The sequence below is a fragment of the Notamacropus eugenii genome, chromosome 4 (genome assembly GCF_028372415.1).
Source record: "Notamacropus eugenii isolate mMacEug1 chromosome 4, mMacEug1.pri_v2, whole genome shotgun sequence".
NCBI lineage: Eukaryota > Metazoa > Chordata > Mammalia > Diprotodontia > Macropodidae > Notamacropus > Notamacropus eugenii.
Window position 1 is genome coordinate 126036618 of NC_092875.1, and position 72089 is coordinate 126108706.

The 72089-nt window shown below is 37.2% G+C and overlaps 1 protein-coding gene across 1 annotated transcript; it reads right to left on the reverse strand.

Annotated features, from left to right (window-relative positions):
* Positions 1-21077: 21077 nt before the first annotated feature.
* Positions 21078-52577, reverse strand: MAL2 (mal, T cell differentiation protein 2). The gene is made up of 4 exons (XM_072603217.1): positions 52221-52577; positions 34222-34392; positions 28108-28263; positions 21078-23600 (listed from the first exon to the last, which is right to left on the reverse strand). Exons 1-4 carry the CDS (start codon positions 52344-52346, stop codon positions 23529-23531), a joined length of 525 nt encoding a protein of 174 aa, XP_072459318.1. The 5' UTR covers positions 52347-52577; the 3' UTR covers positions 21078-23528.
* Between the last annotated feature and the right edge of the window lie 19512 nt (positions 52578-72089).

Genomic DNA, 72089 nt, shown 5'->3' on the forward strand with positions numbered 1-72089 from the left:
AATGTTGATCCAAAGCAGGTCTTGAAATAAATATGGTTTTCAAGAAGCACACAATTAAAAGGAAACCTTAGCTACATAATGAGGTATCTATGTGGTGCAGTGGATAGAACACTGGTCCTGAGTTCAAATCTGGCCTCAGACACTTAATAGCTGTGTGATTTGGGGAAGTCACTTATCCCTGTTCACCTCAGTTTCTTCATCTATAAAGTGAGCTGGAGAAAGAAATGACAAATCACTTCAGTATCTTTAACAAGAAAACCAACTCATGAAGAGTTGGACATGACTGAAAACAATTGAAAAGTTACATAATAGTTCTTGCACCTATCTCCTTCTTTTTGTTCCTTATTTCTCTGCCACACATCCAGAAATTGATCTCCTAATGTCTATGTTACTGAAATAATTTGCTATCTCCATACCTTTAGTCCAGGGGTGGGGAACTGGTCATCTAGGTCCTTGGGTGCTGCCTTTTGACTGAGTCCACAATTTACAGAACAAATCCTTCCATGAAGATTTGTTTTGTGAAGTTTGGATTCAGTCAAAGGGCCAACTTGAGAACCTAGAGGGCCTCATGGGGCCTTGAGGTCACAGGTTCCCCACCCTTGTGATTTAGTCCTTCCCACCTGGAATCTATCCTATCCAGGCCAGCTTTCTATACCATGCTGCCATGTCCCAGGAGAGTCTATTTAGTGTCAGCTAGAAAAACATTTGAGAAGAGAAGAGAGAAGTCTAGGAGTGCATTTCCTTCAATTCTATCACATTGACAGTTTTCTTTTTGTGTCTATCTTATTTCCCCAAATAAATTATAAACTCCTTGAGGCCAGAGCCTTGGTCCTATATATTTTTTATCCCTGGAGCCTAATACAATATCTATCCTGATAAGTGTTTATTGAACATGACAATGCATATGATGGTAATTCTGAAAACCTACATGACTTTGAAGCAATTTTTGATTTGCAAGATATTAGAGTTGGGTGGTCCAGACATCACTGAGTCTAGTCCATACCTGAACAAGAATTTTTTTACAACATTCTTGACAAGTGGACATTCAATCTTTTTTTTTTTTTTAAATCTCTTGGGAAATCCACTGTCTCCTAATCTACTATCTTCAGATAATTCTAAAAGTTTGGAAGCTTTTTCCTTACATCAAGCACATAGTTCTTCCTCAAAGTCCTGCTTCTTTATCACCTTGGTACATGGAGGTAACAGTTAGTTCCCAGAGGTTATGCCACTAAAGCAGAAGCTCTGGCTAGAAAACCTTCAAGTCTAGTTGGAGAAACAGATTACATCTGCTGACCACAGACCAGCCTAGAAAAATATTAAGAAGTGGAAAAGAATAGACAAAGTCAGCAAAGAATTAGTGCTCCAGTATTGTTGGAATGTAGAGTTCAGGAAGGGGAATAATTTGAAATAAAAGTGGAAACTTTTTAATTTGGAGTAGAATTCTATAGGCCCTTAAATGCCAAACTAAGGGGTTCATATTTCACCCTACTTAGAGACAACGGGGAACCATTTCTCTTCCACAGAGACCTTATCCTCTCTGATGCCTTCTTAACTTCTATGCTAACTTGAAAAAATATGTATATCTCTAGTCATTTCTCATTATCTTTGCATGTAAGATGGTGTTCTTATTTATCTTTTTGTACATAGAAAAAAGAAAATTTATTTAAAAAACCAGGAGGCCTCTACTGGAAATACTTTCTCATGTGAACTATTGATACTACACAAGCAAATCTCCAGTCTCAGAATTTCCTTATTAATCATAAGAGCCAAGCAGACTGTGTCAACGTAATACCTGTTCATTGTGTTTCCCAAGGACTAAAAAGGGTACACACTGGGGAAGCAGTATTGTGTGGTAGAAAAGCACGCCAGATCAGAGATCATATGAGTTCAAATCTTGCCTGCAACACTTATTTAACCCCATGTGAACTTCCATTTGTTTTTGCTTTTTAATCTGTAATAAAAAAAAGAAGATTCAAAGATTTATTGTTGATGAATAATACCTGTAGTATTGATGGGATAAGGTTGTTGTGAAGTTCACATTAGTTAATGTAAGGAACATGCTATTATCACAGAACCAAGTAAATGAAAATTATTTTTAGTAATGTACATTAATATGAGACAGTGGGTAGAGAACTCACCTCTAATTCCCCCTGTTGGACACATTGGCCCTAACCTTATTCTTAGTTCTTCACCATGTCCCCCAAACTCTTCAACCTTCAGTTATTTCTCAATCAACTTTGCATTGACTACACTTTCCTCCCTTCCCTCTCTTTAACCCCTTTGTGAATTAGTTCAACTCTACACTATATTCCACACTCAAATACCTTGCTCCCTTGCCAATTTTGCCTTGCTCAACCTCAACCCTGGAATATTCTCAGCCTCTGTCTCCACTTCCATTCTGCAGAATGAAGTTGGAGAAAATCATAAAACCATAGTTGATTGGGCCCACTATAAATCTATGCTTCATAATTGAAACTGGGCCCTCACTAAAGAAAGGAAATCTTTTTCTATCTCTAATTTGATATTCTACACATCATAACAGCTTTTCCAGATTTTTTCATCCCTCTTCCAAACACTCTAAACAACTATTTCCTTACCCTCTCAGCTGAGGACTTCATTTCACGGGGGGAAAAAATGAAGTATTTCACCAAGACCTTCCTCTTTTTAAATTTTTTTTCTCCTCATCTCACATCATTCACACATCTCCCCTCCATATCTCTAAAAATACCCTGGTCATTTTACTAGGTGTTATATTGGCTTTTAAGAAGCATTGTTATAGATCCACATAGTTGTTTACACTTGGAAAAACACAAAGGTTTTCTTTTTTATTTTCTTTCCTTCTTATTTTTCTGTCTTCCTGTTATTTATGGGTATGGGTGAAAGGAAAAAAGATATGGAGTAGAAAAAGAATGCAAAGTACCAGGGAAGGAAGACCATGAAAATCATTGTTGCAGATTTCATCCAAGGCACCAAATCATATTTTGTGAATTCCAATTAAAACTTTAGATTTGAGGTTAACGTTCAAGTTGGGAATTTTGATGAATTCATCTCTATATCATAGATCATATCCCTTCCTTGCCCCATGTGCTTCTTGTCCATATTATTTCTTAAATCTTCAATACAGGTTCCCGTTAACCTGCTTAGGACCATGAGACAGACAATAACAACAAAGACACCAGCCCATGTTGTTACAAACCGTACATCTCATTGTTCAAAATGAAGGAACTGACTGATTAGGAGCAAGGTGGCACATTCCACATGATCTAACTCCTAACCCAATGGTTCCAACCCTACTAACTATGGATTTTTGTGGACCTTGTTGCCTACATTGGACTACATCCAATCATACATTTTCTCACATAACAAATACTAATCATGTAACTACTGTTACGTGGTACTTCTGAACCAGAACTTGTACGCTCAACCTGGGAGTATGAACTCTGATTTAGTGGTTATTTGTGTTAATCTACTGAGGCTCAAGTACATCATGCCACCTCTTAGTTATCTCCATGCCTTGGTATTGTACATCACCCCCAACTCTACCTTCCAACTCTAGACCTGAGGACATCAATCAAATCAGCACTACCATTCCTAGAAAGGACATGTCAATTATTCACCTTATTACTCAAATCATTTCCTTAGATTTCCTTGTTCAAAACAACCCTTCCTAACATACCCTATTTATGTTGTCTTCTACTAGAATGTAAGGTCCTTAAGGACAAGGGCTGGATTTTATGTGCGTGTGTATTTGTATTCTCAGTGCTTATCACAGTGTGTGGCGCAGAGTTAATTAAGAGCAACTCAAAGTTGTTCTTAGAACAACATTGTTGTTACTGTATACAGTGTTTCCTTGGTTCTGCTCATTTCACTCATCATTATTTCATGCAAGTCTATTCATGTTTTTCTAAGATCACTGAGATCATAATTTCTTATAGCACAGTAGAATTCCATCACAATCATATGCCACAGTCATATAATCATCTATTTACCTTTCTATCATCTGTCTCTTCAATAGTCTATCACTAGATGCCTTTACTGTATACCATACACATTAGCTGTATTCCTGATCAGTCAGAATACACACACACACACACACACACACACACACACACACACACACACACACACACAAGCAAATATTACTGTGGAGATCTTTGTGTTGTGTTTAAAACTTGGGATTACTCCGATATAGGACATTCCTTACTTGATAACTTGAAATCTTCTTTTCTATAATATTTTTGTTCGTTTTTCTCTGGGTATATACCTTGTTATATTCATGTTATATGAGTGCGTGTGTTCATGTTTATCTGGCATGGCAAAACAAAATTTGTCAATAAAATTAGTAGATGAATGTAATTCAAAAAGCAAAAACCATCCAGGAATCTGTGATTCTTAATTGAAAGACTAGGAGAAATTCTGTTCCCTGCATATACTTTGGCTGCCATCTTCTGGTAGCTTGTAAGAATAGTCAAGCGAATGATTTGGAAGAAGGTAAATGGTATTTTTCTTTTCTATTTATGGCTATTCAAAGTTGTAAAGTATATGAGTGGAATGCAATTTTTAAAAAAGCACTGAAGAAAGATCTCACTCATTTTCTTGGAACCAATACTATGATGTTTCAATATAATTAGATACTCAGTAATTGTGGATAGCATACTGTAGAAATATTTAGTTTATATGTTTAAGCAAACAATCACCAGGTTGTGAGTGACATAAATACATTGGAGTTTATTAGATATATGCACATGCATGTATGTATTTTGTATACATGTATTTATATGTGTGTGTGCATCCATGTATGTACACATGCATACACATACACACCACTACATACATACACATGCATGCCTGTCTTGGTATCATAGATCTAGAGAGCTGATGGCACCTTGTCCAAGGTTTTAAACCTGTGGTCTCAGATTTTGCTTTTAAAAATATTTTAATAATCAAATAAGGTAATATATGAACAATGCCTAGCAAACCTTAATAAATACCAGCTACTATATTTCAATTTAACTGGCTTCTCTTATGATTCTACGTATTTCATTTCATGCATTTAAAAAAGGATTCTGTCATGGTCCGCAGTTTTTGCCGAAGTGCCAGAGCATTTGTGGCACACACACACACTCACACACATACACACACACAGACACACATACACACACACTCACAAGATAAAGAATATGTGACCTAATCCAATCCCATTATTTCCTAGATAAGGATTTTGTGGCCTGGAAAGTGTGGGTGACTTGCTCAAGGTCACATAGGTCGTAAAAGGCTGAGCTGTTATTTGAATGAAAGTATTGTGACTCCAGGCTCAGTGCTCTTTCCCCACACTACACATCACCGGAGAGCACCAGGAAGAACCAGGGTTTTCATCACAAAGTCATTTGGTTATAAACATTTGCTTTGTATGAAGGCCTTTACGTTGCCCAATTCCATTTCATTCAGTTTAGTGAGTATGAAGTACTTGCTCTGTTGGGCACTAAAGATACAAAGAACAATCCAAAAACAGACTTTATCCTGAAAGAGCTTACATTTTACTAGGGGAAACATGCTTGCAAATGCAAATATGTATATGCACACATACATATATGTATACAGATATGTATACATGTGATGGGATGTGTTGTTGTGCTATATATAGTACATATCATACACACTATATATCTTATATTATTAATTTTTGTGAATGTGAATCTTTATATGTACATATGAAAATGTACATACACATATATATACACATACACACTCACATATAGACATATATATTATATATAGAGGAAAATTTTATGGAGAGAGAGAAAGCAAAAAAGAAGAGAGGGAGAAGAGAGGAGGGGGGAGAGAGAAAGAGAGACAGAGAGAGATGGAGAGATAGAGAGAGAGAGAGAGAAGGGAAGAGAAGAGAAGAGGAGACAAGAGATCACAGTAATAACATAACTGGATTAGGAAAGATTAGGAAAGACCTTGACCAGGTGGCACCTGACCTAAGCCTTGGAGGTTGATAAGAATTCTCAAAGATGGAAATGAGGAGTGAGACTACTCCAGGCAAGGAGTACAATCCATGCAAAGTCATAGAGGAGGGAGATGGAATGATTATGTACTGGGAATGCTTTATTTGGGAGGAACATAGAGTGCTACAGGAAAAAACAGTAAACTGGTTTAGGAAGATGGTTGACACGTTTTGAAGGACTTTTAAAACTAGACATCTAGGATTTTTATTTCATACTAGAGGCAATAGGGAGTCACTGAAACTCGAATGTCAGATTATATGAAAGATATTGGATAGAAAATTCAGAATGCACAGTGTGCTGGAGAGACATGAGAAATGCCTCTTTAAAAAAAAAAATCTCTATCACTTCCTAGTTATTCCCCTTTAGTTATCCTTCCCCCACCAAATAGAAGCCCTCCCTTGTATCAGATCAGCACCACCAAGAAAAACAAATCAATACATGTCTATGTCTGGAAATGAATATCTTATTCTCCACCTTTAGATAATCATCTCTCTTGCAAAAGGTAGGAGGAATATTTCATTTTTAGTCTTCTGAAATCCTGATTGATTATTGCACTGATCAGAGATCAATAGTCTGTCAAAGTTGTTTTCTCCTAGGTCATCATGGTCATCATGCAAATGCTTCTTCTATCCTTGATAATTTAACTCTGTATCAGTTCTTACAAGTTTTTCTGAATTTTTCACATTTGTCATTTCTTATGGTACCATAATATTCCATTTCATTAATTCCTACATCACAATTCATTCAGTCATTCCCCTTCTGGAAAACAAAAGGATAGTCATCAGTAAAATAAATTGGAAAAGCATCAAAGAGAATGGAATAAAGAAATTAAGAAGAGGACACACAAATCAATTTTGTTACTATGGTGTCAAATTTAATGTAAACTTTCAAAAGACAACAAGCTTTAACAGGAGTTCATAGTTTCCGATGCAACACATTTTTCAGTTGTTCTTTGTTCATCATATGCCAAGCACTCTAATGTTTATTAATGATTGATAAATTAATATAAAAACAATTGGAAAATATGTCCTCTTTATGATTGAATGATCACTCTCATTGTTGTTCAGTTGTTTCAGTGGTGTTTGACTTCTCATGACCTCATTTGGGCTTTGTTGGCAAAGATGCTAGAGTGGTTTGCCATTTCCTTCTCCAGAGGATCAAGGTAAACAAAAGGCTAAGTGATTTGCCAGGAGTCACATAGCTAGTAAGTATCTGAGGCAGAATTTGAACTCAGGTCTATCCTGACTCCAGGTACAAAACTCTATCTGTTGAACCACCTAGCTGATCTCATTCTCATTTCTCCAGAATTTATCATCTTAGTCCTTTGCTTGAATTCAGGAGACCAAAAATACAAAAGAAGCAGCAATAATAAATATTGACAGGTCTCCAAACAAAAAGGCACAAAAAAAAAATACTTCAGGGGCAATTCTGTGGCATATAGCAAAAGAAGAAAATTTCATTTGGGAATCTTCTCTGGAACATTGACCTCAATAAAAAGATGTCTAGTTTGCAAATAAAAATATTCCCTTTGCCCTTGCACTCTAACCTAGTAAGACATATGGTAGGATGCCCTATCAACATCTTGAGAGACTCATATGGTCTCTTGGCAACACATTTATCAATCAACACATAGGCACAGCCTCAACGAATTACTGAGAACAGAGTTTCTGCTGTGGCAAAAAGCACTCGATGACTTGATGGTTGTGTTAATTTTTAAAAATTCATTTCTCCCAGGTAAAATTTCCTACCATTAACAGACACCAGGCATCCAAAAATAAACATTATCAATTTAATCGCAAAAAAAAGGGAAATACCACTCCCCAAAAATAACTGAAATAGTCATATGATATAATGTAAACCAAGCTCTCTGCAAACCTTTAAGTGATATATTATTATTAACTAGGTGGTAGAATAGACAGAGAGCTGAATTGGAGTAAAGAAGACGAGTTCAAATCTTGCCTCAGTTAATTAGCCATGTGACCCTGTGAAAGTCACAATTTCTTTCTATTTCAGCTTATTCTACATAAAATGGAGATAGTAATAGTACCTACCTCCTAGGATTGTTCTTTGTTATTTTATAATTTAAATTTTTTGATACATTTTAAGTTCTGAACTGTCTCTCTCCCTCCCTTGCTCCCCACCCTACACTAGAGAAGGCCATCATTTGACATATACATATATGTACATACACACATTTATGCATATGATATGTAAAGCCACATATGTGAACCATACTATGCATATTTCTATTCACCAGTTTTTTCTCTGGAGGTGGATAGCATCTTCCTTCATAGGTCCTTGGTAATTGATTTGAGTATAATACTTATAATAACTTAGTAGTTCACATTTATTCCTCGAACAATATTGCTATTACTGTGTGCAGCATTGTCCTGGTTTTATTCATTTTGCTCTTCATTATTTCATGCAAATCTTTCCATATTTTTTGAAACTCAACCTTCTTATTATTTCTCATAACACAGTAGTATTCCATTATAATCATATACCACAACTTGTTCAGCCATTCCTCAATTGATGGGCATTCCCTCAATTTCTAGCTCTTGCAACCACAAAGAGAGTTGCTATAAATATTTTAGAACATATAGGTTCTTTTCTTTTTTCCCTGAATCACCTTGGGAAATGGACCCAAAAGTAGTATTACTGTGTCAAAGAGTATACACAATTTTATAACTCTGGGCATAATTCCATATTGTTCTTCACAATGGTTGGATCAGTTGATAGTTCCACCAATAATATATTATTGTGGAGTCCTTTCAATCATGTCTGACTCTCCATGACCCCATTTGGGGTTTTCTTGGCAAAGATATTGGAGTGGTTTGCATTTCCTTCTTCAGCTCATTTTACTGATGAAGAACTAAGACAGAGAATTAAGTGCAAATCTGCCCAGGGTTTCAAAGCTAGTAAATGTCTGAGGCCATATCTGAACTCAGGTCTCCCTTACTCCAGGGCAGGAGCTCTATCCTCTGCACCACCAAACTGACCTACCAGTGTATTAATGTCCCACTTTTTCTATATTGTCTCTAACATTTGTTGTTTCTTCCTTCTATCATGTTAGTTAATCTGACAGGTGTGAGATGATATCTCAAAGTAAAGGTCTAAAGAGTTTTGTAGCTTTGATTTCTTCACTGAAAAAAACCACCTGTTCATATTCTTTGACCATTCATTAGTTCTCCCAGGGTTGTTCTGAGGATCAAATGAAATACATATACAAAACATTTTGCAAACTTTGAAGTGCTATATGAGTGCTAGTTATAGTTGTTGTTTTATCATTGTATGCAAATAAACATATAGTTATTTTGGGAGGGGGAATCCACCAGATCTCATCATTGAAAGAAGCCTCAGAGATCATTTATTGCAGCAAATACTGAAATATGAACCCTCCTTACCTCTTCAACAAATATTCATCTAGCTTATGATCCAAGACCTTCACTGAGGTCTGCTCACTACCTCTTGAAGCAGTCCATCACACTTTCAGAGAGATCTAATAACTGGAAAGTTTTTCCTTCAATCAAGTCTAAGTTTGCCTGCCTTCCTTGTCTACCTATTGATCCTAAGTCTGCTCTGTGGAGCCAGGGAGAACACACTTAATCTCTTTTATTACATGACCACACATCAAATACTTCTGTAGGAAATGCAGTGAAGTGTGTGTCAACCTAAATGCAAAACAAAAAGACTAACAATTTTAGTGTTGGCAGATATATATTTTTTAAAAATGGGACCTAGGAGTATGGGGAGTGCCCAGTCTAATGCCATGGGCTGCTGGGTCCTCTTACCTATCTCAGGTCTTCGGTGATCAGCCAGATAAACATATGAGAGAAGAGACCGCCAGAGTGAAGCAGAGGTATAGGCTTTATTCTGGATACAAGCTACGTGTCAGCATGCAGGGCAAGTTCTCCCCGTGGTAGCCCCCTTCTCCTTCCCAAGGAGAAAGGAAAAACCCCTTCTCAGGCTTTTCTGTCCCCATTTAAGCTCTCCCAGCTGCATAGTTCACTCGTGGACCATTCATGCTCTCAGCCCCTTAGCCAATTAACAAAAGGTGTACTCAGATCACGGACCAATCTCAAGGTGGGATGCTTTCCCCAGCAAGTTCCCACTGAGAAGAGGTGGAAAACAAGATAACTGGTGTCTCACTCCCTCAGTTCCGAGCTGTTCTCTGGGGAGCCTCATGAGAGCTTGGCGGTTTCAAGAAGCCTCACCTTTACCTGACCCGAGACCGTTCCAGTGAAAACTGAGCTTGTGCCTTAACAGGGAAGGAAGAGGGTGGGGAGGAGCTTATCTTCTTTATCTAGCTCTCTAGTCTGATTGTTAGTTTCATTTCCTGGAGAAGTTCTTCAGAGAAAGTTGACCTTTCTTGTATCAGCTATCATAAAGCTCCTATAGGGGTGAGGGTTTTTTGGTGGTGCAGGGACAGGGGGCGGAAAAAATGGAACAAGTTCCTGAAATAAGTTCTGGGATACAGGGGTATAGTTGATATTTAATGGGCCTGAAAAAAGCATTTTTAAAAATTCTAAGTGCCTTGTTTGAGACAAAGGATGCTGAATCAATATCAGGACAAATGCAGTCAAGAGAATAGGCTTCACATTAGCCTGGAGACTTCTGTTAGCTTCTGATAATTTTCTGGATGGGAAGGTAGCTCATAGCATTCAGCAATGCACTGAAAGGGAACAGCCCTACTCATGTTAGGCATTAGCTGCACTTTACTGATGAAGAAACAAAGACACACTGCTCGGGGTCAACAATGAACAAGCATTCATTAAATACTTATGTACCAGGTACTGTCCATGGTGTCAGACATGAACTGAACAACAGTGTACCAGGTACTATGCCAGGTGTTGAGCATACAAAGACACAAAAGAAATAGTGTGTTCCCTTAAAAGGTTTGTGTCTGTCAGGGAGACAAAATGTACACATATATTAAAATATATGTGAATTAAATATAAGATCATTTTGGGAGGAGAGGGAATCATGAAAAACCTTTATGTAGAAGGTGAAATTCCAGATGAATCTTGAAGGAAATGAGAGATTCTAAGAGCTGAGGGTGTGGAAGGAGTGAATTCCAGGGAAACAGAACAGCCTGGAATAATCACACAAGTAAGAGAGGCATGAGAAACAATAATTAATCCAGTCTACCTGGACTACAGCCTGAGGGAAGGGCAGTAAAGTATAATGGAGTTCTTGCAAGGTAATGAAGGGCTATGTAAGCCACACAGAGGCGTTTATCTTTCATCCTAAAGGTAATAGGGAATCACTGAAGTTTATTGAGTAGGGAAGAAATTTTGTCACTTACACTGTGTGTGAAGGATTGATGGGAGGAGGGTGAAACTCAAGGCTGGAAGACCAATTAGTTGGTTATTGTAGTGGTCTGGGAAATATGAGAAGGACCTGAACTATGATGGTGTCTATGTGAATAGAGAGAAGGGAAAAGATGCAAGAGCTATTGTAGAGATAGAAAACATAAGATTTAGGAACTGATACTATGTGAGATAAAGAAGACTGAGGACTCAGAAATAATACTGTGATCTCTTCCTTATTGATCTCCAAGCTTGCATTTCCAATTACCTATTAAACATCTTTAATACCTTAAACTCAATATGTCCAAACTGAACTCATTTCTCCCCAAATGTTCCCTTCTTCCAAATTGCCCTATTGCAGTCAAGAGCACCACCATTCTCCAGCACTCAAGTTTATAATCTAGGTGCCATCCTCAACTCCTCATCCCTTTTTCTCTCCCATATCTAATCTGTTGTTAAGGCTTATCAGTTTTATCCTTGTAACATCTTTGCCATATACCCCTTTATCTCCTCTGACATTGCCACTACCTTTGTGCAGTCCCTTCTAACTTCATGCCTGAACTAATGCATTAGCCTGTTATTGGGTCTGTCTGCCACAAGCCTCGTTCCATTCCATTCCATTTTCGACTCATTTGTCAGTGATCCTCCTAAAGCACAGGTCTGACCACACTACTCCTCTATACAATAAAACCCAGTAGCTCCCTGTCATTTCCAGTATCAAATACAAAATCCTTTAGCATTTAAAACCTTTTACAACTGGCTCCTCCCATCTTTCTAAACTATTTACCCCTTCTATGCACCACCCCCCCCATATAGTCTACTCCAGGGATAATCCAGCTTCCTTGTTGTTTCAAGAATAAGATACATTCTGTTTTCTCGTGGGCATTTTCACTGTCTCTCCTCCATGCATGGAATGATTTCCCTCCTCACCTTTGCCTCCTGGCTTCCTTTAAGTTCCAGCTAAAATTTCATCTTCTACAGGAAGTCTCTCTCTCCTGAGCCCTGTTAATTCCCATGCTTTTTCTTATGTTGATTAGTTCCAACAGATTCTGTCCTTAGCTTGTTTATGCGTAGCTGCTTCTATGTAGTCTCCCTCATTAGACTGTGAGCTCCTTGACAGAAAGGATTGTTGCTGTTATTTGTGGCTGGTACATAGTAAGCATTCAATAAATGATTAAGAACTGACTTGATTTTTTTGTTCTCTTCTCTATTAGTCTACGCGCTCCTTAAGAACAGGGTCTTTTGCCTTTCTTTGTATCCTTAGCACTTAGCACAGCGTCTGGCACATAGTAGGTATTTATAGATGTTTATTGACTAGTACCCTTCACAAGCACAGGAAAGTTTGCCAAGTGGGCTGAGCTTTAGAAACTGGGAAATTAGGAAGAGGCAAGTTTTTGAGAGAAACATAAGTTTTACTTCTAAAATGTTGAGTTTGAGATACCTTCAGGAGTCTAGTTTGAAATATGCAATAGGCATTTGGAAGTGAAATACTGAAACTCAGTCCAGAAATCAAGCATTAAATATATAGATCTGGGAGTGATTAGTACAGAGTAGATCAGTATAGAGATAATAATTATGCCTCTGGGATCTAGTGAGGTCATTGAGTGAAAGAATATAAACGGAAAAGATGGGCCAGGACAGAGCATTGGGGCACACCCACAGTTAGGGGGCACACAGCTAATTCAATTCAGCAAGCATTTATTAGTCACCTACTATGTGATTAGGCAACCCCCAACCTCCCAGTCAGCCAGGTTCACAACCTAGGTGTCTTTCTCACTCTCTCATTCCCTCATATTTAATCTGTTGCAAATGCCTGTCAATTTTAAACATCTCTCATATTCCTTATTCCCCTCCTCTCCTCTGACATTGCCACCATCCTGGTGCAGAACCTCATCACCTCACACTTGGACTATTGCAGTTTTACTTCTGGTTGGTGTCCTTGCCTCAAGTATCCTTGCTCTCCTGTCTGTCCTCTTTTCCTCTATCAAAATGATCTTCACAAACTTTAGACATGGGTCTGACCATGGTTCTCCCTTAAACAACAAAACCCAGTGTCTCCCCATTTCTTCCAGGATCACATAATAAGTCCTCTGTTTGGCATTCAAAATACTTCATAATCTGACTCTCTCCCATCATTCCAATCTTCTTACACCTTACTTACTCCATGTACTGTATGATCCAGTGACACTACCTCATTACCACACCTCAAACAATATATTCCATACCTCCACTTTGAGCATTTGGATAGCTATTTCCCATGCGTGGAATTCTGTCTCTCTTCATCTCTATCTTCTGACTTCCCATGTTTCTTTCAAGTTTCAACTAAAATCTCATCTTCTACAAGAAGACTTTTCCAGTCCCCTTCAATGCTAGTACATTCCCTTGGAACTTACTTCCGAGTTATCATAACTAGAATACAGCTTTTCAACATCTTTAAAATTATATACCTCTTATGCCAAGTGGTTAAGAGAGAAATACATAATTTTGCATGCCTGAGAGACATTTCATCAATTAATTCATTGTTGGTAGAATTGTGAACTGATCCAACAATTTCAGAGAGGAATTTGGAGTTATGCCCAAAGAGCTGCTTGTCTTCCTTCATCTTTGAAGAGGACCAAAATGACATCACCATGATAAAGTGAAATTTCAGTGTGTCCAATTGTGGTTGATCAGACCAATACCAGCTTGGAGTGCTCTACCACAGGTTGGGCACAGATAGTCCATGTGAATATTTGGGGTGGATATCACAAATTTGCACATCCTGAATTTACTTTGTGCTGTCTCAATTCTATTTTGCTCAAAGAGCACAACACCCTTTCTGATGTGGGCACGCCATCCTAAGTGATGCTATACCAGTGTCTTCCATGTTGTGCAGTCAAATTCAAAGTTTTTAAGAAAGACCTTGAGAGTGTCCTTGTATTGTTTCTTCTGACCATCATAGAATCACCTGCCCCATGTGAGTTCTGCATAAAATAGTCTTTTTGGCAAATGTATATTTTGCATTGGAACAATGTGGCCAGTCCATTGCAGTTGCACTCTCTGAAGCATAGTTTGAATACTTGGCAGTTCAGCTTGAGCAAGGACTTCAGTGTCTGGTACCTTATCCTGCCAGGTGATCCTCAGAATCTTCCTAAGACAGTTCAAATGGAAGCAATTCAGTTTCCTGGCATGGAAATGGTAGACTGTCCATGTTTCACAAGCATATAACAACAAGGTCAGCACAACAGCTCTGTAGACCTTCAGTTTGGTAATCAGTCCAACACCTCTTCTCTCCCAAATTTTCTTCAGAGCCTCCCAAACACTGAGCTAGCTCTGGCAATGCATGCATCAACCTCACTGTCAATGTGTACATCCCTGGAAAGTACACTACCAAGATAAGTGAACTTATCCACAGCATTCAAAATTTCTCCATTTGTTGTAACTGATGGTTCCACATATGGATGGTGTGGTAGTAGCTGATGGAGCACCTGAGTTTTCTTGGTGTTAATTATTAGGCCAAAATTAGCTTAGGCAGCAGATAATTGATTAATACTTTTTTGCATCTCAGCTTCAGAGGCTGCATTGAGTGCACAATCATCTGCAAACAGAAAATCATGCACCAACACTCCCTCCACTTTGGTGTTAACTTGTAGCCTTTTCAAATTGAAGAACTTAACATCACTATGGTGCTGTGTTCATCCTCATTGAAAGCATTTGTCAACATGACTGAAAACATCATGCTAAAAAGTACGGGAGCAGGCACTCAGCCCTGTTTCACCCCATTGGTGACTGGGAAGGCATGAGAGCATTGTCCACTATCCAGAAACTGAGCAAACATGTCATTATGAAATTGAGGTACAATATTGATGAACTTCTCCAGGCAATCAAATTTTGACATAATTTTCTATAATCCCTCAAGACTAACAGTGTCAAAGGCTTTGGTCAGATCTATAAACATTGTGTACAGACCTCTGTTCTGCTCCTAGCATTTCTCTTGGAGTTGTTGGGTAGCAAATACCACATCTACTGTTCCTCAGTCCTTTCTGAAGTCACACTGACTCTCAGGTATATGCTCATCTTCCAGGTGATGGATCAACCTATGAAGGAGGACTCTAGAAAGAATTCTGCCAGCAATGACTGTGATTGTTACAGGGCAATCTATTCCCTTTACCCTTATGGAGAAGGACAACGGAGGTATCCTTGAAATCCTGGGGGATAACCTCCTCTTGCCATATAACCTGGAATATGTTAGTGAGCTTTTGTATGAGCAATGGTCCCCCTACCTTGTAAATCTCAGCTGGAATAGAATGAGCACCAAGTGCTTTGCCACATGAAAGGAGTCTAATGGCCCTCAAAACCTCTTCTTCAGTGAGAAGTTCAGTCAAGGAGGGACTGACTTCAACCTGAGGTAAATGGTCAATGGCCTCAGCATTGATTGATGATGGTCTGTTGAGAACACTACAGAAGTGTTCAGCCCATCTCTCTAGGATCATGTCGTTATCACTAATCAATGTGGCTCCAGCAGCACTAAGTAGTTGTGATGCACATAGGTTTTTGGTCCATAAATAGCTTTCAGGGAATCATAAAAGTGCTTTGGATTGTTCCTATCAGCATAAAACTGAATTTCATCTGCCTTCTTACTGAGACAGAAATCCTTTGCTTGTACTTTGCTTTTGATGGAATTAAATGTTGCCTTCTTGGAAGTGGATGAACTATCCTTTTGGTACAGCCTGTGGAGTTCTCATTTTTCATTTAGCAGCTTCTGAATTTCCCCATCATTTTCATCAAAACAGTCTTGATGTTTGTGAGTCTTCTGACCCAGATGAGCAAATGCAGTACTGTACACCAAATCTCTGAAAGCTGCCCACTCCTTTACTGCTCCACTGTTGCCAACTGTGTGTTGGCTCAACTTTCCCTCCAAGTCAGCAACAAACTATTCATGCCAAGAGAAGAGCTCTAATTTGTTGACATTTCTTCTTCTGGTAATCATTTTGCCTTGGGGGCAGTGCTTTTGATGAATGCGAATATTTAGGTTGGAAAGGATAAGGATATGATCAGTCCAGCACTCTGCATCACACATTGATTTTGTCACTCTCACATCTTGTCTGTTTCTTCTCCTTATAATCACGTAGTCTATTAGATGCCAATGTTTGCTGCAAGGGTGCATCCATGAAATTTTATTGCTTTCAGGTAAATGGAAGACAGCGTTTGTGATGAAAAGGTCATGCGATGCACAAGTTTTCAGCAGTAAATGACCATTGCTATAGAACTGTGTATGCTCATTGCCCCAGAAATACCACTATTTCCAAGCTGATCAAAGAAAAAGGAGAAAAATCCTCTATATGTTCCAAAATATTTATAGCAGCTCCCTTTGTGGTGGCAAAGAACTCAGCATGGAAGGGATGCCCATCAATTGAGGAATGGCTGGACAAATGTGATATATGATTGTGATGGAATATTACTAGATTATAAGAAATTATGAGCTCAATGATCTTAGGAAAATGTGGATAGCCTTGCATGAAATAATGAAGAGCAAAGTGGGCAGAACCAAGAGAACATTGCATACAATAACAACAATATTATTTTAAGAACAACTTTGAGCAAATTAGTAACTTGGGCTCTTATAAACACCCAAATTAACTATTAAGGACATATGAAGGAAGATGTCATCTGTATCCAGAGAAAGAACTGATAAATAAAAGTATGTATAGAATGATTTTACATACATACCTATGTATACCTATATATCCACACACACATATCTGTGTATAATGGTAACCATCTCTAGGGCAGGAGGAGAGGAGGAAGAAAAAAAGGAAAAAAAGAAATTTACATGATAACTTTATTATATATTTCAAAGTAGCATCAAGTTCATAGTAGATTGTCAGTTTCGCATGCAATTATCTTTTTTGAAAAAATTATACTATGTTGTGGAAATGTTTGTTTTATTCCATTCCAAATTAAAGTAAAATATTAAAAAAGAGAGGATATCCACACAGATAAATAGATTTAGAGCTGGAAGACACTTTGTGGACTCTAGTCTGACCTGCTAATTCAAATACAGGACAAAGATTTGAACCCAGGGACTCTTGACTCAAACTTCTGCTTCTTTTCCACCGGAGCACATTGTAATTCATTATTCACACTCCCATTTATAGGCTGGTTTTGTGTGTGTGTGTGTGTGTGTGTGTGTGTGTGTGTGTGTGTGTGTGTGTGTTATTTCCTTTGGGGTTGAGATTCACTTGCTACCTGGGTGAGATGAATCAATTATCATATTGATAAGGAGCAAGGGGATGGAGGTGATGATTTGTGTCTTTACTTTCCCAAAGCCATGTTTAGTTGTGTGTGCATAAGCTTCTACTGTCAAATGTTGGCAAATGTTACTTTGCAAGAGTTCTGTTCACATCTTAATATAAATTTTTGAACCATAAGAGACCTCAGGAGATATTCTAATTTGACCATCCCATTTTACAGAGGAGGAAAGTGAAGCACATATTGAAATGTTTTGTCCAAGGTCATAAAGTTAATCATTGGCAAAGATGCCATGGCAAAAAGCATGTTTTTTCACTCCTAATATATTGCTCCATCAAACTAGCTAGCAATAGCCAATCTCTAAGCAAACTGTGAAGCATAATATATATATATATGTATATATATAATATAATATATATATATACACACATACATACATATAGTTTCATCTCCAAAATTCCTAATCATGAGTTTTCAGTGATCCTCAAGAAAGAGAATGTAATTGAGCATTATCAGCAAATATGGTTTCTGTGAAAGGGTAGCTTGGTCCAGTGGATCCTTGATGCACCTGGACTCCAATGCTATAGAAAATGATGCTTGAAATCAGGTCCAATTAGCATGATTCATGAGAGTAAACTGCAGCTATAGATTCTTGTAGTTTGAGACCCTCGTATTTCCAAGGATGAGCTTGGGAGATATCTAAAAACTAAGCATCAGAAAGACCGAGCTATTCATTTAAACACATTTGCCTACTTTTAGCTAAGAATCTAACATAAAGCCAAGACAGATTTAGAATTATTGGTCAAGCCAAGTGGCCATTATCTTTTGATATCCCTTCATACTACCATGCAGAACATTTGGATCACTTTATTTAATGTCAAGTTAAAACTGGAGACTTTCTTGGTACTCAATTTTGTATGTAGGACTACAGATGAAGTGTCTTCTCAATCTGGCAATAGACACATCCACGGTCCTTGTGTAATTGTGGTACCATGGAAACAGGATTAGATCTATAGCAAGAGGATCCTCATTCTGCCACTTATTAACTATGTGACCCTAAACAAGATCCTTAACCTCTCTGAGGTTCACATTGCTTTGTTGTTCACAAGTGCTTGTTGTGAAAAAAAGTGCCTTGGAAACCTTTAAGAACTACAAAATGTGTCAATAAAGGCTTAAGTAAAAAAAAAAAAATGGAATGAAGAGATGTAAGTCAGCTGTTGTGTTCACTTCTGGGCACATTTTGAGAGGGATCCTGACAAGTTGGATATTCCCAGGGATAGTAAGGAGTCTGGAAAACCTATCTTGGCAGAAGTGAAAGAATTTGGGATGCTTAGTCTAGAGAACAGGTCTTCTTTTTGAAGATGTGATAACTGACTGAATATTTGAAGGGCTGTCATGTGAAAGAATATTATAGGTGTTCTGTGTAATTTCAATGGACAGCATTAGGACATTCATAAGAAGTTACAGGAAATCACATTTTTGTCTCACTATAAGGAAGAACCTCCTAACAATTAATTAGTTGTTCAGTCTTTTCGGCTGTGTCCATCTCTTCATAATCCTGTCTGGGGCTTTCTTGGCAAAGATACTGGAGAGGTTTTGCCATTTCTTTCTCCAGCTTATTTTACAGATGAGGAAAGTGAGACAAATTGGGTTGTGACTTGCCCAGGGTCATACAGCTAGAAAGTGTCCAAGGCCAGAATGGAACTCAGGAAGAAGAGTCTTCCTGATTCTAGGCCCAGCGCTCTATACACTAAGCCACTTTGCTGGCCCTGGCACATAATAGGGACCTAATAACTGTTTGATGACTTCCAACATCTTCCCATTCTTCCTAAGTTTTAATTTCCTCAAAATGTAACAATATTGAATTTTGAACATTATATAGATTACAGGTCCAAGCAAATAAGGTCAGGGGTCCAAAATTGATTTATTGTCAAAATTATAAGATTTAAGCCAAAATCTCAATTTTTGAAACTTCAGTATCCTATTATTTTACATTTTTAAACACCATGTGCTTTCACTGTTCTTCTCCAAAGTACTGTATACTATATTTTTGGGGATTTTGTTTTAAAATTAAAATAGCGTTTGATTAAACAGCAACAATTCTCACGATCTGGTTGAAAAGAAGCCATTTCTAAGTGATAATTGTTTCCATGTGGCAATCTAGGTGAGCAGACTGACACCCACACTGGAAAGGAATTACAGTGATATAAAATTAATTTGAAAGTCTTGTGACAATTGGAATCACAGGGATAGAAGGACCTTAGATGGTAACTGGTATAACCAATATGTGGAAAAATATATTCTCTATTATATGTAACACAAATGATCATCCAGTTTTTTTATTTGAAAACTTTCAGTGAAACTCACTAACTCCCCAAAGCCCATTTCACTTTTGAACAGTTACAATTATTAGGAAGTTTTTCCACTTCTTAAGCCTAAATTAACATCTTTAGAAATTCTACTCATTACCTTACTTTAGTCTCCAGGGGACAAATGGAACATGTCTATTCCCTCTTTTATGAAATAGTCCTTCATGTAATTATAAAGAGCTATCAATTTTTCCCAAGCCTTCTCAAAGCTAAACATTCAAATTCTTTCAACTGAACCCCATAAATGTTTACTCAAGGCCCTTCCCCATCCTTTGGACATATTCCAGACACACAATATCCTTCTTAAATGTGATATAAATGACTGGCCACAATACTTTTGATGTATTCCAGTAAATGCACAGTAAAACGGCACTATGCCATCCCTATTCCAAGATACCATCTCACTATTAATACTCACGTTGTATTATCTTTTCTTTTTTTGGCTTATCATATAGCACTAATGGATCATATTAAGCTTGCAACCCTACAAAGTCCCCAGGTCTTTTTTTTCCCATATAAACTTCAGATTAGCTATACTTACCCAATCATGTACTCAAAAAAGTTGACTTTTCGAGCCCAAGTATAGCATTTTACATATATCCTTATTCATAGTAAATAACAATAGCTAGCATCTATATAATACTTAAAGATTTGCAAAGCATTTTACATATACTATATCATTTAATTCTATTAATCATATTAGTTAATTTGGCCAGTGAAGATCTTTTGGAAACCTTCATCATCCAGTGAATTATCTAACCCTATTGGCTCTGTATCATTTGGCAATTTGATAAATCATGTCATTGATTAAAATGTTAAATAGCACAAGGCCAAACATAGACCCATGTATATAGCGTTGCTAAAAACAAAGGCCCTGTAGACTATTTAAGAATTTATAGTATTAGCATACATATGAAGAAATATGTTTGTCACAGGCCATGTGTACAGGGTCATTGACCTGGAAAATCATAAACTAACAATGCACTGCACACAGTAGACACTGTAAAAATGTTTCCTGCTTGTCTCCTCTTTTATAGAGAAACAGGGAAATCAGAGCTCCTTTAAAAAAGCACCCTGTACCTCATTCAAATTCATACTTAGACATTTAAACTAGAATTAACTTGGAATTGTCTGAATAAAATTTGCTAGGAGAAGAGTTAGCAAATGAATACTTTATTAGAGATTCATAACACTTATAAAAGAAGTCTTATTTCATTATAGAATTACCAGGACTTTTAAATTATCCAAACATTCTTATTTTTTAGTTTTAAGATGCACAATAAAGTTTTTAAATGCCATAATTTTTGTTCGTGTTTGTCATTCATTTCACAAATCTAGTATGCATTTAATCCACAGAGATAAGTATTCACAGTAAAGTGTTTAAACTTTGTTCTTAGCAATTTAAAAGCAATTCATTACAAAAGCACCTCCATAACACTTAATTATGAGAAAATTGTTTGATTTAATGTCACCAAGCACAGAACTCAGATGTCTTACTGGGAGAGAAGACACCAGAGTCAATCTAGCCCACTTACTTCATATGATTCTAGTTAAAAGAGACTACATCCTTATGGCACAGTGTATAACTCTGTAATATACAAGTCATAATACAAATATGAATAAGTGGTATACAAGGAGAAATGGCAGATTTTCAAAGAGAAGGGAAAGCTTCAGAAAAGACATATGTCAGTGTGATATATAAGGAAAGAGGACACATTTCCATAAGTCACACACACAAATGAATCAGACTATAGTCATACCTCATATGTTTCACATCAGACTACAGTTTACCTGTTGACATATCAGGGCATTAGGAGAAATATAATTTGCCCTTTGATCATCAAATATACCAAAGCTGCCACCTTTTCTGACTAATCTATGGTTTATGAGGTGGGTTGGCTATCTTGGCTTAGTTTTTATACTCTAAAAATATCTAACATATGTGGCACCATTTGGGATGGAGTCAGTAAACACACAAAGGGATGAGGGGCATAGAGACCCAAAGCTTCTCTTATTCTAAAGGAATTTTTCTCAAGACAGGCTGAAAACATCTTGTTGAGATAACATGGAGAGGGCTGTCATATAACTCCCACAGTGTTCCCATTCAAGCCTAGTTCATACATTTTGGCGTCTTTCCAAAAATAATAAAGGTACATTGGAATCAATATCTGCATGACTCAACCAACAAAGGCTATATAAATATATATACATACACATATGTGTATACACAATATATAGAAACACATATGTACACATTTGTGCATATATACATATGTGCATATGCACATACACATGTGCATACATGCATATGTTAATATATGTATATACATATACACCAGTATATATGTGTATGTATGTGTATATATATGTGTGTGTATATATATACACACACACATACTCTAATAAAAAAACTAGTTTTTGCACATCTATCATCATTTCTAGAACAATATTATAGCATTAAATTTACAGACAGTTACTTTTAAAAAAATCCATTCAAATTCAGCTTCAGAAAAATAAAAAAACTATTCAGAATAAAAGTAAACAATTTTGAAAAATACCACATTCGTGCACATATTTACACAATACACTGAAACATATCTTGAGACATAAATAAATCTAAAAGAAAAAAAAACTAAAGGAGCTAGATATCAGTTCCAGTGTTCATCAGTGGATGTGAGGGCCTCACTTCAGCTGGGGGCAAGAAGAAAGGCTGTTCCTTTGACAGAGAACTATGGTTCATTTCATATGTGAGCTTCTCAAGTAACCAAAGTAGTATTTTAAGTGACTGGGAAGAATCATTGTGCCTCCAACAGGAAAACAATTGTCTTCCCTAATACCCAGGAATATGAAGATAAAGTAATGAGATTGGGTTCTACATATGGCTTGGGGGTATCAGGTTTTTCTGGAGTCACACCTCCCTTGTTCAGGTTGTATAAAAAAATCTCACATACTTGAAATTTTATATATGAGAATGAGGCAAATATCTGATATCTATTTAGTTTAAACCACATTTTGTAGGGAGACTTAAAAAGTAGCGTATAAAAGAAATAAGGTCCGGGGATTCCAGTGACCATATATATTGAAGAGACACCACTTAATAGCTAATGATACTCATAATAGTTGCCAGCATTTACTTCGTGCTTTACGGCTTACAAAGCACTTCAAATACAAGATCTCCTTTGATCCTCATCACAACCCTGTCAGGCAGGAATTACAAATTTTATTGCCATTTTAGAAAACAGGTAGCTGAGGGTCAAAGCAGTTAAGCGATTTCCCCATGGCTACATGCTAGTAAATATTGGAAGTGGGATTCTGAACTCAAGTCTCTTCAAGCTGCCTCTATCCTTTGATTCTCAATTTTAAAGTGCAGGTTTCTAAGAGTAAGAAGCCAAACTTTATTGTGATGAAAGGTTCTTCATCTGTTAAAATAGTTTTAAAATTAAAATTCCAGCTAGGATGTGGATGAAAACTTTTTCCATAGAGTGTCTTCATGTACAAAAAGACTTTGAGAATATATCACAACTAAAACAATATGGTACCCGAACTGGTCACACACATATATGTACACAAACTAAACTAAAACACGGAGAGCTAACTGATCTGGAGTGTTATGGTCTCCATCTTCGTAAAGCCAGGGCCAGACTGCAACCGTAACAAGCTGTCGTCACAAAGGCAAAAATCTAAGGAGAAAAATGAATACGTTAGAAATGGCAGTGTGTCTTATAAACACAGAAACAATTTCATCAGATAGTAGAAACTCTGAGGTCACCTCCCACCTACTCAATAGTTTTATATTTTCATCGTAGAATTATTACTATTATTCTAAATGAGTAGTGTTACTCTGATCAGTCACTCCCAATCAATTCTGCTTCTGTGTTTTTATTTTGAGCGATAGTTTCTCCTACCTAATGTAAGCTCTTTAAGGGCTAAAACTATATGTGTACTTCTTAATGTATAAATACCATAGGCAATTGTGGCAGAAATGCTTGGTTGTGATGCTCTTTTAAAAATTGAATTAAATTTTCTTTTTTTCAATGATCAAGTATTTATTTTTCTCTCTTCTACTCCTTCTCCCACCCTAAAACCTGGTAACAAATATGCATAGTCAAGGAAGAAAATCATATATTAGCTATATCCAAAAATGTGCCTCATTATGCATATTAGTTGATCACATGCTAATCATGAAGTGAATAGCATTTTTCATCATGACTCCTCTCAGATGCTCTTAAATTTGCAATAAACTGACTTACCTGAACAGACCACTTTTAAATATTTTTAAACACATTTGACAATCAAGTTGATTCTTTCTAAGCTCAATTACAATAGTTCTGACTTTTAAGAAACACTACTCTGACTACCTTCATTACCCTCCTATTAGAATTCTTATTTTAAATAATTGTCACATTTGTGAATGGCCATTTGGTAAACATCTGGTCATACTTTGGGCTCCTGAATGTTTGTCCCCCCAAAAAAATCAAAAACAAAAACAAAAACAAACACCCAAGCAACATATTGAAAGATTCATAATGGGATGGCTTTCAATGTACGTATTTATCTGTGCATGGCCAAGATGGAAAGCAGCTGTCAGAACTCTGGTGACTATCACATCATTTCTCTTAAAAAAGGGTAATCTGTTCTAGGACTGAACAAAGGCAACCCACGTAAATGAATCATTGAGTTATCTCTATCCTAGATTTGTGTGGGAATGCCATATGTATATCCTGGGCCCTACAGAGTACTAAGTATTCAACTTGATTCTCCAAAGTGCTTATGTATGACCTACATTATATAAGTACTTGGCACAGAAGTAGGTATTGAGTTGAATGCAAAGGAATAAAATACATGGCCCTTATCTCTGAGTAGTCACAGTTATAGTATATAAAGTGGTCTTTTAAAACATTCATTATGTAGCTACCCATACACAATACTTTCCTAGGCATCGAGAATACCAATTTGAAGAAGACAGTCTTTGCCTTCCAGGAGCTGATAATCCACTTCAGGAAGGGAAAGGGCATGATGAGTTTGCATGCAAATGTAACAGCAAGTAAAATATGATGGAGGGAAAGGAGAGGTACAGACAAAGAGTTTTCTGAAGGACATGGGATATGAGCTAACCTTTGAAGGAAGACAAAGATTACAACTGGCAGACATGAGAAACAAATACAAAGTACATAAGTGTACAGAGAGGGGAGAGTGTAGGATGATATTGGGTAACAGCCAATAGAAGTTTATTTGTTCTCAAAGGGTAATATGAGATAAGGTTGGAAAAGTACATTGAAGCCAGACTGTGGAGGACCTTTAATTTTAGCCTTGAGGCTAAGGAGTTTGTATTTTATCCTGTAGGCAATAGAGATACACTGAGGGTTTTATCCAAGGGCTTCACATAACAATAATTAGAATTTTATACATCTGCTTAAAACTTTTCTAAGTACCTTCCATATCATTATTTCATTTAACACAATCCATAACATGGTTAGACTTGTACCTTAGAAAGATTATTGGAACTACAATGCAAAGAAGAGATTAGAAAGGAGAGAGTGGAAGAAGGGACATCACTCATATAGCTTAATTCATAGCAGTTACTCAAATGCCGACTGAAAAATATTACCCTGATAGAGAAAACCTTGCTGATATCACAATATACGCCCTCCCTCTTATCTCCTTAACAGCCTGATTAAAGACATTTTACTGGATGTTGGACGCAAAAGAGTTGCCTACCTCAGTAAAATGGAGTGCAATCTAACGCAATCCAAGTGAGCAAAAATCTATGGTCAAGAGTCCTCAATCTCTGTTTCATTTTCTCTTCCTCTCAACTGGCTTCTTTCCCTCTGACTACTAATTCCCAGTTCTTGGGAAACCTTACCTAGTCCCTTCCACCTCTCCAAGGTACCAAGTTTCTTCCTTCTAGACACCTAGAAAGGGAATCATCTATACTTTTCTTGATATTCAAAACACTTCGTCTTCAACATACCGCAATTTAGCTTCTGTTCCCACCACTCTACTAAAGTTACTCTCTCCAAGGTTGATGTCATCATCGTCATCATCATCATCATCATCATCATCATCATCATCATCATCATCATCAACATTTATGTAGTGCTTTAGGGTTTGCAAAGGACTTTCCATGTTATTTAACTTGATCAATTACCTTAGTTGACAAATCCCATGAGTATTTTCCTCGGTCTTCACTTTCAATGAACCTTTCTGTACCATTTGACACGATGTTCCACCTCTCTTTACTTGGTTTCCATGCCCTTCTAACTTCTCCTTCTGAGTCTTCTCTTAGGTATGTGTATCCCATATCACTCACCTTTTTTATCTATCCTCTCACCATTGGTGATTTCATCTGCTCTCGTAGCTTAAATCTTATCACTCTAAAAATAACTCTCAAATTTCTATGTCTAATCTTTTCCTTGAGGCTCTAGGACCATATTTTCAAACAATTCCTAGATATTTCTACCTGGAAGTTTGGCCCCTGAAGCTCTTAAACTGAACTCACCAGTTTCCCTACACTACCTACCCCTCCTTCTAGATTCATGCTGTTGATTGGCACTGCCATCATTCCTGTGACTCATGTTCAGAATTTAATTTATCTTTAGCTTATGTTTCTTCCACATCCAGTCTTTTGCAATTTCTCACTTCCAACTTCTAACAATCCAGCTTAGACCTTCATCTGCTCTTTACATAGGTTATTTATTAATAGTTTCCAAATGGGACTCCTTCTTTCCAGTCTTTTATCCATCAAACTGCTTTCCAATCTTTGCAACCCAAACATTCTCTGCATTCTGGGAAAAGTGGGCTATGACTAGCCATTCTCTGATTGCCTTCTATCCTGAGTGCGTTCATGCAGCTCGTCCATCCTTTATGTCAGAAAATGGTTTTCATCTACAACTTTATTTATTGAAAGCCTTCTTTTCCTTCAAAGTCCAGCTCAGATACTCCTTTCTCCAGGCAGCATTCCTTGACTTCCTTGTACTGGAAGTGATCTTTTCTTCTCATCTTCCATCCTTCTATTTTTCCTTTACTCTATATGTACCACCCTACACATAGTAGATAAGTTACCTGATAAATGTTAATTGAATTTTAAGTCCAATTAGCTTTCATTGTGTACTTGTTCCATTCCTTTACTAAACCATAAATTCCTTGAGCATTGGAATGTTATTTTTAATGCCTTGCACATTTCAGATTCTATGTAAATTTTTACTGAAATAAAGACTACTGAAGTCTAGAGTCACTCTGATGTATTATCATGTTTAATCATGGAATTTTGTGAGTGACTTTGAAGAACACTTTATTCCATTCTTAGAGAAATATAAGGTTTCTTCCATTTGTAAAAATCACTTTAGAAAAAACCAAAATATCCAAATTTTCACATATTTCACAGAAAACATTGCCCATTATTATTTTGCACACAATAACTGGTATACAGTAATTAAATCATCTCTAATTATCTTATGTTCTCCTCTTCTACTTGGGAAAACCCTTTTTTTCTTCTTTACCTCTCCTCCATCCCCTGACTAATTGTTGGAAAATGTATCTAGCAAATTAGAAAATTTATGTAGAGCAAATACATGGTGTGTCTGGAAAGCAACACTACAGAATCCCATTTCCTACCTGCCTTCTCTTTTTAAAGCTTTTATATTCCCAATTTTGGCTGTCCAGGAATGAATCTCTTTCATGATATTCTTTCCCCGTAGAGTAACCTCTCATTTTGTATTCATCAATATTGCATTTTCACAAGCTCAATTAATGTATATGGGTATGTGTGTGTATGTATGTATGTATGTGTGTGTGTGTGTATGTGTGTAGGGAGAGAGTGAAAAGTAGAGGAATGGAAAAGAGAAAGAGAAGTGAGAGAGAGGTAGAGAAAGATTAGCTATATGTATATAAAATAGGTGGCATTGAAAATGAATAATGTTTTAAAACGTCCCTTGAGAAGATGATTTAGAAACAAAATTCTTAAATATTAAATATGGCTCTAACATGCCCTTATCCTTTAAACCATATTGGAAGATAGCTAAAATCCTGACACAAATCCCATGAGAGCACAGAAAATATCCTCTTACCCTAGAGACAAGAGCTAAATTGATTATACCCCAGGTTGTTTAAATTGGGGAATATTAAGGTAGCAAGAGTTGGGGGTGGAGCATGACTAAGGAGGAAAGAAAAAGGGACAGGGATACTTACCGTAGCTGCTACATTTACATTGTACTGGTTGTCATTCAAAAGCGGTTGTACATTCATGGTCACATTGCAGTGTAAATTGTGCAGGGAAGTAGCTGCTGCTTCTAACAGAAAAGCTCCAAAGTAGAAAACAAATACAACAAAATGATAACCAAAATCCTAAAGAGAAAAGTAAAAAAAAAAAAAAAAAGAAGAATTTGTATTAGGCATAACTTCCTTTCCCTTTTCTCTTCTCTGGCATCACCCATTCACTTGAGAATGGCTTCCCTGGTTATCGAGGTAAACCTGGGCTCTCTATCTACATTGGCAGATCCTGCCAATCTGGGAAGTCTTTGAGTATGGTTATGGTGAAGTGTCTATTGCCCAGTGCCCAGCTTAGTTAAAGGTTGGAGAGGCTAATTATTAAATTGGCTATAGGGTGATGATACCACATCTCTCAAGTCACCTAAATTATATAGGGATGGGGATCTATGTTAGTGGATGGAGCAGTCAGACTGAGAAAATTATATTTCCTTTAAATATTCATGTACTCACTTTCATATGAGGCACCATGTTATAGTAGAAAGGCCACTGGACCTGAACTTGGCTGAGTCCTATCTTAGACACTTGTTAGTTATATATTACCTAGCATTTATATAGTGTTTTAAAGACTACAAAGTGCTCAATGTAATTTAATTGATTTGATTCTCACAACAATTCTATCAAGTAGATGATATTATTATTATTACCATTTCACTAGTGAGGAAACTGAGACACAGAGAAGTGAAATAATTTGTCCAGAGTCATACAATTATTAAATGTCTGAGGCAGAATTTCAACTTGGGTCTTCCTGATTCCAAGTCCCATTATTTATCCACTGTGTCATCTAGCTTCTGAAATTCTCAGAGAGTGGGGTGGGGATCATTTAACCCTTCTGTGCCTTATTTTCTCATTTATAAAATGGAGTGGCGTTCTATGAATTCTTGGGTTCATTCCAGCTTTAAATCTACAAAACTATGACATGTAATGTGTTGAAGTTCAAATTTAAAATAGCATTTAGCTATGAAACTGTAATTTTGCAATTTACTTTTGATAAAATAGCAATGATCAGACTTTATGAAATAAGCTGCCTCTAATTTATTATGAGGCAGAATGGATTTTTGAGAAGTATACTCGTCTTGAAGTTTAGAGTGCTTGAGTTGGAATCCTAACCATTTGTCTTATTTATATGACGATATGAACAAGAGTCAAAAGTAAGAATTTATTCTTCTTAATTCAAATCAGTAATGTGTGTATTCATACTGACACAGACATATATATGTGTGGACATATGTATGTATTTTATATATGTATTTTTTCCTCATAAATATTTTATTATAAGAACTTTGGCAATTTCAGAGTGCTAATGACATCAGGGATTCCGTTGTTATAGGGGAGAATAGGGATATGTATTTACTTATATATGTTCATGTCTCCCATCTAAAGAATATATATGTATGAACACATACATATACATGTATGAATATAGAACATTATTAAACTCGTTGAGGGCAGAGACCATTTTAATTTTTGTCTTCGTATTCCTAGTACCTGATGTATATTACTATTTCAAATCAATTCTTCCACAGTAGAATAGAATAAACATGGGACTTCAGACTAAGGAAAGTCAGTTTAACCCTCTCTTAGTTACACAGTGTTTTCTTTTTCTTTTGATCTGAAAAGTGTAGGGCTTAGACTAAATTGACCTTAAAGTCCTTTTGGTTTTAAAGACTAGGATCTCCTGAGATACTCAATTATTTTAGCAAATTTCCTATATTCTTGAGATAGTTGTTAGTATAAATCAAACAAGATTTTTTTCCTGGACCAGATAACAAGTTCTTTTTCTCTTTTATGATTCTAGTAAAATGTTTTTGCAACAAAAAGTAAGTGATATGTGCTCCTGAATGGAACATTTCAAACCATGGCCACCAAGAGAATTGTCACCTTTGAAATTCACTTTCCATGTGTCCCTTTGTTATACTTGGTATTCTACTTCTCTCCTAGCTATGGGGAGGTGCATACATGTGGGGACAATTATTAATGGTTGTCTCTTTTGGTTTTCCCTTCCATTATCCTCTTTGTTCTTAAAAGAAGTGGGAAGTTCAGAAGGAAAAGTTTGTTAACATCAAACAAAAACTTTGTTCAGAGTGCAGGTTTGTCTAAGGTCACCTAATTTTTTATTTTGAGGCAATAGTTTCACCCTGAATGTCAGAAAGACTTTCAAATACTATCTACTTAATTGAACATAATATAATATTCAAATGCTTTAATTAAGCCACTTAGTTATTGCCCTTTGATGTTAAAATAAACTTTTTTGGACAAGGATTTTCCTTAAAAATTATTCTAATTCTAATTTTTTTTTCTTTAATTAGAGAACCAAATATACACACACACAATTTACATTGACCAAAATTAGGTAAGTCAAAGTTGTTCCCCACTCCTCAATCATACTACAAAGTACAAATCCAACAAAAGTATTCACATTCCACTCTTTGGATAGATGGTGATTTAAGTATGTAATTTATCTAGTCTTTAAAAAATAAATTTATTTCATTTGCTGTGAACAGAACTGTGATAAGCACCACAACAGAAATAATGATTTAAAAGACCCTATTCCCCATTTTCATGGGCCTCATCATCCAGTAATCATTCTATTTTCACCTCTCCCAATCATATTCATGCCACTTTAAAGATGACTGGTGGAAGAAAATACCACTGATGTTATTTATCAGATATCTTTAAAAAAAATTCACAAGCAAACAAAAAGGATGAAAATGTGAATTCAACTCCATATTGAAAAGGAAAACTAAATTGCTGTTTAGGTTTCCCAAAATGGCAATTTTAGTAGACTATCTAGCAAAACAAAATTTAGGGTGCCCTTCAAATATGGCAAACATGTTGAGAATCATAGAATTTCCGAGTTGGCATGGACCTCCACAGCTACCAAGTTCAATCCATCCCTCCAATAAATCTCTACCATGACACACCTACTAGTCATCCCACCCCTCTGTGAAGACCTCAAATGAGGGAAAAAACAGACCCCAATACTTATTAGTAAGTTTTGTGCTAATAGCAAGTCTAAATGTGCTTCTTTGTGGCTTCTCCTCATTATTTTGAGTTTTGCCTTCCAACAGAACCTAAACAGAACAGTCTAATCTCTTGTGACACATGACATCTCTTCAAAATATTTGAAGACACCTGTCTTCAGGTATGCCTCCCTTGTGTTTTCTCCATGCTGAACACCCCTACTTCCTTCATCAGAAAGATATTCATTTGTCTTGGACCTAAGGTCCCTCACCATTCTGGTTGCTCTCCTTTAAACCAGGAATTCTTATTGCGGAGCTGATGAATTTTTTTAAAAAAATGATTTTTAATTTAAATTAAATTAAATAAAAATAAATATATTTTAACATAACTGATTACCTTTGTAGTCCTATGTATTTTATCTTATACACTTAAAATCCTTATTCAGAGGAGACCACAGGTTTCATCAGACCTCCAAAGGGAGCCATTTCATACACACACACACACACACACACACACACACACACACACACACACACACACACACACATCTTTGTTCCAGACACTCATGGGGCCTTTACGGGAGAAAATAATTTAGGAGTTTTTTGCCTACCACATGCAGGATGAAGTAATTAAAAGTGATAACAATCTCACAGCTACTCCACAGAACTTGTGGAACAACAGGATCTACCTAGTACAAGGTGTGCATTAATGTTTGTCAAAAGGCAGGCCATTTGAACAGAGGCAATGTTCAAAGACACACTGAATAAGCTAAGAATCACAAAGTAAATGAAAGAAAAATCTTCTAAATGGGCCTCCTCAAGGATTTCAAAATCAGGGATCAACTTGTGGTATTTATGCCAAGCATTACAAAATAGAGCTGTGGGTATCTATTAAGTCATAACATCACAGGCTATTGTAGTGAAATGTATCGTCATAGGTTGCCTGATCTAATCCCCTTACTTTGGAATTGAAGAAACTGAGGCCCAGAAAGGAAAATAAGTTCTGCTGTTAAGTTGGGACTAGAATCTATGCTTGCTGGCTCTCAATTCAGTAGTTTATGAGTCTAAATTAGTGCTAGGCTTAGCTTTGGTTAATGGGCACTGCTAATGACAAGTAAAGTTCAGAAACTGCTGTCCAGATTTAGAGTCAATTATGCAAGTATAATTATCCCCATTTTATAGATGTAGACAGTGAAATTCAAGAGATACTAAGTGACTTGACCCTGGAGTAGGAAGTGGCAAAGGCAGGATACAAACACTGACCTTCTGATTCCAAATTTAGGGTTAAATCTATTCAGCCAGGCTGTGTCCTTGACAAACACTGATAGAAAAGAGAGATCAGTCTTTCTGAATAGCATATGGAAAGGGCTGTTAGTCACTCATTGATCTTTCTGGTCATCCAATTTATATGATAGATGATTAAGACAATACTCTTTTACACATTTATCTGAGAGTTAGAGTGAAATGGCATTCTGCAGTTCAGGCAGCTAGATTATCCATCTCCTATCTTTGTACCTTTGCACTGGCCAACCTAAGTCAATGGAGTGGACTCTCCTCACTTCCACCTAAAACAATTCCTTATTTCCTCAAGAGGTAGTTTAAGCATAACCTCCTACCTTGAAGCTTTTCCTGACTTTCTACCACCACAACTGAAGGTGTCCTCTCTCTTCCTAACTATTTTGTACTTATTCTGCATATAGTTACACTGCAAGTGTGTATGTACATGAGTGTATAAATATGTGTGTGTGTGAGTATGGGTGAGTGAGTATAAACTCTTTGAGAACAGTGACACATTTTTGGCTTTGTATCTCCAACAAAGCTAGGTGGTATAGTGAGTGGATAGAGTGCTGAGCCTGGAGTCTGGCAGACCTGAATTCAAATATGACTTCAGACACTCACTAGCTGTGTGACCCTGGACAAGTCACTTAAACCTGTTTGCCTCAGTTTCCTCATTTGTAAAATGAGTTGTAGAAGAAAACAGAAAGTCACTCTAGTATCTCTGCCAAGAAAATCTGAAGTGGGGTAATGAGGAGCTGGACAAAACTAAAATGATTGAACAACAATAAACTCCAAAACCGAAGATATTATAGGTATTTGATACTAATCCTATTAACTGATCAATCCACATGAGGTTCCATGAGTGAACAACAATAAACTTCCAAACTGAAGATGTCATAGTTATTTGATACTGTTCTTGTTAACTGATCAGTCCATGTATGGTTCCATATCCATATTCCCTCAAAAATCCTTCACAGGAGTTGTATATGATAGATACAACCCAACCCCACTTGACAGATGAGGAAATCCAAGATTCATGGAGCTCATGATTTGAACCCTCTCAGCTGTAAAAAAGGTTTATAGTAATATCACTTGTACTATATACCCCACTGTAATGTGAGGAAAGCACTTTGCAATCCTTAAAACACTATATCAATTTCACTTATTATCTGTCCTACCTAGATAATCAAGAAAGCATTTTCAAGTGGCAACTCCTTGTTCTTTGACCCAACAAACGCCTTTGACGTACCAAGTGTGTATTAAGCTACGTAGGAATTTGGCAGAAAAGTTGTGTTCCTCTAAAGGTGAGCTAAGCATTCATTGTTAAACTGTATAGGAGCCTCATTCTTCCTAGCTATATCCTCTCATCTTAGGTACCTATTCAATTAAGTAGTTGAGTGTCAAGTCCATAGGTACTGATGCTCTCACATAGCTGGCTTATTGGAATCATTTTCTGCCCAAAATAAAGTAAAACAGGAGTGAAGGTAATTTTGCACAGTAAAAAATGGAACTACTCCTTTGTTTCGCATAGAAGATGCACTGAGAGTACTTATAAAACCAATGAGCCAGCTATGTCAGAGCATCAGTATCTATGGACTTGACACTTTTAATTACCTCTTTGAAAGGTACCTAAGATGAGAAGAAATGGATAAGATACTACCAGACTGAATAAAAAGCATTCTGCAAAGTTTGAAATACTATATAAATGCTTTTGTTATTCTTATCCATAGTTCCAAGTTTACATTAAATTATTCATACTATTTTTTGACATATACTTTAAAATGTGTTCTCTTACCAAGAAGTTCCAGTTGGCATCAATTCTATTCACCATGCCTGAAAGGAACACACACAGGAAGAGGAGGGAAAAGAAAAAAGCTGTCACTGATACAAACATCACCCATCCTTGGAGCAGAGGTAGAGGTACATTGGAGGATGCTACCAATATCCAGACAAGTCCTCCAAATAGCTGCAAGGAAATAAAAAGAAATAATTGTAGGTCAAAAGGCATTTGTAACACAATTCAATTCTTTGGTACTGTTAGTCGCCCTTTCACACATATGTTTCCAGGGGTGTTACAGCCAACTCCAACTGGTTCTTGAGAAGAAACTGTTAAATTTTCAGTGTGTTTCATCATAAGTACAGTGAAAGATTGATCACTGGGGGAAAGGTAATAAGCATTTATACAGAGCCCATGTGTCAGGCAGTGATAAGTATTTTACAAATATTATCTTATTTTATCCTCACCACAACCCCGGAAAGTAGGTGTTATTACTGTTCCCATTTTACAGTTGAGGAAACTGAGTCAAAAATAAGTCAAGTGACCTGTCCAGGGTCATCTAGCTAGTAAGTGTCTGAGGCCATATTTGAATGCAGATCTTCATGACTACAGGTTCGGCATTTTATCTACTATTCCACCTAGCCGATGAACATTTACACCTTGGAAACTGGCAATTGCTACAATTACTTTGCTGATAGTTTATATTTAAGAAAACGTTGGTATTGGAGACTAAACTTAAAAGTATGCCATGAGTTTTGCAGCATAACCATTCCCTTAGCAAGATAGAATCTCCTTGATGAGCAAGAACTGTTTCTTAGACTTCTATACATCCTTTTTCTGTATCTAGCATAGTGCCTTGTACATTTGGGGTGAATGAGAATGGAGGAAATCACTTACTATATACTCAATCTAGAAGATTAATTTAAAATAATCATTTAAATATATAGGTACTTAAGAAAAGTGTAATAAATAGATACAGAATAAAACGTATTTCCCAATATATCTATGGTAATCTATTTTAATTATCCATGCTAATAATAGCAACATATTTGAACTCTAACACCTCAGTATACCCACACATGAGGAAAACACACTTAAAATTAATTTGGGAAGAGTAGCTGGCCTAGACCAAATGAATACCGAAGAAAGCAATGCAAGGGACAAAGTTTCAAAGACATTTGGGGAACATTTTTGAAAGACAGATTTTTTTTATTGATAGCTTTTGTTTTCACATATTTTAGATTTTCCTGTGTCTCTCTGCCTTGCTCTAAGTTAGCTCATATTATAAGAATGGCATTTAATGATTCCAATTTATAAGTATGTAGTAATTACTATATTCCTGGTTGTTTTTTAAAATAATGACAGCAGTGATAACGTGGAATGGTCTTTTCTTTTAGAGGCCTTGAAAACTGATCCCCAAGAATGGCTGAACAAATTGCTGTGTGTGTGTGTGTGTGTGTGTGTGTGTGTGTGTGTGTGTATTGCTGAATATAATATCTTACAGTATTATAAGGAAAGATAAACAAAATGAAAAGACAAACATAACGGATCTTTTTTAAAGCAAAGGAAAAACAAAAAGAAAGAAAATGCCTTGAAAATATTTTACATCTGTGGACCCTGATCTCTGCAAAGGATCAGAGAGAATGTCTTCATATCACTTTGTGGTCAAATTTCTTCTTTGTAATTGGACAACATTTAGTTTTGATTGTTTTGTGGTGGCTGTTCCATCCATTTACATTATTGCAGTCACTCTCTATATAGGATATGCTCTTTGGCTACAATTCCAATTCCCACTCAAACTGGCAGTCAGATCCCCCAAGAATAGCCACTACTTCTAGGAAGAGCCCTGAGGAGTTGGGACTTGCTTCCTATTACTATAACTTCAAAGCACTCACCAGAGGCTTCCCCACAATGATTGTTGGCTGAGGGCAGTTAGTCAGCCAAGACTTAGTTTTTAGAAAAAGAATACTTTATTAAAATGGATTAACAACAACAGTTGAAATGAAACATGTCCCCGAAAGTATGTGATACACTTTATTCACAAATATATAGATAGAGACCGGGGGAAAGCGGGCTCAGATTTAGAATGCTCATATGACAAAGAGGGAAACATGCAGCTCTTGGTTTCTGAAAGCCCTTTTCTCCCTGTAATGAAATACTTATGAATTTCCCCTGAGGGATGATAGTTGAATAGGTTTCTGTAAACTCTATTCTAGAGTCTTAAAGCTGCCCTTTTTTCACTGTGTCTGCTTTATCTTTAGTTCCTCATGCAGACATTGCCACCAGTCACCCCTATACCAAGGATGCTACTCAGATGCCAGTGAAAAAGCTGAAATATTCAAGTATTCCAGAGTTCCCAAGGTCCTCCTCTGAGCAAGAGAAATGGGAGGGGAAGGCAAGGAAAGTTAAAGAACTCTCCTCTCCCATCACCCCTAAATTATTCCTTGGGTTTGGTTGGCAGTCTTCCACTATGAAAACTATTTCAAACTTGCTTGCTGGTTTTATATAAGCCCACATAAGGTGACTCAACCAAAGTGAAATACACTTCCTATGCAGCAATCACTTCATGTAATGGCTTTCAAGGACTTCTAAACTGATCAAGGACTTTTGTACCTAGTCTAAAGCCTCTGACTGGGTCAACCAAAGTGAAACATTAACTGGTTAATATCATTACTTTTAAGCATGGGTGGGGTAATTGTTTTATTCACTGGACCAACCCCTCCCTTAGATATATATTGTTTTCCTTGCTCTGACCACTTTGTTTTGTATCAATTCATACAAGGCTTTCCATATTTCTCTCTATTCATTATGTTTGTCTTTTCTTACACCACTGTAAGATTAAATTATATTCATATACAGCATTATTTTTTCAGCAATTCTCAGGGATCAGTTTTCAAGACCTCTGAAGAAGAAGATGATCATGACTGCTGTCATTATTGGAAAAAGACAATCAGGAATGTAGTAATTACTATATTTTAAAAAAAAACACAGAATCTAGAACTATAAGAGACCTCAAGGGCTATCCCTACATTCTCTATTTGCTAGACTCTTGAAGAAAATAGTCTATACACACAATCGTGGTTTCCTTAATGGAAAGATGAGAAGGGAACAGTAGACATAAATTCAACAGTTGAAAGAAACATTTGAAAGCATAGAATCCATTTTCCTCATTTTACAGATAAGGAAACAGACTTAGAGAATGGTGACGATTTACAAAATTCCATGTAGAAAGTTAGTCAACAAGCACCCACTGTGTGTTAGGCACTACATCAAGTAGTAGGGATACAAGGACAGAAACACACCATCTCCATTTTCAAGGAGCACACCTTTTAATTGGGAGTAAGGCTAGTAAGTAACAAATGTATGTTTCAAGCCAAGGGCTTTGACTTCAAATAAATTGCTATATCTACTACACCATGTTTTTGTAAGTAATTCTGTACACAGATTACATCTTCACACTCATACAATTGATTAAGGAGTATAGAATACAGATCCTGCTGTAACTTGATATTTACTGATTCTAATAAAACACCTGACTCTCTCTATAAAAAACCAAGCCTTAAAGCCTTAAAAAGGTGTCTCTCTCACATATAATAAAATCATGTAAGACTTTGATAGATACAACCATAAAAATATTTTTTCAACAATCCTCTGACTACAATTACTAAGTAAGGCAGAAAAGAGAAATATGGGCTCATTAAAGTGATTCTAACGTCATGGTAGATGTCTTATACATAAATTCAAATGTGAGGAGATCTCAAAAAAAATGGCAAGGTTCTCAAGATTGTTGAGAACGGCACTGTATTGATGGTAACGAGTCTCAGAACACTAGATCCTCTATAATAAACCACTCAAAAGAGACTGGCTTAACAACACAGAAAAACCCAAATGAGTAAAGAATAACACTTGCCTATTTTATAATACGCAGTTGGATGGGAAGTCAATTGAGTTAGTTTATTAATGCATTTATCTTGCTCAGGCACTGCAGACAGACAACAAATTGAGCCCAAAACTCAATAGGGAGAAATGAGATTGGAGATGAAACTTCAGTCACTGGGCAATGTTTTTAGTGATTCTAAGATATACTCTGCTTCAAATGATAACCTTTAAAATAACAATACTCTTCTGGTGACACATATGGTTGTGAATCAAAGAATATCACAATCTCAGAAGAAAAAAACTGGAGGTGACCCAAAGGACAATGAAGGATGCATGGTGAATTTAAGTAGGGAGAAGCATATTACAGGTATGAAGTGGTAGAAAACTTATTTTCTAGATACACACTGTTATGATTTTTTAGCACCCTCTGCCTGGTCCCTTTCTACCATTTATTCATTAATTCAACAAGCATTTATTAAGCTTATACTAGGCCCTCTGCATGGTATCAGGACTCTACTGAGAGAAATGAAGAAGTCCCTTCCTTCAAGGATCTTACCTTCTATTTAAGAATCTGCTTTTATAGATGCAGAAGGAAGGGAAAAGGGCATAGAGGGCTAAAGGTAATTTAAATGTTTATTTTTATTTGTTCGAGGTTAAAATGGCCAAATAATCTATCACCTAGCAGCCAGTCTATTGGTGATAAGTCTCTCCATTCTTCGGCTGGCTTACAGGCAGCAGACTCAGTCTGTCACCAGAATAACATTTGAATCGTTTCACTGGCATGGCTTTCAAGAGGGTCATCTGGCCACCTCAGTGAGGCACAAGGGGATGGTGTTTGTGCAGGTATGAATAATTTTAAAGTGAAATTGCATTAAGTATCATAAAATCAACTTCAAAACTAAAAGAAAGAGAAATCAATCTATTCTCATTTGAAAGGCAGAAATGTTTAAAACAATCTTATTTAAGTGACTCACAGGTTCCTCCAAAGCACTTTTAATTTTTCCTACCACCCACCCAGGGATCCATCAGAGAAACTGAATGTGCTTCTAGTACAAAAGTACTGTGCACCCTGGGATGGCTTAATAAGAATTTGATAGTGATTAAAAACAGCCCCCATGTTACAATAGTATGCTGGATCTGGAAGTCATCTGAAAGTCCTACCTGACCAGTACAGCTTTTGAAGTTAGGCTGAGGCCAAACTTGAGAACAGTTCCCACTGTAGGAACCAATTTTCTTATTTTTATGAGTGCCACAAACAAGGCTGCTTGGTCACTCACTCTTTTTAGCACCACCTTTATAATCTTCTTTCCATTTACTACATTATCCTCCAGGTGCTCATCTCTGAAATTGACTTTTAATAAATAATATGCACTTAGACTAGAACTTCTCCCTGATGAGCTCAGACCATGTTATGGCCATAAATACAACAATGCTTGCAGTATTTCCTGTTTCATGGCGATAGATTTAGTGGCTTCCCTGTTTTTACAGGAAAAAATAAAAAGAAAGAAACATGAGTAGCCAAAAGGTAAAGTCTTTCAAAGCTCCCAAACAGTGGAAGAAAAAGGATAGAAAGAATAATAGCACAAGTACAAAGTAGGTCTTTTCTCTTGAGCCTTGAAATCCTTATTTGCCACTTTGGATTTACTCTTCCCTCTCAATCTAGGCTGTCACTGACATATGTGAGAGAGATTTTAGATGGGGGCTATAAACCAGTAAAGCCCATGGACCCCTTTTCAGAATGGTTTAAGTGCATAAAATAAAATACACAAGATTACAAAGGAAAATGAAGGTCAGTGAAAATAATGCTTTAATTGTTTCCATCTAAATTCACAGATCCTCTGAAATCTATCCACACAATAGGAATTTGGGGGAACAGTCTATGAAGCAGAAGCTAAGAAGACTTGCCTTTTCTCTTGTCTTATGATTTGATTTCTTACCTTACAATTCCCCCAATTCTGGCCCTCTAGTATTCTACAGAGAAGGTGGGCATTATAAAAATCATTGCACCTACCTCCCAAGGTTGTTGTGAGGATAAAATGAGATAAGAATTATAAAGTGCTTAGCATGGTGCCTGACACAAGGCAGACACTATATAAATATCAATTATTATTAGTATTGTGGCCCTCTGGTGTTCTAGAGAGATCACGCTTCTCATTAATTAAAGCAGCTACCTCACAAGGCTGTTGTGAGGATCAAATGCGTTAACACAGGTGAAGCTTTGTAAACGCACAAAAGGCTTGACTCTAGCATTTATTTTAAATTTCCCTAAGGACATCTCATGATTCCCAACCTGTATGCATAATATTAATACTTACTAACTCATACTTGTCCTATGACTTTACAATTTACAAAGCACTTTCTTCATAAAATCCCTTCGAGGAAGTAGTGAAAATATTAGTTATCCATTTTACAGACGATGAAAACGGGGCTCAGAAGGGAGAAGTGACTTGACCATGTTCACACAATGTTCATAATTATCTAAGGTGGGATATGAACCTACATTCCCTGACTTCACAATCTAGCAGCCTTTCCAATATTCCACATTGTATTATTTATCATTGTTAATAAGGAACAATTAAAGTAATGCTTCCAGGTCTTAAAAGACAGAATCGCCATTAGCAAAAACAGAGTTAATAGTGTTTTCCCCAGGGACATGAGTGGGATTGGTCACAGGGAGAACATGTGAAGTGATTGGGTTTCAATCCGGCTGGACTTGCTGTTGTATGAGAAGCCCCAAATCCTCAAGACCTAGAATCTTAATCACTTCAGCTCTGGTGATATACAAACTGCCAGCAGAGCGCTCCTCAGTGACATGGCTGTTGGTTTTCTCTAAAGAGAAATGACCTTTATAAGAAATAGGCCTCTTTGGGGACCTAACTTCACTTTGTGATAACCTGCTTTCACTTAGGTGACTCAGCCTGTAAAAACTTTCCCCAACAAACTAATCTCATTTGTGCATTTATGGTCTCATGCAATTTTTATTGCACAACATTTTCTGTTTTAGGTCTTTGTGCAGCGGGCAGGCCCTGGCATACTTAAAAGGAGTGGCTTGGTTGAGTTCTCCCACCCCCACCAAAGGAAACTCAGAAAGTTTTTATTTACCAAGAACTTGCACAGAATTTAACCTGTAGAAATAAAAGGGGGTGGGTTTTTGTTTTGTTTTATTTTTGCTTATGAGGGTGGAACGTAGGAAAAATATGCAGCACTTTGATATACATGCTAAAGACCCAGGATGACAGGATAGAAAATCTTGGATGAATTTTCAGACATCATTTTTTTCTTCCTCCTTGGATTTCACTCCTATCTGGTATGGGCCCTACCCACATTCTTCCTTCTAAATCCTTTCCAAGATTCTAATTCAATTTCACATCAATTTTTTTCTCTTAGTCATATCTCTTTAGACTTATCTAATTATTTCCTAACCAATGATTCTGACACCTGAAACATATAATGAAGTCTTCCTTCTCACTAGCACCTCATAGAAGCCTTAGCTTCCTCAAAAGCACAGGTTAGGTGCCTCCTACGTAAAGACTTTCATGATTCCCTTAGTTTTGTACTTGTTCCTTGAAATCATCTTGCATCATTTTATGTATTCTTTTGTCCTTAGTTACTTCTGGACCTTTTACATCTTCCCCTAGCAAAATGTAAGCTCAAGGAGGACAAGGAATTTCTTGTTTTTATATCTCAAGTGTCTAGCTCAAGCTTTGCCAAAACCCTACCTATAATGGGCTGTTTGACTAAATTGCTGACAAGCGTTCACTCAGTCCACCAACCTCTTAATTCATCATTCTGCTCGTGTTCAGTTTTAACAGCTAGGAAGCTCTTGAAACCTCCATTCATCATGCCTCCCTTTTACCATCTAGTTCACACACACACACACACACACACACACACACACACACAGTTTGCTTCTGTGGGGAAATGCATACTAGATTCTTCCATCATAGAATTTAGATTCCCACACCAGCTTATGAAAACTGAAATACAGAACTATGGAACCTGTTCACTATTTAATACATAATATATCCATTACAAAGTGACTATAAAGCATCTTCCCTGTTCCAGCTTGGAAGGCTAGTAATACATTTCCCCTATTGTAATAGTGTCAGCAAGATCTGCAATTCTAAAGACTAAAGACAAAAAAAAAAAAAAAAGGCTCCAGTGAAGGGAGCAATGGAAAGAAGGGATCTGAAGGTAGGGGTCGAGAGGGCTGGAGCCTCTCATCACTATTTGTAACTCTTCATTTTTGTTTCCTTCTGAGTTTCCAGAATTTCACTTACCACCTTCTCTTTTCAATTCTACCAACTATGGCTTTGGACTAAAGATTCTTCCCTGACTCCTTGTGGAACAAAATATAGTCTCAAACTTCCTGTCTCTGAAGCACGTAAATATCCTCCTAAGTTTTTCAAAGGGCTTCTGCTACCAATAATGATGGTAGGGCCCTAAAGTGGAAAAATCAAACCCTTCGCTCCTATTTCTCTCTGTCTCTCTCTGTCTTTGTCTCTGTTTCTCTTCAAATTTTTAACTTAGATGCAACCAGGAAAGATAAAGGTTGATAAAAGGTGCTTTTTTTTTTAATAAAAAAAGGTGATGGTTTTGATGTAGGAAGATTTATGCACATGACAGTAAATATATTTATATATGTATATGTATGTGTGCATGTGTGTATGTGCATATGTGTGTGTTGTGTGTGTGTGTGTGTGTGTGTATCTCACACTAACTGGGGCAGGACTCTAGCCAAACAGTTTAAGATAATAGGAGTGAAGTAATGAAAAATGAGTTATCTGAAGAAAACGAGAAGCCATTGAGTTTTGCCTTCTTATCATTTCTTATCATGACCCAACCTGACTCCTTGCAGAAATCGTGCTTCATGAACTGCACTGGGGAAAATGGACTAGAATTGAGGACATGAGTGTGGTATTGATACCAGCCAACATGGAATCTATCGCAAGCAGTGAAGAGGAAGGGCAGCCCAAGGAAGACTAATGTAGGAGAAAGAAAGATCCTTGCAGGAACCCTGCAACTTAATTAGGGAAAAGTTTTAGTTCTGAAATCCTAAGTCCTGGTTTGTGTCACAGCTGCAAAACTCACTAGCTGTATGACCCTGGGTGAGTCGTTTAATCTTGCAAGAGTTTCTTCACCTGTAAAAGGAAGGAGCTGAACTCGATGACATCTGAGGTCCTGCCCAGTTACGTATCTATGATCCTATAATCTATAAAATGCTGACACTCTTACATTACCTATCTCACAGGATTGTGTAAGGTAAGCATTCTGTAAATCTGAAAGCATTATAGATGAGTAAGCTGCTAAATTAGTAAAGATGGCAAAAGAAGAAATGGTTAATATTGGAGAGGCTATGGAACAATAGGCACATAAGATATTTTTGGTGAAGCTGTGAATTGGGCTAACCATTCAGGAAAGCTGTTTGCAACTATGCTAAGAAGGTGGTTAAAATGCCCATGCCCTTTGACCTGGACATCCCCATTGTTAAGCACAAGGAGGAGTCCAAAGACAGAGAGAAAAGTTCCATATGTATACCCCAATATCCATAGCAACACTCTTTGCAGTACATAGAACTAGCAACAAAGTCAACGCACATCAGTTGGTAAATGGCTAGATAAATGAATGAAATAGAACATTATTACTCTATCAAAGGAAATTATTACTATGAAGAATTCAAAGATGTCTCGGAAGTTTTAAATGAATTAATGTTGAGTGAAATAAGCAGAACCAAAAAAAGCAGACAGACAGATACAGATGGATAGATGAATAGATGGATGGATGAATGCATAGATATATAGATAAATAAGTGATACAGATATTTACATCTATAAAAAGAAACACTGTTGAGAGAAAAAAAATGTAAAAATGAACACTGAGTTATTAGAATGTCCAAGCTTGTCCTTGAAGAAGAGATCAGGAGATGCATCTTCTTTTCTTTGCAGAAATGGTGTGACTACGGTTTAAGGAATATTCTATGTACTGCCAGATTTGTTAAATGTATTAGTTGTGCTAAACTTCTCTCTCAGACACACCCCCATATCTTCCCTATCACTCTACCCTTTCCTGTCCCCTATTGTCTTCTTATTTTTTTTTAAATTTTGGTTTCCTTTGGATGATTCTCTGGATGGGGAAGGAAGACAGACATATTTGGAAATTAAGATGATATAAAAATAAAAAGTCAATCAAAATTGTAAAATTTTAAGGGGTGATTTGTCATTTTCATATAAATGACAAATACAGCTTAGGCAAACAAATAAGGACTTATCTATAAAAGAAATTTAGGCACTTAATGAAACCAAATTCCTCAACACTGATTTACTTTTATGATCCTTCACATTTAAATTCTCCATTGGGTTTAACCAAATATTCTAGTTTAGTTATCTGTACAACTGAAAATATGCTTAAAATATAAATCTTTCAGGAAGAAAATAAATGTCTACTCTTTACTCCACCTGTTTTTAGCATGTTTATACTGACCAAATTTGGGGTGAGGGAGGACTGCTTCAATCTATTTCCATATCTCATGTCTAGAGGCAATTATTTCTATCACGTAAGTTAAAATGCTCATCTGTACCAAGGATTTGGTATCAACTATGAACCCTATATTTCTGCCTATATTCTCTGCATTCTCACCTTTCACTTAGTCCAGTTTTCTAGAATTTGATCATCTTAGTTCAAGCTCAAAAAATGCTAGGAATTTGTCAAGCAGTAGGATAAAGAAGCCCTAAGAGTCAAGTCCTAAGTTATAACTAGAACCAATGCTACCACCCATTAACAATACTCATAGCCAAGTCACCGTCTCTGGGTCCTAGATTCTAACATAAAATAAGAGAACTGGATTTGATGTTCTCTAATCTCATTTCGACCTGCAATATTCTATCATTCTTGAAAATGAACTAGATTTCAGAGCAATATGATAAAGATTCTGGGTGAATACCATGTACCTAGAACCTCAGAATTGGAAAAGAACTATGGTAGTCAACTAATTCAATCATTTATTTTTCAATACTTCAATTTTAATATTTTAATCATTTGTCTTCAATTTTATGTCAGTCACTTATTTTACATTTTAATATTTCAGTCATTTTATTTTTAATATATCTTCAGAATCATCAGTTTGCTTTCCAGTGTTTTTAATCAAATAGAATATATAAAGTATTAACTATGATTGTATTAGTTACCAACACGACACAGCCCTTGCCCTTTGGCATTATACATACAATATGTATACATATTTGTGTATTTATATTACATGTATTATACATATATACATATTATGTATATATATATATATATATATATATATATATATATATAGCTATATCTATATTTTGTTGTTGTGAAGTCATATTTAGTCTGTGTCTGACTGTCTGTGACACCACTTGGGGTTTTCTTGGCAGAGGGACTGGAGTGGTATCCACCTCTTTTTACAGATGAGGAAATTGAGACAAACCGTGAAGTGACTGTCCCAGGGTCATCTGTCACATAGCTAGTAAGTTTTCTGAAGCTACATTTGAAGTCAGGAAGATGAATCTTCCTGACTCCAAGTCCAGTGCTCTAAGATGCCACTTAATTGCTTGCTTTCTCTCTCTCTCCTTCTCTCCTTCCCTCCCTTCCCCCAACCCCAGTTTCCTTCCCATCCCCCAATTATTTGCATCTAGTTAACTTAAGCCTAGTGGATTTTTTGAAAATCATTACTACCATTCTTACTATCTGGAAACTGCATTTCTATCTTGGTCAAATGAGAAAATTTTTTTATCCTTGGTCTAGACATCTTTTATTTACAACAACCTTGTAATATATTTTGGAGAAAATTTAGTCAAAAGATTGCATACAACTTTCCATATCACTATTCTTTAGCTCTTGAGATTTCTGATGAGGATTCCATTAGGGAAAAGTTGGTTGAGAATCTGTAATAAGGATGTAAGTTTCTCTCTTCTCATGACATTTTATAGATTCTAAAGTTTATTTTCTCTGGGTTTTTTTAAATTAGGAAATACAGGAAAGAAATAGCTACTTTTAATTAATAAAAAAAACTTTTACTATTAGCAAATATATCCTCATGCTGGTTTTAGGACACTATCCCCCACAGCTCCCTCCCCCAAATCTGAGAGTTTTAAAGGGCTAAATGATGTCTAAAGTTCTATTTTGTACTCCTTAAAGTAGAAGTTCTTAACCTGGGGTGCACAAGATAGATATAAGGGAGTTCTTTCACTTGGAAGGCAAAAAAATGCATTTTTATTTTCAATATCCTCTAGATGAAATTTAGTATTTTCTTCAATTATGAATGTAGCCAGAAAAATAGTATTCTGAGGAGTCTAAGCATCATTAGACTGCCAAAGAAGTCTATGAAACCAAATACCTGCTTCTCATGAATCCCATCTCTAACATCCAATCTCAGCTGGATAAACTGAGAAGAGCTCTTCCCCTCCCTCACTCCTACCATCCCTTCTCTTTCATACTCACTCTGTCTTTATGTGCAGGTTCCTTTCCCTATTATCTACAAGGCACACCTTGATCCATAAAAGTTCATTCCACTCTACTGTCCTCAAAGCTATTATTTTATATATCTTTTCTCTCAGAGTCAAACTCCTAATAAGAGTTTTCTAGTGCTTCAGTTTTCTCACCTACAATTCACTTCCTAATCCCTTTTGAAACAAATGATCCTACCATTCAACTAAAATTTATCTTTCCAAGAGTTCCAAAGATCCCTTAAGTAATAAATCCAATGATTTTTCCTTCCTCTTCATTCTACTTTACCACTATGAACTCTTTGAAACTAATGACTACCTCCTTTCTTCTCTTGGACATCTTTTTTCTTGACTTTTATGACATTGCCCTTGGTTCTCACCCTACTTGTATTTGCTCTTCCTCAGGCTCCTTTCCTAGATCAGAACTCCTCTTCTATGTATTGACTGTAGGCATATATTAAGGTTCTATCCTGGACCCTCTTCTCTTTCCTCTATCTCTCCCTTGGTGATCTTATTTGCTCCCAAGGGTTTAAGTGTCAGGACTAAGCAGATAATTCCCATCTCAATAGACTGAGACAAAATATGCTTCCTGAATTCCAATTCTACATCATCACCTGCCGATTAGATATCTTTATCTGGATGTCCCATAGGCATCTGATGTTTAGCATGTCCAAACTAAACCTTCTCCAGTACTCTCCATTTTTGCTATCTATAGCATCATCTTTTTGTTCACACAGTCACAACCTTGGCATCATGTTGCTTCTTTCATTTTCTTCAATCAGTTGACAAGTTCTGTTGACTCTACGTCCACAAGATTTCTCTTATCCATTGCCTTGATTCTACCCTCACCTCTAGTTTAGGTCTTTATCACCTCTCAGCTGCATTATTAAAATAGTCTCAAAATTGGTCTCCCTACATGCAGGCTTTCCTCTATCAAATTCATTCTCCACATAACTACCCAACTGATATTACTAAATCACAAGTCTTACCATGCCACATCCCTACTCACTAAGCTCCAGTAGTTCCTCATTGACTTCAGGATAAACTCTAAAACTCTATTTGTTAGAGTTCCTCCTTTTGGTATTTAAAGTCTTGCACAATCAGAATCCAGTCTATCTCTCCAGACTGATTTCTGCTTACCCATTCTATATTCCAGTTGATCTGGTCTGTGTTCTATCTTCTATCTCAATGCCTTTGCAGAGGTTATTCCAAATGCTAAGGATGTTCTCCCTTCTTAAATTGACTTCTTGGAATGCCTACCTATATCAAGGTTCATCTTTAGGTTCTGCCTATTATAAGGGGACTTTCATGATCTCCCACATTATTAGTCTTCTCTTACCCCAACAATTACTTTTCATTAATTGTGATTTACCTGTGTATATGTTGTTTTCTCATTGAAGGGTAGCAACTATTTCATGCCCTGTACATAGAAGGTGGTTGCTGAATTGAATTGAATACTTCCAGTGGAGATGAGCTCTGGGAAATTAATTTAACTTTAGAAACATACTGGGGTAACTTTCAAGTCTGAAAATTTAGCCTATAATCAAGACCACAAGTAAAAGACATATTTTTTAAGGGCATCCTTTTACTATATCTACTGCAACCCCACACCAATCAATTTCACTTGCCCTACCTCAAGAAGCATTTTCTCACTATGAAACCCAACTAAGGTTAAGTATTAAATTCAATAGAGTTTTAAATTTTCTTGAATTGCATACCAAATATGCTGAACTTCACCAGAAACATGAATTGAATTTTTCTAGAAAATACCATTAGAACTACAGACATGTTTCACAGAGGTTCAGGACTCTACATTGTTGAGTTATGTCACTTTTTTTCTTAACTAGAGATTGAAAGTGTGAATCATATTAAAATTTCCAAAGATCATAGGGTTTAGAGTTGGATGGAGCTGTAGAGATAATTAAATTCACCCCCTCCCTTCAAAGATGAGAACACTGAAGTCTAAACTTAAACTTGCCTCAAGGGCAAACATTCAATAAGTGGTAATGTCAAGTTTTCAATGCAAGTTTTCTAACTGCAAACCTAGTGCTCTTTCTACTTACGTAAAATTGGCTAGGCAGTTTCCCTGAATGCTCCAGGTACTTTCTTACAAGGTTATCCTGCACCAGCCCATACCAGTCTCTTTCCACCTCTGGCCTTAATCTTGTATATATTGGTATTCAAATATTAAGTTGATGCTAATTGAGACCTTTTCCTTCCAGGAATTTAACTCAGGAAATGTGAGACACTGGGTAGCCATGCCTTCTCAAGTTGGATTTTTGAACCAAAGATGAGGAGACTAAGAATCACAAAGATGATTATTTTGGTCACAATGTCAGGCTTCCAAAGTGGCAGGTGTAAGCAAAAGTCAAAGTATATTCTTCATGTACACAACTGTCTGTTAAGCCATACACAAGATTATAAGCATGAATGTATTCTTTATGTTGTAGGGCACTGTTGCACTGTGACCCTACATAAGTCATTTGATGTCTCTAAGACTCCATTTCTTTATCTCCAAAAGGAGAGGACTGAATGAGATTGTCCCAAACATGGCTTTCATCTTCAGACTTCTGTAATCCCAAGTTGACTGTACCATAAGACTTGGACATAATTTTGAGACAGTAAGTTTTAGATTTAGAAAGGATAACCAAATGGAGATGTTCTGCGGAAAACTGGATATACAGGAGAGGTCAGAACTTGATATACAGTTCTGGGAGCCACTCACATATTAGTAGAAGTTTCCAGAGGGTAAAGGACAATCTGTTTAGGACTAAGTCTTAAAATATTTATATAAGCAGTGTGGAAAAATAAGAAATATTGAAAAATATGATATTAACAAAGACACAGAAAGGGGTCCAAAAAGTAAAACCCAAATAAATATGGATATTCTAGAGTAAAAAAATTCACTAAGGGCATGACTAAAACGGTCAAGTGTCCCAGAGAGGTGCAGAAAAATGGAAAACAAGAAAAATATGCATTTGCCTAGGAAAGAGTGACCTCTTAAAAAATATGTGAAATCTGAGGTCAGGTACATAGAGTGACCTTAATAAATGCTTGAACTGAATTTTTAAAAAACCAACAAGGAATGGATACAATCAACTTAGGCTACCCAATAAATATGGCCATGAGAGTAGGAGTGGGGGAAGGTGAAAAAAGTGAGGTGAAAATTGGAAAGTGAGATGGGTGGTGATAGTGAAACAAAAACGTGGTTTGTTTTTTGTTTTTTCTTTTTCTCTTTTCAAGTAAAGGAAGGCCTGAAACTGTCTAAATGAGAAAATCAGAGAAGAATGGAGGAAAAAAAGGTCAATAATTCTAGAGAAAAGGGAAAAGTTTATGAGAGTGAACGTAAGGTCAAGGCTCCTCCTGAGGTGGGAAGGGCAAGAGGTACATACTTTTTGAAGATGAATAGGTTAACCTTTTCTCATAAACTGGAGAGCAGATGAAAAGAGGAAGACATATCTGTTTCTGTACAGGGATTAAAACCCATTTATCTTCTCATCAATAACATCTCTTTCACAGACTTGAAATATCACCATTCTGTCTTGTTCAAGCTAAAACATTCAAAACTTTTAAAAACTCTTCTATGTTTGCCTTTCGAAGCTGTTTCCCTTTCTTACAGGCCCACATCAAAATCAGTCCCATCTTCCTTTCATTAATTTTGCAAAGATTCCCAGAACCAGTCATCACTAGGTACACTTTCAGATGCTTCTGATGTGGGCTCAAATTCAAAACTGCCTCCTTCAGCCTTGCAGTATCTTATTACTCATGTCGGTAGCCTGTAGCTTAGTTAAGTCTCCATTCTCAGATTTAAATCTGAGCTAAACTTGAGTGGGGATGCGTTGGCAGTGCTGGCATAATAAGGCAGAATACCAAATGCTCCAGATTCAGCTCACATCACAAAACAGAAACTGAAGCACCCAGATCGAGGTTATGCAAACTCCAAAGAGGAGGGGTGAAGAGAAAAAGCCCAAATCAAGCAAGCCAACCAACCTGCAGAAAATAAGGTTGTATGTGGAATTCATTCCTGTATTTGTCATTCTCAGTGTATGATGCAACATAAAGTTGCCCAATTTTTATTTGCACTTTTTTTCTTTTCCGGTCTATGCTAAAGCTCTCCAACTCATAAAATCCCATTTTAAAAAAGAGAGAGAAACTCCCCACCCCAAGAAATTTGGATTACAGTCTAGGTGACAAAATATGGTCAGAAGTGACCCCACCCACACCTGCAGGAGTCATGCTCATAAATGATTGTGTGTGTTGGAGGGGAGGGAAGGTGCGGAAAACAGGCAACGCCAGAGTCACATTTTTTACCCTCCACCCAGATTTCTCACACCCACCTGGTGTGGAAGCTGCCAAAGATCCTAAACCTGGACTGGGAATCTCTCCTCACCACAAAAGAGTGTGTGTGTGTTTGTGTGTGTGTGTGGTGTGTGTGTGTGTGTGGGTGTATGTGGTGTGTGTTGTGTGTGTGTGTGTGCGTATGCGTGTGTGTATGGTGTGTGTGGTGTGTGTGTGTGTGTGTGTGTGGTGTGTGTGGTGTGTGTGGTGTGGGTGTATGTGGTGTGTGTGTGTGTGTGTTTGTGTGTATGTGTGGTGTGTGTGTGTGCGGTGTGTGTGTATGGTGTGTGGTGTGTGTGTGTGTGGTGTGTGTGGTGTGTGTGTGTGTATGGTGTGTGTGGTGTGTGTGTGTGTGGTGTGTGTGGTGTGTGGTGTGTGTGGTGTGTGTGTGTGTGTGTGTATGGGTGTGGTGTGGTGTGGTGTATGTGTGTGGTGTGGGTGTATGTGGTGTGTGTGTGGTGTGGTGTGTGTGTGTGTGGTGTGTGTGGTGTGTGTGTGTGTGTGTGTGTGTGTGTGTGGTGTGTGTGTGTGGTGTGGTGTGTGTGTGTGTGGTGTGTGTGTGTGTGTGTGTGTGTGTGTGGTGTGTGTGTGTGGTGTGGTGTGTGTGTGTGTGTGTGTGTGTGGTGGGAGGCCCACAGTAATTCATACTCCCAGTCTTCTGCCTTTCTCCTTGAACTCCCCCTTCTACCCTCTCTTTCCAATCTCTAACCGGGAGCCTGGAATTACAATCTCATGGTCACCGACTCACAAAGGTAGCTACACCTTTTCCCAGCCAACAAAATGGCAGGTTAGCAACAGGCGAGGCTGACAGAGCGTCTCTTTACCCTAGGCTCCAGCCGCCCTTCTGGCACGGCCCTTCTCTGCCAGCTCCGGCCACCCCATCTCCAGCCAAAGGGGAGCCGAGCAATCCCTTCCCCCTTCCAAGATGCCGACCCACTCCTCATTTTGAATATCTCCCTTTCTCCTATCTTAAGCAACAGACAGCGAGTACCCAAACACGGAAACCAGAAGCCAGGTTGCCAATGTAACAGGTGCCAGGGCAAGCAGGGGAGCAGGCCACGCGGGGTGGGCTCCACCAGGGTGGCAGCGGCGTGGAGTGGGGAGGGGGGAAGTTGGGAGTGGAGAAGAAAGAGGGTAAGCAAAGGAATTTGGAGGGAGAGGACGGAGAGTGAGCAGAGGAGCGGGGCAGCGGGAGTTAGAGTCCGGCATGGACAATGTTTCTTCGTTGACTCCCTGTCCTCTCGCGACCCCTGGTACCTTCACCTACCCTTCCCCTGCTCTCTTTCCTGACCCTCTTCCAGATACTTTCGCCCGCTGCCCACTTACAATCTCCAGGCAAACGAAGGCTCCGGAGTAGGTCCGGAGGATATCGAATCCCACCGGCAGGGTGACCCTGGGCGCCGGGAAAGACACAGCGGGGTTGGGTGGCATAGACGCTCCGCCGGCCGACATGCTGCTGCTGCTGCTGCTGCTGCTGCCGCTGCTGCCCCTGCTGGGTGTGCAAAGGCTGCGAGACGCCCGCCTCCACGACTGCCAGTGCTGCCACCGTTCAGGGTGGCGCAGGGATTGCTGCTCTCCGTGCGGGATCCCAGGCGCGCCGGGAAGGGAAAGCAAGGGAAGGGAGTGGGGAGACGCGGCTGAGTAGCACGGGCCCTTCCCTTCTGGCAGGCGGGGGCGGCTCGAGCCCCATCACGTGGGCCCAGGTGAGCCCCGATCCCCCTGGGCGTTCTCTTCGAGTCACGTGTGCCAGGGTTGGCCCAGGTGCCACTGTCCAGGCCCTCCCGATGCACAGCCTTCTGTTGACTGTCTCTCCTTTCCACCCGCTTTTCCCTCTCCCTGGGCCTTGGGCATTCAATGAATAACCTCTGGAGCACCAGGACTCTCATCTGCCTCCCACCGTGGTTCGAAGGGAGATCCACTAAATCGATTGCCTCTTTCTTTCGGCTTCTTCTTCCTCCCACCTCCTCCCACCTCCTTTCTCCCAACCCTTTGACCCACTTAGTTAGATGGAGAACAACAGTCTCACTACCTGTCAAGGTGACTTAGGAAGTGAAATCACAAGCTACTTCCAAAAGACTGGATTATTTTTAAGAGATGGTGGGAAGAGGTTAAGTGGATTTTCTAATTTTAACCTTTTTTTGCTGTAAAATCACATTTTCTCTCTTGTAGTAAAAGAAATTATTTTGCAGTGATAGTCATACACAGTTTCCACGTACATCCTTTGTTCTTGAAGACATTGCTTAAAAAGGATTCTTCCGCTAATTCCCCATTGTTTATGCTTTGCTGTTCATTCGTTTGAGTCCTATCCGACTTTTAGGGACCCCATTTGGAGTTTTCTTGCCAGATACTGGAGTGGTTTGCCATTTCCTTCCCCAGCTCATCTTTCACTGAGGAGGAACTGAGGCAAATAGGATCGAGTGATTTGTTCATACAGCTTGTAAGTGTCTGAGACCACATTTGAACTCAGGAAGATCAGTCTTTCTGACTGCAGGTCCAGCACTCTGTCCACTGTGCCCCTAGCTGCCCTTTTATGCTTCACGAAGTCATAACTCTTTCAAAATAATTATTTTCCCTTGTAATATTATGTGTTTACTTGTATGCATTTCAACACCTCCTTCAGAGAACACATCAGAATCTTCACCTAATTACCAAAGGGGTCCATCAAATAGAATTGAGAACCTGAATGTAGAGACTCTTCTGGACCTCTGCCCCTGTTGAATTGTACCCACGTTTTGTTCTGGATTTTAATGACTTTTTTTAAAGGAGAAAAGCAGTGACCCTACTGGGGAGGAGTGGAACCTCCTCCTCAGATGCTAGCTGAAGGTGTGTTAGCCAACATTCTCAAAACAAATAAAAAAAGACCAGGTTAATACCAGAAAGGCAGACTTTCATTTAAAACTTAACTTATAGGTGTATTTTAATCACTAACTAGTGATTAGTTAGTAGGAACTAACTAGTAGGAAGCAATTTTGGATATATATTCTGTAAAACTGGCATAGAGTCAATAAATCTAATAAGTGAAATTGTAGGTGTGGTAGTAGTACCAGGACATAATGATAAAGCAGGGTGTAGATGAAACTCTTTTTGACTACCTCTTACCTTCACACACAGGGAATACCTTCCTTTGTGCTTAGCAGGTGATTTTTATTCCTTTGAGAAGTTACAGCTGTCCAGTTGTGTTTCAGCAATATACCTAGCAATTAATAAGAACTTTCAAAAGAGCCATTTGGATTTATTTGAATCTAATCTCTTTATTTTGTACAGATTAATCAACTGAACTTCCCTCTAATTAGTAATTTACAGATCAGAGAGGCATTGTCAAATAATTTAATCTATAGAAAGTTTCTTGGATTTTCATAGAATCTAAGAGTTGGAAGGGACCTTTCTGAAGAGTCATACCTGAAGAAATGACCTCTCTGCAATAGACCTTTGCTTAAAGACCTTTCATGAACTCATTATCTTCCCAAACAGTTCATTCCATTTTGGGGTAGCTTTAATTGTTAGGAATTGTTTCCTGTGTCCTGACATTAAACTTAAATCTGGCTCCTTTGCAACTTCTACTCTGCTCCTACCTTCCTTCTGGAATGTAGAGGGACAAGTTTACAGTCTAAAAGGGGAAGGTAATCACAAAGTGCTACAATATCATGCATGGGTGGCAGTTATGGGATAAGAACAGATGCCAGTGGGGAACAGCATAGGTATATGAGTCCTTATAAACTATAATTTATCCTAGATATATCTTGTTTGTAACTGATACTTGCATGTTGTCTCCCCATAGGATTGAGAGAAATTTGCCTTTTGTATTTCTTTGTATTCCCAGCACTTAGCACAGTGCTAACTATTGGTAGGTAACTGCTAACGATGGATGGCTTTTAGGAAGTGGTAGAAAAAATATCATTCAGCAGATAACATATCATCAGAAAATGAGGTGAATTTGTCATGTGGCAAGAACACGAAATAATAGGTGTACCTAGGTGGTGTACACAGCCCAAGGGAATGTTTTTTTTTAAAGTAAATAGTATATTTAGTATAAAGTATACTATAATATACTTTATACTAAACACTATACACAAATAAGAAGAAATTTTCCATTTTGCATTTCAAAATGTTCTGTCTCTGTTAGGTCATGAATTCTTTCCGTCTCCATAGATCTGAAGGGTAAATTAGTTCTTGCTCTCTTAACTTGTTTATGCTATCACCCTTTATGACTAAATCACGTACCCATTTTGACCTTGTCTTGATATCTTCTGAATCTTTTTACACCAAACCTACTTATCTCTCAGCAAAGGATCCTCTTTACTGAGTATACTGAGTAATAGTATAAATTGTATAAAGTAAACAGTATATTGAATAGAAGTTCAGTGAACTTTAATGGGAAAATATGACCAAGAAGTGCACAAGAAAATGCATGGATAGATGGAAATTTGTCCTATAATGGAGACATACTTAAATCAATGGGATCCCAGATCCATTGAAGTGTTGAATTACCCCGAGCCATATCTCCACAATCATGGACTTTTGTTTCAAACATTGTCTCCTCTTTTGAATTTCATTTTTTTTACTTATTAGTATTTTTTTCCAATTACATGTAAAGATAATTTTCAATATTCATCTTTGTAAAATTTTGAGCTCCATTTTTTCCCCTTCCTTTATTCCCTCCCCCTCCTCAAGACAGCATGCAATCTGATATACGCTATACATGTACAGTCATGTTAAACATCCGTTTATTAGTCATGTTGTGAAAGAAGACGCAGAACAAAAGGGAAAAAACACAAGTAAGAAAAAAACAACCAAAAAGTGAAAAGAGTATGCTTCAATCTACATTCAGACTCCATAGTTCTTTCTCTCAATGTGGTCAGCATTTTTCATCACAAGTCCCTTGGATTTGTCTTGGATTATTGCATTGCTGAGAAGAGCTAAATCTTTCATAGAATTGATCATTGCACAGTGTTGCTGTTACTGTGCCAGTGTTCTCCTGGTTCTTCTCACTTCATTCAGCATCAGTTCATGTAAGTCTTTCTCGTTTTTTTTTTTCTGAAATCCACCTGCTCATCATTTCTTATAGCACAATATTATTTTATTACATTCATATATCACAGCTTGTTCAGTCATTCCCCAATTGATAGGCATCCCTTCAATTTTCCAGTTCTTTGCCTTCACAAAAAAGAGCTGCTATAAATGATTTTGTGTATGTGGTCATTTCCCCTTTTTAATGATCTCTGGGGTACAGAACTAGTAGTGGTATTGCTAGATCCAAAGGTATGTACAGTTTTATAGCCCTTTGAGTATAGGTCCAAATTTCTCTCCAGAATGGTTGAATCAGCTCACAACTCTACCAACAATGCATTAGTGCTCCAATTTTCCCACGTTTTCCACCATTTATCATTTTCTTTTTCTGTAATATTAGTCAATCTGATAGGTGTGAGGTGGTACCTGATTTGTTTTCATCTGCATTTCCCTAATCAATAGTGATTTAGAGCACTTTTTTCATATGACTAAATATAACTTTAATTTCTTCATCTGAAAACTTTCCATTCATATTCTTTGACCTTAATCAATTGGGGAATGACTTGTATTCTTATAAATGTGACTCAGTTCTCTACATAGTTGAGAAATGAGATCTTCATCAGGAACATTGGCTGTAAAAATCATTTCCCAGTTTTCTGCTGTCCTCCTAATCTTGTTTGCCTTGATTTTGTTTGTGCAAAACCTTTTGAATTTAATGTAATCAAAATTTTCCATTTTGCATTTCATAATGTTCTCTCTCTCTCTTGTTTGGTCATACATTCTCCCCTTCTCCATAGATCTGACAGGTAAACTATTCCTTGCTCTCTTAATTTGCTTATGGTATCACCCTTTATGTCTAAATCATGTATGCATTTTGACTTTGTCTTGGTATCTTCTCAATCTTCTTATGCTACACTTACTTCTCTCTCAGTAAAGGACCCACTTTACTGAGAAAATAGAGCCATCACACTCCCCTAACTGTACTTCAAAACAATTTCCATGGCATTCCCAATGTTCTTACCTTTTGCTTATCTTTGAGAAAGAGGTCGTTCTGCTTGCCAAGACCAAACCCTCTACCTTTGTCTTTGATCTCATATCTACAAATCTCCTCTAGGATTTTGGCTCTTCCATCATTCGCTCTTTTTCTCATTTTTAATAACTCATAAACTAGCCCTGTTACTACTGCCTTCCAATATGCACAGGTCTCCTACAACCTTAAAAAACCCTTGACTTTGTAAACTCCATTCCCAACAATTGTCTTATTCTCTTTTTCCTTTCATAACCAAATGCTTTAAAAAAAAAGAAGATTCATCTTGTACTTGTTTTCTCCACCTTCTTGTCTCATTTTAATGTTGCAGCTCTTTGTAATATGACATCTGACACACTTACTTAACTAAAATTCTTCTATCCAAAGTTATCAATGTTTCTCTTAACTAATAAATCACATAGGCTTTCTTTAGCCTTCAACAAAAGTTGACCCAGCTTTTGGCATCATTGACAATTTCCATCTGCTAGATCCTTTTCTGGTTCTCCTATGTATATGATTGCCCCTACTCAAGCTCCTTTGCTGGATCATCATCCATTTCCCTTTCATTTAAAATGTTTTGCAAGATTCCATCTTGAGCATTCTTCCCTTTTAGGAACATTATTTCCTTTGGTGATCTCATCAGCATCCAGAAGGTTAAATTATTATATGAGAGCAGGTGACCCCAAAATCTGTACATCCAGCCTTCATCTCTTTTCTGAACTCCAGTCCAACATCAACATTGCTTAACAGATGTATCTATCTTTAATAGAAGGACTATAATTTAAGAATATGCAAAATGACCAAGCTGCATCAATTGACACAATGCATTTTCTTTTATCTGGTAAACAAAGAAAACAGAGTGAATGAAAATTTCTATTTCAAAATAAAATCTTTTTTTTTGTATCAGTTTGGTTCTTTTCATATTAAATCCCCACAACATGTATCAGAAAGAGATGATTATATTTTCCTAGAAACTTGTTCCTCCATAAACTTTCCTAATTTCTGTTGAAAACAACACCATCCTTTCTTGCATGAGTTAACAACTTCAGTCATCATTGATTCTTTTTTCTACTTAACCTTCTCCCCATAACCAATCAACTGCCACATCTTGTCAAGTCTCTTGCATGCCCTTCCTCCTCCTCTACTCCTTTAGTTCAGGCCCGCTTCACCTGTTATTTCCCCTTTTGCAATAGCTATAACTCATGTCCCTGCTACCATTCTCTCTCTCTTCCATCTTCCATATAGCTGCTAAAATAATCTTCCTAAAATGCAAGTCCAACCAAGTCTCTTCCTTACTCAATAATAGTCAGATGTTCTTTTATCTTTAGCATGAAATACAAACTCCTCATGATGTTTTAAATTAAACTCTTCATAATAAATCTTTCCAGACTGACTCCATACCACATTCATGCATTCTAGGTTCCAGACAATCTCCTTGAACTTAATATTCCACCTCTTGACTCTGTACTTTTTCATAGGTAATATTCCCTGACAGGAATACATTCCTTCCTCATCTATGCTTCTCACAATTCTGTTCATCCTTTAAGACTCAACCCAGTATTACCCTCTATGAGAAGTCCTTCCTCCCCCACCCCTATTGGTTAGTGTTCTCTACCTTCTCAAATAACTACTTATTTGTTAATCTGTGAATATACTGTTTCATTTAGGAAACTGTAAGCTCCTTGATGACAGCTTCTGTTTTGTTGGTGTCTTTGTATTCCTACTTATTAGTACAGTGTTGTGCACATAAAAGCAACTTAATATATGTTTGTTGAATTTCAGTTTGAGCAACTGCTCTTTTTAACCTTTTCATATATTCATTTTCCTTTCACATCTTTAACACATTTTTCCAACTCTCAGGATCTCTTTCCATCACCATTTGCCATCTAACCTGTTAGTTTGATGAAATTCATGTCATCCATAAATATAATATGCATAACATATATGCCTTCATCTCAATTGCCAGTAAAATCTTAAACTGAAAGAACAGGGCTAAGAATCAAGTCTATTAAAAATCTTTCTGTAGATTCACATTGAACCGTTAATCAATGTACTTGTGTCTGATTGTTCAGCTAGTTTCTGAAGCAATTAACTATATGATAACCAATGTAAATTTCTCCATATTATCCTCCAAGATGCTATGAGAGACATTTTCCTATGCCTTGTTGACATCTAGACATATTAGGTATAATCATTGACCTTCTTTCATTGAGGTTCTTTAAAAATAGCATGGCATCCTAATGCACTATTGGTGGAGTTGTGAACTGATTCAACCATTCTGGAGAGCAATTTGGTACTATTCCCAAAGGGCCATAAAACTGTGCATATCCTTTGATTCAGCAATACCACTCCTAAGTCTTTATCCCAAAGAGATCATAAAAATGGAAAAAGTAGCCACATGTCCAAAAATATTTATAGCAGTTCTTTCTGTGGTAGCCAGGAATTGGAAATTGAGGGGATGCCCATCAATTGGGGAATGGCTGAACAAGTTGTGGCAATATGAATGTAATGGAATATTATTTTTCCATAAGAAATGACGAGCAAGTGGATTTCATAAAAAATCCTAGAACTAATTCTGAGTCTTCAAAGTGAACAGAATCAGAAGAACATCCTGTGCAGTAATGGCAACATCGTGCAATGACTAATTTTGGTAGACTTAGATCTTCTCAGCAATGCAATTTTCTAAGACAATTCTAAAAGACTCGTAATAGAAAATGCTATCCACATCCAGAGAAAGAACTGTGGAGTTGGAATGAAGATTGAAGCATACTATTTTCTCTTTTTTTTTTTTGTTTTTTGTTTTTTTCTTGGGGCTTTTTCCTTTGGTTCTGATTCCTCTTTACAACATAACTAATGTGGAAACATGTTTAATATGATTGTAAATGTGTAACCTATGTCAGATTTTATGTTATCTTGCAGAGGGGAGGAGAGAAAAGAGGAGAAAAAATTAGAACTCAAAATCTTATAAAAGTGAATGCTGAATACTAAAAATAAATAAATAAAATTTTTAAAAAATAGTGTGGTATCCTATCCATTTGAAATGGTTTATCCATGGTCTTCCTTTTATGTTGGCATTACATGATGAAGTGGATAGAGTTCTGAACTTAGTTTCAGGAAGATATATTCAAATCCTTTCTTAGACACTTTGATGAATGACTTGGATGTGTCACTCAAACTTTCCTGGACCCTGTTTCCTCATCTGTAGAAGGATAACAATAGCACCTATCTTAAAGGACTGATGTGAGGGTTGAACAAGATAATATACATAAAATGCTTTGCAAATCTTAGAGTGCTATATTAAAGTTATTGTTGTTTGAAATTGTTGTTGCCACGCTGCATTGTTACTAATGAATTTCCAGCAATATGAATCTTTGAATCCACAGCATTTCCCTTATACACAGTGCCAGCCTTTCGTGTTCAGCCTCTATTACCTTATTTTGCTTTAATATTTTATGTGTCTTTTTGAAATCCAGGTTAGCTAGGAAAACTACCTTTGTCTTCACATCAGTTTCCTTACACATTTCCCCCTTTCCTCCTCACCAGAGCTGTTTCTATATGTCTCCAGAATTTCATTGTTAGAGCTGCTTATGTCTCTTGAGATGTTTACCTTCTTCCTATATGTCTGGAGGACCCTCCAGAACCACTGGAGGCCTACCTCTAGTCCTTGTAATATTTATTGGCTAGCATAGAATCATTGTTGTTGGCAATACACAGTCTGGTGACCTGCCACATTCTGTCCTGTAACCAGACATGTAGATGTAGAATGAGTACATTAGTAGGGGAGCCTTCCTCTAATTAGGAGGCCTAGATTCCCCATTCTCATAGTCATTGACTTATCAAACCTCGACTGGGCATTCCAGGGATGATGTTACTTTTTGACTAGAGTCTATAGCCTCCTTCCCAAAAAAAGAACTGGAATTCTTCAATGTACAATATGACAGAGTTACAAAGCGCATCATTTATTCCAACACAGAGAGCAATAGAATTGGGAGAATTCCAGAGTGAAATAACACCGCTTTAAATGGGATTAGCCACTTAAAAATACAGTTACAGTCAGTTTGGAAGCTAATCATTTTATACCTCACGAGAACACACAATAATTGTACAATGCTCCTAATTAGCCGTTTTATATTTTACCTATGCCTTGGGCATGATCCGATCAAATAGTCTATCTTAATCTTCTTTTTGGTGACTTTTCTCTCTGATGCAGATGCCTCCCCTACTGTCAGCCACTTTTGCTTAGGTGGACATCACCACCACTCCCTTGCAGACCTACTACTAGGTCGAGGTGGGGAACCTGTGGTTTCAAGGTCACGTGGAATCCTCTAAGTCCTCAAATGTGACCCTTTTATGGCCTTGAGGCCACAGGTTCCCCACCCCTCTCCTAGGTTGTTCAGACTTTTGGGAAATCTCAAGATCTCAGCCCAAATATGGAAATCTGAAGGGTGCTTGATCATCTAAGAAAATCCCTGGAAGGCAGCGCAAACCTAGGCTCAAACTTGTCTAGTTAAGACCTAGGATCATAGCCACATAGAAGGCTAATGGGAGAATGCCTTCAACTGCTCTTCTCCCACATGGCTATTGGGGAACTGCTCAAAGAAGACTCTATTCTTCAAAGGCAAAGGGATCACTGGAATGAGTCCATCAAATTCCAACTCAAGTGCCAGTCAATTAAGGAACTTTTTGTTATCTCATTGTAAGCCTGTAAGTCACTCATTGACAGAAATAATCTCACCCTCAAGCTTCCAATGGTTGCCAAGAATTCAACAATGCTAAGTGAGCATGTTGTGGGGAGTATAACCACTGCACTATGATACTGTCACAGCACTTATTCTATGGAACATGCAGTCTCAAACCATATTACTCTTCTCAGCACCCCCACCCCCAGCCACCTATGTATGCATCTTACTGAAAATTCTTTATAATATTCTCAGTCACAACCAGCACAGTGTTATTTGCAAGCTGGAGCATCTGTAGGTAAACTCTCTTCTATTTGGCCTTTGAGAAGGATTTTCTGTCACACTAATAAACTTTGGTGAACATATGTCTCCTTGTTCGATGTGTTCATCTATTTTGATACTCTCTGAAAGTGTGGTTCCACAAAGTAATTTCCCTGACCGTATCTATCATGAAATCTTTTATGATATTAGCATATTTATGAAAGATAGCTTATTATCTGATTATACCCTAAGGTTACATTTTGTTTCACTTAATCACTTTTTTTCTTATACTCACCATACTTCTCAAGCAATTGTGATGGTAAGGGATGAGGTACTCTGGAAAATTATCTGTTAAAGTTTGACTTTACGCTTCTCCAAATGTCATTGATACATATATAGACTATTGTCGAAAAGATTGTGTAGACATAAGAAAAATAGTCACGTGATTTGATAGCATAATAAATGTGAGGGGCCTGGAATCAGGAAAGTCCAAGTTTAAATCCAGCCTCAGACATTATGTAACTTTGACTATGGCAAACCACTTAACTTGTGTCTGCCTCAGTTTCCTCAAATATAAAATGGGGATAATAATAACATCTACCACCAATATTGTTATGAGGCACCAATGAGGCTCAACTTTGTAAAGGAGCTTAGCACAGTGCCTATGGGGTACAAGTTTAATAAAAATTTGTGTTTAGTAAACTTCTTTAATAAACAAGGTATTTCATAAAAATTTGTTCTCTCCCTTCTTCCCTTGTTCCGTTACTTTAATTGATTAATTAATTGTTGTCTTTTTTGTCACATTTTAGGGTGATAGGGCCGTGAGCTTTTCTATTCTTTTGGAATCTTCTGCTCTTTTTGATAGCTTGAAAAACCAGTCCTTCAGTGCACTTAATGTTGCTTTACCTACCGCATTGGTTCCTTATGTTTTATCAGATCCAGTAAATGTCCTTTTTCTTAAATGAAATTGGCATTTCTTTTTGTTATAAATTGTTAACATTTTTAAAGTTTTGAGTTCCAAATGCTATCCCTCCTTCATTCCTCTTCCTGAGATGGTGAGAAAAAAAGTGAAAAATAGCATGCTTCAGTCTGTATTCAAACAATATTGGTTCTTTCTCTGGAGGTGGATAGTATGCTTCATCATTAGTCATTTGGGACTGTCTTGCATCATTGCATTGCTGAGAATAGCTAGGTCATTCATGGTTCTTCATCAAACAATACTGCTCCTACTGTGTACAACTTTCTTCTGGTTCTGTTCACTTCAATATGCATTAGTTCATGTAAGTCTTTCCAGGTTTTTCTGATATCATCCTCCTAGTCATTTCTTACAACACAATAATCCATTGCAATCATATACCATAGCTTGTTTAGCCATTCCCCAATTGATGGTCATCCCTTTGATTTTCAATTCTTAGGCACCAAAAAAAAGTGTTGCTATAAATATTTTTGTATAAATAGGTCCTCCCCACCCCTTTTTTTGCATGTCTGTGGGATATACACCTAGGAGTGGTATTGCTGGATCGAAGGGTATGTATAATATTATAGCCTTTTGGACAGAGTTCCAAATTGCTCTCCAGAGTGGTTGGATCAGTTCACAACTCCACCAAGAGTGCATCAGTGTCCCACTTTTCCCACATCCCCTCCAACATCCAATATTTTATTTTTTTGTCATGTTAGTTGATAGATGTGAGGTGACATTGGCATTTCATAATACCAAATCAGCTATCAAAATGCTGAGTTTCAAATGTTCTTTTATCATTGAGAATGAGTCATCATCAAAATCCCAAGAAAGTCTGTTTTATTTCCCAATCATTTGTTGTTCTCCTTTCTGTTTCACCACAAATTTTTCTCAGCATGATCTGAGTTACTGCAGTCTCACACCAAATTTTTTGAGCTTATGTTCTCTTTAACTAAATGTCATCATACTTTGAAATGCTACTGCTGGGTATTTTCCACTGAATTAGCTTGTATGCTGGACCAGCAACCCTCCTGGCTGCCATTCTTTCTGCTCAGCAAAGGAACAACGTATTCGCTAGCTGAGATTATTTCTAGATTTTTATATCCTATTTTGCAATGGTTAAATTTCTCTAAGAAATTATAATGTTAAAATTAATTTTCCATCCTTCTAAGTCAGCAACTTACTTGAATAGGTTGTGGGTACTATAATTATGTATCTTTTAATTTTTCAGCATTCACCTAACTTAGTATTAATTTTGACATTAGTCAAATGTGACATCAATTTGACGTTGACCTACTGGTCAATGATGCAATATTACAAAGACTGCTAATTCTGAAATGATTCCCACATTAATAGGCACTCAATTGATGACTGAAAAAATATAGTAAATTTCATTTGTTCTGATATTATTAGATATTTATCATATCTAGCATCTTTTAATTCTTCTTGATAAAAATTATGATATATTGTATAAGCCTGATGTTTATGAGCTGTCTACAAGCTTTAGGCTTTTTAATTGATTTACCCCAAACCATGTTCTCCAATATAGTTTATACTATGTTTCCGTGTATTCACTTTGTTCTGAAATCATAAAGCCTCAAATAAATCATAGGATCATAGATATAGAGATAAAATGAATCTCAGAGGCCAGTTCGTCCAACCTTCTCATTTGATAGATGAGAAAACTGAGACTCAGAAAAGTTGTGACTTGCCAAGGTCACACAGAGGCAGGATTTGAATCAAAATCCTCTGACTCCAAATCCAGTCTTCTTACTGTTGTATCACTCTGCCTCTTGACTAAATGTTGATTTAGGTTGGAGAATGCTATCAAGATTTTCATAGTATTTCTCCATCCTTTCTTGTTGTTGTTCAGTCATTTCAGTTGTGTCTGACTCTTCATGACCTCATTTGATGTTTTTTTGGCAAAGATACTGGAATGGTTTGCCATTTCCTTCTCTAGATCATTTTATGAATGAGGAAACTGAGGAAAACAGGGTTAAGTAACTTGCCCAGGGCCACACATAATGAAACAACACTTCTTTATGACTCCAGGATCAGCACTCTATCCACTGTGCCTCCTAACTGTCTTCTCCATCCTATAAGAAGTATTGTTTCATCTTTTACAATCACAGTAGTCTGCTTGCTTCTCATTTCAGGTATTGCAAGGTGTGACAAGCAAGATTCTCAAGAAATTATATTTCCTATTGTCTTTGGGTACATGATGAATTTGCTTCATTTACTTCAAGAAGAATCTATGATTTATCTTTCCCTTTATTGTCTCTATATCACCCATTATCATTTATTGAGAGAATATCAACCCAAGTTTGATTCTTCCCCTCTAATTAGATATAGCATATCTATTATCTGTTGGACTAAAATTACACATTAAAAGCATTAAACTCTTTAATATTTGCAAGTGATCTAAAATCTACTTCCTTTTTTTTTTCTATGCCCCTACGATCTGTGCAAAAATGAAAAATGGTCACACAGGACTAAGGGTCATTTTGTATCTTCTTTTATTTCACAGGCTCCAGGGTTTAAAACACAATAACACTAATCTATTGTATTACAATGAAGGCATCTAGGATATTTTTTATTATTTCCTCCCTTATTTTGGAATTCATCTCTTTGTTAAGCAATTTATTTCATCCTTTCCATTCCAAAGATCATGCAATTTGGCAATGAAAAGGGAAGCAATATAAAAATTTTGCAATTTTGCCATCATCACCCTACCATCCATATAATATAATGGTTTTGTCCCCTCCTTTTTTGTTTTACTCTTTCCCCTAATATCATTGAAAGGGGGGGATATTTTTTCTCTTGCCCTCAGAGGTCATTGTTGGCTCACTCCTTCTATGTTTAGTGCTCCTGAAACATTTCTAGGATGATTACGCCACTGTTTTCTGTTCGTACTTTATTAGCTACCTTTGTTTCTAATTTGTGTCCTTTGAAGCAAAATCTCATTAGATTGTTTGTATTCATCTGTATCAGTCTCTCTTCTCTTTTCCTCCCTCATTAAAATCATTCCTATTGTTTCTCTCTGAGATTAAACCTATATTCTTTCTCCTTACCTTTTCACCTTTATTTCTTTTTTCTCTCACTTAATCGATTTTCCTAATAATAATAACTAGCATTCATATAGTGCTTTATGATTTTCAAAATACTTTACAAATACTATCTCATGTGATCTTCCCAATGATCCTCAAGGGTAGGTGCTTTTATTATCCTGTCATAACAGATGAAGAAACTGAGACAAAGTCTAAGTGTCTTGCCCAGAGGCTAATAAACATCTGAGGCTGAAGTTAAACTCAGAACTTGTCTCGAGGTCTAACACTTTATCCGCTGTGATATCTAGCTGCCCAGGTGCCAAGCTAAGATGATCCCTGGACCATCAGACACATTTTATTTCTAGGAATATGCTTGATGCTTCTTCTGAACTAGTATACAGCCAACAGGATATTCACAGCACCTACAGTGGCCATGACTATCTCAGCTCAATTCTGAATCGCAAAATACAACAGACTCTCCACATGGAAGACAGAATCAAAACGTTTATTCACACACCAGAAAGCCAAAGCCATCATAGCAACAAAAATCTATACACAATAACAATGCAGAGAACAACACCATCCCCAAGCCTTCCCCATGCTGGGACCTTCCCACAAACAAACAAACACTAATGAGGCTAGCTTTCTGCCTTTCTTTCTTTCACAATTCTGACTGTTCTGACCAATTTCCCCTCAGCTCTGCCCTAGCTCCATCTCTTCTTGCTCCACCCTTTCTGTTTAAGTGTTCAGCAAGCTCCTTCCACCGCATGCTCCATGTAACTCAGACTTCCATGTGACCCAGGCAAGTCATATGGGCTTATTAATGAACGGGAAAGATCTTCTCATTTAAATTACCATTATGACTAGACACAGCTTATGTTCTACTATCATAGTTTTTGAGTATCCTAGGTTTTCTCTCAAAGCAGAGTGAAGAATCATCATAGGATGTGTGTGTATGTGTGCACCTGTGTATGCGTATCAGTAGGGAAACAAAACAGAATAAATCTAAAAATTCAATAGTTTTATCTCTTTCTGTTGTCTGTCATGATTTTCCTATCCATACTAAGCAACACCCTTATCCCTCTCTGGGTATTCCCCTTGCCCTCATTCTAACAACAACAAAACAAACAAAAGCCTTTTTAAAATTCTACATAGCATTCAGCAAAAAGCCCCAGCTTTAGCTTTCCTAAAAGCATTTTTATGGGGCTTTACTTCTTTTATATTTGTCCCCAGCTACCTGTCTTTGTTACCATTTCTTATCCATATCCTATCTCAGTTTGCCTTCATCTGTGTTTGCATTGACATCAGTCTCTTTTTTTATCCTCCTTTGCTTTCTCATCTGAAATGAATTGTTACTGTATCACCAGAATATCAGTTTTGAGAGCCTTTTATTTCTCTAGAGCCAACTTTTCTTTCTTTCAGTATTTCAGGGTATAGAATCAAACCTGTCCTATTTCTGAACCTTTTAATTAACTCTGTTAAAATCTATGGTAAGCGTTAGATTAAGTCCAGAATTTTCATCCTTATCTTTCAGAATTTCTAAGGTGACATAGTTACTGCTTCCAAAATTTTGTAAGGGAGTTTTTCTTTATTGTTCAACATCATATCTGCAAGGGTAATATTCTTCATAGCTTATTCCTCCTTCAGAAAAATAAAGTTACTAGAGAGAATAGTCAAGAATTTGTCAGCAGCTTTCCTTTTAGCAGACAGGTCTTAGAGATCTTAGAGTTAAAGATCCCTGTCTTGATCATATACTGCTCTTGCTCCAAGTTTGTAATTTAGTTAGGAAGATTTCATCCATTTCTTCCAACTGTCATGGTAGCATGGTGTTTTCTCTTACCATTATTTCACACTTCTTCCTAAATGATTCTCATTCAAATATTTCCTACCATCATTCCCCTTATAGTTCTGTGATTTCCAGAATCCCACTTATTTCCATCATTCCTGATTTCTAGCCTATATTCCATTCCTAAGTGATGCCTCTAAGTTGTGACAGAAAATCATTAATATCAAATGTAACATTAACTGTTCTATCTTATCAATGTCATGACTACCAGTAACTTCTATACATTTTTTAGATATTTATATATTTTTAAGCTGAACCACACCCTAAGTCCCCACACTGAGATTTTGCCTTGTGAAGGAACCCAACTTAAATTGGATCTAAGACTCTAATGTCCTCGCCCTGCCTTCTGTTGGGATTCATGGCACAAAGGGCAAAACAGCCATAATGAAGTGACTTTCCTTTCTCAGATTGTCAAAGGAGGCTGGTATCTCATGACTAGGTTCGGCTGCCTCCTTCTCCTGCCCTCCTGAAAATACAAAGAACCCTTCATGGGTCTCTTGTTTTGGGAATCCATTGTGCTCTGCACTCACGAAGCATCCCCCAGGGTGGCAAGTTTTCTACTCTGTTCCCTCAATTAAAGATGCTTTATTCTTCCACTCATGGCTTTGATTTATTTTAGGGCTGTATAATTGATATCATAACTGAGACCATGGTTACTTTTTGTTATTAAGCTCTCTAATTCATTTAGTTTATTATCCATATTCCATTCATTGATCTGAAATCATGAGCATTTGTTCTGTTATTCTTCTCCATAATTATTTTCAGAGAATTCCTGGACCCTTTTATTGATGCTGCTCTGGTATCATGCTGTTGCTCTCCCTAGCATCTGGCGCAGTCACTGTTGTGTGGCTATTCAGTCATTTTTCAGTCCTGTGTGATTCTCTGTGACTCTGTTTGGGGTTTTCTTGGCTAATATATTTGGAATGGTTTGCCTTTCCTTCTCCAGATCATTTTACAGATGAATCTGATGCAAGGTGACATTAAGTGACTTGCCCAGGGTCACACAGCTAATAAGTTTCTTAGGCCAGATTTTAACTCACAGAGATGAGACTTCATGACTCCAGGTTCAGCATTCTATTCAAAGTACCATCCAGCTTCCCTTCTTTAGCCTCCTTACCTAGGTACTTTTACTCCCTTTCTTTCTATTTTTTATTCAAAGTTTAAAGCTTATTAATTAGGAATTAATTAGGAAAGGTTATTAATGAGGAAACTGGGGCAGACTGAAGTTATGTTACTTTTCCAGGTTCACACAATCAATAAGAATCTAAGGCCATATTGGAAATCAGAATGCCAGGCCCAGTGCTCTAACCCTTATGACATTTGGTAAGCTAAGGAGAGTGTAAAATTGAGAGGGGTGCCTATCTGGAATAGGCAGGAAGGGTCCCCTGCTTAAAAATATTTTTCATAGTAAGATATTTATTTAGAGCATTAATATTTTCCTTTATTCCACATATAGTAGAGAAAGAGAATGGATTGTGTGAGATGCTAGTTTGAACTGGTTCTGACCATATTGACTGATTAGTTTCAGTTAAGCAATTTGACCTATCTAAACTTCATTTTTCTCATCTGTAAAATGAGATGTTTATGCTGAATTTTTTTCTAAAGTTCCTTCTTTCTCTAAGTCTATGATCATGTGGTCTTAGTATTAAGCATAGACATCATTCTTATCCAAGTGTGAATTAGTCTAATCAGATGGCTTTCCTTTAACATCCAAGGTAACATCCATTGAATAAAACAGAAATTTGATGAAATTTGGATGAAAAAAGGGTAATTTTAAAGAATAGGATACATGGATGGAATGAGTACTTGATATGGAATTAGGGGACCCAGGTGTAAATTCTGGCTCTATCACTTACTACCTGTGTAGTAAGTCCTTCCTCTGAAATTCACTGAGGGAAATTGGGTGAAGTAGATAATCCCTAAACCTCTCTCAACTCCAAATCTAAGAACCACTTAATGGAGCACTAACTATGTGCATATATGTAATAACAGGACCATCCAAAAGGCTTGAAATCTCTTTTAGAGCACAGAATATTACTTATATTTCTTTATATTTCTCATGGTACCTATTCTACAATAGGTTTTCTGGTTTACAGGCACCCTAAAATGTTGGGTGCACTAGAATGATAAGGAATAGATGGGTGTAGGTTGCCTGGTCTGCCCTGAAAAGAATTTGCTCAGACCACCTCCAAGACAAAGGCATTTGCTGGGGGCATGCACCCAGCCATCCCTGCTCAACATGGGAAGTAGAGCAATTAGCCAGGTTAGGTGTCTGGTCTAAATGCAGTTTGATAGGATAGGGGCAAGGGGAGAAGAAGATGGGGAGGAGAGAATGCCTGGGATATCAGGTAGTCTGGAGGTGTCTTTGTCATACAGATAAGCAAGGGGAACAGGAAAGGGGAAAGGGAAGTGCTATTCCGGAATGTGAGGTAGTTTGGGGTACTTTGTGAAAGCACATACATAACTCCATGTTGGAGATATCAATGCATAATCTACAGCTGGTCACATCCTGTATCTTGCCTGCCCCATCTGCCTTGATTACTCTATTTACTTCATCATAGGTATTCAATAAATATTTGTTGGAGTAGGATATAAAGAAGGGGTGACAGAAAAAGGGATGGAAGAAAAGAGCAAAGACAAATACTTTATAGTTCCACCTAGCACACTGGGGGCAACCTCCCTCTATTGCTAAAACTTCTTTAACTACCTTTGAAATACATAGTACTAATGCCTGATATATAGTCTTCATGAATTGTTAAATGTACTATTTTTCAAACTACCTTTGTACAGACATTAAATATCACAGAATCATGAAGCATAGACATGAAGTATCACAGAATCAGAAAGGGATTGAAAAGACCTTCTAGTGTAATCTGTCCCTGAAAAGAAATTACCTCTATATTTGCTAAGTAGTCATTCATTCTTTCCTTGAAGACTTCCAGGAATGAGGAATCCGTTACTTCCCAATATAACTCATTATACTTTTGGATAGCTCCATTTTTATTTTTTTAATTTATTTATTTATTTTTTTGTTTTATTTGGATAGCTCCATTAAAAAAAAAAATTCCAAAATGTCAGTTGTAAAGGGAGTAGAGCAGAATAATTTCATTAGAACCTTCTTTAATGTTCTATTCTCCCCTACCCCACCATGGGTCATTGCCCTTAAGGAATCAATGGCAAACATATCAGAGGGGCTTGTGATTGATGGCTGGATAAGAGTAATGTGACCCTAGCCTGACCTTGATGTCCACCTGTTTTAGCTTTCCCTATACTGTACTGTCTCTAGCTACATTCAGCATTCGCCAAACTGCTCTAAAGCCTTTATAATCCCTAAGACGTTTGTCTTTTAAAATCATATATATTTAGTTATAGTAATTAGTCCATTCCATGTTGGAGTGGAAATGTCTGTCATTTTATTTTAAACTCTGGCCTTTTCCAGCCCTCTTTAGCCCTGGACCTTTACTAATCTCATTTGCAAGTTGACTTTCTCAACCTTCTTAAGAAATCATCAAAAGTACTGGATAATTTTAAATTAGTTCCATTTAGATTTTGATGGCTTAGAATGAGTATAAATTGCAAATGTTTTCTGCTTTGGCCAGAAATATCAATTCCTGATTGATATTTTTGTGATGGAAAATTAGGTCACCTTTTGTCTCAATTCTTATCTAGCCCTTAGTCTTTGAATGGGTAATGGATATTGCCTCAGACAAGCTCAGACCTTAATTTACAATGGGCAAGGTCACTCACTGCTTCCTGGGTCATCAACATTCACCTTGACTTTGTCTTGTTACTAGACTTTGAGGACAGGAAGAGGGGGTGAGACGGATGACTTTGCATGGCTCTGCCTCACTTAAATACAATTCACATTCAAGTCAAGACATCAACATGTGATGTCATTGGTCCTCTTTGAGAATGAAGGAAAAACAACAACAAGGAAGCCATCAAGGGCAATTGAGGAGGTGGCAAAGGGACAAGATGTAAATTTAGTACTGCAATACTTTAGGAACATTGGAACATTTTGGGTTATTTTCATTTGCTTCAATAACTAAATGTTAGCACAGGTTCATCCCTGAATGAAATTGGTCTTTCTGTGCTACTTTTTCTTCCTGGTTTTCTTTCCATTTTTCCAATTCTTTCTTATTCTAATTCAATATTGTACTCTCATAAGATCTTAAAACACAGATTATTGGATCTGGAAGGGAGCTTAACAATCACTTAATACATTTTATAGATGAGGAAATTGTCTTACTCTAAGCAGGCAGTCAAATAATCCCTGATGAAACATTAGCCGATTAAGGCTTAAGGTGTTATCCCTTACAAGGATATATGGAATCATGTATTTTAATAGGGGATTCTTGGAGACAAAAAAA

Excerpts from the sequence above, each read along its gene's own strand:
- MAL2 (XM_072603217.1), bottom strand. The coding sequence starts at position 52,346 with ATGTCGGCCGGCGGAGCGTCTATGCCACCCAACCCCGCTGTGTCTTTC. Across the intron at positions 34,393-52,220 it reads CCTTCGTTTGCCTGGAGATT|CTATTTGGAGGACTTGTCTG; the intron begins GTAAGTGGGCAG and ends ATTTCCTTGCAG. Across the intron at positions 28,264-34,221 it reads ATGCCAACTGGAACTTCTTG|GATTTTGGTTATCATTTTGT; the intron begins GTAAGAGAACAC and ends TTTTCTCTTTAG.